The sequence below is a fragment of the Thamnophis elegans genome, chromosome 1 (genome assembly GCF_009769535.1).
Source record: "Thamnophis elegans isolate rThaEle1 chromosome 1, rThaEle1.pri, whole genome shotgun sequence".
Classification (NCBI taxonomy): Eukaryota; Metazoa; Chordata; class Lepidosauria; order Squamata; family Colubridae; genus Thamnophis; species Thamnophis elegans.
Window position 1 is genome coordinate 22849968 of NC_045541.1, and position 70188 is coordinate 22920155.

A 70188-nucleotide genomic window follows, 5' to 3' on the forward strand; every position below is an offset into this window, starting at 1 on the left:
TAACAGAGGTATGTAATTAGACACATGTATGTATGTATATACACATATGTATGTATGTTATATTTGTGCTGATAAATAAATAAAGGGAGACCAGTATAGATCTATTTCAAGCTATTTAGCTCTCATCAGCTAGCCATACCCTTACTGGGAATCGAGCCTGTGCTGTATTGCCTCTTAGGCAGATGTGTTAACCACTGAGCTACAGAGCTCGACTCCTTATTAGCCAAGCCAGGGTGAGAGGTATATATTTAAAGTCACAACCCAGACATCTCTTGTGACGAGCCGTAGGACAGAGAATGGAAGTAGTGATCTTCCTCCCATATTTGGGCATACCGGGGGTTGTGACTTTAAATATATACCTCTCACCCTGGCTTGGCTGATAAGGAATCGAGCTCTGTAGCTCAGTGGTTAACACATCTGCCTAAGAGGCAATACAACACAGGCTCGATTCCCAGAAAGGGTATGGCTAGCTGATGAGAGCTAAATAGCTTGAAATAGATCTATACTAGTCTCCCTTTATTTATTTATCAGCACAAATATAACAAATGTAACAAAAAGGCAACAGTAAAAAATATTGGGTTTCTGTCTGGATGGTCTCTTGTGACGAGCCGAAGGACAGAGAATGGAAGTAGTGATCTTCCTCCCATATTTGGGCATACCGGGGGTTGTGACTTTAAATATATATGTATGTATGTATATATACACACACATACAGGTGTGTGTGTGTGTGTGTGTGTGTGTGTGTGTGTGTGTGTTCCAGCAGAGCGCTGGAACGCCTTGAGGGATTTCAACCAAACTTGGCAGACAGATGATTTACTCTCTGGAAACAAATACTGTGGGGTAAGACACCCCTAACACCTCTCAGGGTACATGTTCTGTTAAGATACAGCCTGTTGTGCCTTAAAATGATTTCTATTGTACTGCCTTAAAATGGCTTCTACTGTACAGCTCAGTGAAGTTGCCATGGTAATGGCTTCACAGTATTCCACAAGGGGGCTCCCTCTGGTAAAGGTGAAAATTCAACATTACTGGGGGCACAGGGAAAATATTTTTAACTAATTTAATTACCGCCGAAATCAGGGCTCAGGAAGAAGTTGCTCTTGCAGGCTTCATAGTCCACAGTTTCCCTCTGGTAAGTGGGAAAATCCAACATTAGAAATTATGTTTGTTCCGGACATTTTCCCCCTACAAATAAATACCTGGCCAATGTTGGGTTATCGACTCGTTATCTATAAATATACTCATCGTTATTTTCAGGATATGGTTAGAAGACAAAGGTTGTCTGATACAATTGTCCTATACTCTGCAAAGAGTTCCACAAATTACTGTACACCTGTTTCCTAAATTGAACCGGAAAAAGGTTTTGCTGCTTCTCTTCTACCTTGCTGGAAGGCCAGAGAGAAATTGGTTTCAAAAATAGGTAGGTCTAATATTGTGATGGCGAAGCTATGGCATGTATGCCACGGGTGGCACGCGGAACCATATTTGCTGGCAAGACAGCCCTTGCCAGTGCTCAGCTCTGGAGTTTCAGAGCCCTTCCGAAGGGCTGGGGGAGGTCGTTTTCACCCTCCCCAGGCTTCAGGAAAGCCTCCAGAGCCTAGAGAGGGCGAAAAACAGGTCCAATGGCCCAACTGGAAGTTCAGAAATGAAGTTCTGGTTAGCCCGTTGGGCCTGTTTTTGCCCTCCCAAGGCTCTGGAGGGTTTCCTAAAGCCTGGGGAGGGTGAAAAATGGCCCAAGAGGCATACCGGAAGTTCATTCTCAAACCTCCGCATTGGGCTGTTTTTTGCCCACCCCAGGCTCCGGAGGCTTTCCTGAAACCTGGGGAGGGTAAAAATGGCGTCCCCCTCCTGAGCCTGGGGTGAGCAAAAATCTCCCCCGTGCAGGGATCGCTCTCTCGTGCGTGGTGGGTGGGTCACTCGCACATGTGTGGTTGGTGGGTCACTAGCGCATGGGCAGTGGGTGGGTGGGTCACTCATGCATGTGCAGGTGAGTGGGCACGCACACATGTGCGATAGCACACGCACACACACACAGGCTTCAGCATACCTTAAAAGAAAAGTTAGCCATCACTGGTCTAATAGGAAGCCCAGCACTAGCAGAGAAGACAAGGGCTGGGAAAGAAATGGCTGCAGGGGAGACTGGCTAAGCCTAAAAGAGACAGAGCATGATTATCGCTCTTTTCTCTATTTAGATAGGCATCAGAGTGGCGCATGGTTAGAAGGTGGTACTGCAGGCTAATTTTGCTGACTGCTGACTAACAGCAGTTTGGTAGTTCGAGTTTCACCGGCTCAAGGTAGACTCAGCCTTCCATCCCTCCAAGGTGGGTAAAATGAGGAGCCAGATTGTTGGGAGCAACAGGCTGACTCTGTAAACTGCTTAGAGGGGGCTGTAAAACAGTGTGAAGCGGTATATAAGTCTAAGTGCTATTACTATTGTTGCACAAACAGTATTGGAGACTGTGTGTGCAACTCCTGTGGATTGCAACTTGTTTGATGCTACACAATTACATTTTAAAATCTGTAAAAACTAATTTAGTTTTTAGTTTAGTTTAGGTTTTCACGGGCTACTTCTCTCGACATGGGTTACTTTTAAATTTGAAAAATGACCAACTGGGTTATGGAAAATCAGAATCCCAATTTTTAAGAGTTGCACACTACCATTAATTGTCAGCCAAAATTGTGTAGCTCTACAATAAATCCAGATTGGCTTCATTTATTTTGTAACACACAAACCAGGTCGTTTTCTCATTGGCTATACGGAAGAAAGCATAGCAGAAAAGCCAGATGAGGAAACCATTCAGACAGACTATATTACAGGGGTGTCAAACTGGTGGCTCACGGACCGGATGTGTCACGTGCAGGCCACGCCCACCCCAGCTCTGCGAAGGGAAAAAAGTCACAATATGTCACATGACGGCATATTGACACCGTAGACTATAAGGACCAGCACTGTTGAACATCTGGATAGTAACAGGGCAGGCAGAAGTCACAGATTTAGTCAAGGACAGAGCGGGATGTTCTATTTGGAGGCCCCCTTTTATGCTGATATTAGTTTGAAAATCCACAAAGAAGAGTGGGTGTCACTTGAAATCTGAAATAGGAAAATGACCAACTATTGTAGGGAGCTATTGTATAAGACTGTTTCAATTATATGATGCTGCATCAGCAATGCTCCAGTTATCAAGGCAAACGAACAAAAGATCTTAACCTAATCTAATCTGGTTTGTTCTGGGAGGGAGGGAAGGTTTTTCCAATTGCATAGAATTCAATTCAGAAACTTCCTAGGGAAGACATGATGAATGGTATTTGGAAACAAATTACGAGTTATACTAAACAAAATTACACTTGCATTGGATCATGCTGGAAATGGCATAGTCAATGACCTGTTTATTTCTCAAAACGTCAAGGCCCCAAAAAAGAGAACTCAGGTTCTTTGTAGTAATCCACACATTTCAGGATAAATGCTTCCCATGGAAATTACTAGACAGTTTAATATTCCAAACTCATACAGGGAGGAAATAAAGCAAATGGGCTACAGGAACAGATGATGTGGCTTTTCATTAATGTGGTCAGGAATGCATCATTAGTAAGGGGAAGCAAAATGTTTTCAGGTGGAAAATGGAATGATTTTTTTTAAAGGCTTCTGTTCAAAGCAATCAAAAAGTCTTCCAAAGAAGGTGAAGGCATGGGAGAGAGCAGTTCCAGCAGGGAAGCCAAACTCACACATAGTCTTTTGATCAAGAGACTAAGTTGAAATTAAGTTGATAAACTGATGTACCAAATGTTTGTGAAGGCAAATTCTAGAATAAGAAAATACAGGGCCTCTTTTTCTCTTGTTAAAGAAAAGCATTTTCCCACCATGAGGGACCTCAACATCTTTGAACTGTAAGTCATCCATCCCAGAAAATATGACTGATGTTCACCTGAGGAAGGCTGGCTCCAATAGATCTGGAGAACACTGTGTTAAGAGGCACCGTAACATTTTCTTGGGGAAAAGTCCAAATTGCTTCCTGTATTCCATGCTTTTGGATCTCCCCCTACTGGGAAATCTGTTGATCATCCAATAGGGGCTCAAGTAAAGACATCAAAAACCTTCATACTTAAATTTGTGCTACTGCATTCTTTTTTAGAGGTTCACCCACCCTTGACCCGTCAAAACCGCGGTCCACTAAAGCGCGCCCGATCAAAGCGCGTACGTGACGTCATCAGCAGCGCGACAAATAAAATTAAAAATAAATTAAATTAAAATTAAAATTAAATTAAAGCAAGCCGATTCACATAAAGGTAAGGGTTAGGTTTAGGTTTAGGGTTAGGTTAAGGGTTAGGGTTAGGTTTAGGGTTACGTTAAACGTTAGGGTTAGGGTTAGGGTTAGGTTAAGGGTTAGCGTTAGGTTTAGCGTTAGGTTAAGGGTTAGGTTTAGGGTTAGGTTTAGGGTTAGGTTAAGGGTTAGGCTTAGGGTTAGGTTTAGGGTTAGGTTTGGGGGGGTTAGGGTAAGGTTTTCGCGTTAATTTTAAATTTACCATTCACAGCGTGCCGTTTTCGTCGCGCTGTGATGACGTCACGTACGCGCTTTCGTCGAGCGCGCTTTAGTCTACCGCGGATTTGTGGTGGAACCCACCCACCAACCTATTTTTAAATTTTTCATGCTGTCTTAGATAGATACCCATTTAATGTATTTTATTCTCTTATGTACACTGAGAGCATATGCACCAAAGACAAATTCCTTGTGTGTCCAATCACGCTTGACCAATAAAGAATTCAAAATGACAATAAGGTTATTATTGTTCTATTCTATTCTATTGTATTCTATTCTATTCATTATATAAACTGAGGATGCCTATTAAATAAAAAGACTTGACAGAATAAGGTTCAGTTTCTGGTGATCCCATGAGTCCATGTAGGTGGCCTAGAGAATGTCATACAAAGCTTGTCATTACATCTTCCAGGATTTTTTTCCCCCAGGGTGCCAGCATAGCCTAAATTTTCTGGTGGTCTCCTACCCAACTAGTGTCCAATCCTGCTGAAGTTGCCTTTCTTTCAAGCTACCCTATGTTTGTGGAAACCCCAACTAACCCACTGAAATAAATACCAGTGGGTTCATTGGGGTTTCCTTAGAAATAGGATTTTTCCTTCCTACCTTCCTTAGGATCTTCCCGACAATTGTGATGAACTGGAACAAAATTTTGCTTGTATCCATCAGGTTGCTTTGACCAAATGTGCATCTTTGATCAAAAGCAAGAAATATGTAATGGGCTTTTGTAGCCAATAGCATTCTGTTAGACACAGCTAACATTTGCAATGCTCTTTATCACTCCAACAACTAAAAATTAGCCCAGGAAGAAACTTGCCAGACTACTCATACTTGACATAAACATTTGTTCCTTTTGGTCAGAAAAAAATTAAACCTGGAACTTCCTGAAGACACCAACCTGAAAGAGGTTTGTTTATTGGTTTCTGTTCATAGCAGGACTATGAATTATCTTATGCTGCCCAGCCATCTTCTTCCAGCCTGATGCTCCAGATGTTTCATAGCAAGTTCTAAATTCCCTTACTAGCAGTAGGTGATTGGTGTTCAGCCCCACTCATGTGGAAAATAGCCAAGTTTGAGAAAGTGTTCAAACAGAATTCTTCCATCATAAGAAATCAGAGATAATAGAACTCTGATCATTGTATTTTCACTTGGCTGTCAAAAAGATAGATACAGCTTTCTTCAATCAATAGATAAAAAGGGATCTCGTAGTACATTTCTGGGATATTTGTAAGAGTCAGTTTGGTGTGCGGGGAGTCCTCCACTCACAAGCATTAGTTCAATGACCATTCGAAGTCACAACAGTACTGAAAAAAGTTATGACTGTTTTTCACACTTAAGACCATCACAGCCCCGTGGTCATGTGATCAAAATTCAGATGCTTGGCAACTGGCTCATATTTATGAAGGCTGCAGTGCCAAGGTCATGACGAACAAAGTCAATGGGGAAGCCAGATTCACTTAACAACCGTATCACTAACTTAACAATTGCAGGGATTCAATGTTAAGTGAATTTCTGCAATTTTTAAGTTAGTGATATGGTTGTGGCAAGAAAAGTCATAAAATTGGGGGGGGGGGCCTCAACAAATGTCTCCCTTAGCAACAGAAACATTGGGCTCAATTGTGGTTATCAGTCAAGGGCTACCTGAAGTGGTTAAGGTACCAAGCTAGAAACCAGGTGATCATGAGTTCTAGTTCTACCTTTGGCACAAAGCAGTGGTGGGATTCAGCCAATTTGCGCCACTTCAGGAGAACCAGTTGTTAACCTTCCGAGCACTTTGGTGGACTGGTTGTCGGAAGAAATCATTAGGGCAGAGAACCAGTTGTTAAATTATTTGAATCCCACCACTGGCACAAAGCCAGCTGGATGACCTTGGGCCAGTCTCTCTCTCTAGCCCTAGGAAGCAGGCCATCTTGCTAAGAAAACGGCAATTCCTGCAGTTGCTAGAAGTCAATATTGACTTAAAGATACCAAAAAAAGGTGTTTTATAAAAAATCAGCAAAAGTACCAGAAGACTGCCAAAAGGCCAACAGTTTAACAATTTTCTGGTTAATGTTAAAATCCTAGAGAAACTCAGATGCAGATGTATAGTTTTTCATGGAGATAAGAAAATGTTTACCTTTGTTTTCTTACACCTTTGGCATCGCAACATCCTAGAAAAAAAAATTGTGCAAATCCAAACTCTGCCTTTCTCTGATCTCAATGAATCAGTATGGGCTGTATAATTCTAGGTACAGTATTATAAAGACAGGTGGAAACATGAAGGGGATAGAAATTAGACATTTGATAGGTGGGCTGTGAACTATCCATCTCACCTGTGACAGTTACTTACTAGCAAGCGGGAAGTGGTGAAAGGAGAGGTTGACTAAGTAGTGTGGAAGTTCAAGCTAGGGCAAGTACTTGTGTCATGACAGTGGAAGATGAACCTTGAAAGAGTCAGATGAATGGAACTGGGGCAGGAAGACAGACAGGAAGGAGGGAAAGTTAGGCTAGCAATTTGCTTTTATCGCCTTCTTTTGTACAGGTTCTGCACCACCGCCCCAGTGATGATGGTGGCAAAAGACAAGCTTTTTAAGAAGAATGACGGCTGTTTCCAATCAAAGGGACAACATCAAAGTCTAGGCGGATTATGAGCCCCAAAGTAACTAGCTGTGACCACTTGTTTGCCATTGTACAAAGGGACACTCATCTATATGGCCACATAAATAGGCTGTACTTGAGAATGAAGAAGGCTGGCTGAGGGTAGTATAAATGGTTACTGATTTAGCTAAGATGTGGAAATAGAGTATGATTAAGATTCTTTGGGGTGGTTTTATTGAGGCCGACATTCCTTTTTTTCTGAAAAAAATTGCTGTAACCACACAGATTTGTATGTGGTTAAAAAAAAAAGTAGATGATATAAATCTAGCTACACCTTTCTTATATTTTAGTATCAAGAGTCAGTTGAATGTAGTACTGAAGATGCTGGCCTAAAAAACAGGAAACTGATTAGGCATGAAAGTTACCTGGTGATTTGGGGCCTGTCACTCTTTCAAACTAATCTACCTGACTGGGAAAAACAGGAAGCTGAAATATGAAGCATGTTTGGTACCTTGAGATTTTATTTTATTTTATTTATTTATTTTATCTTATTTTTTATTTATTTTATACACACACACACACACACACACACACACACACACACACACACACACACGAGATAATAATTGTGTGAGTATATAATAAAATAATAATTCCTTCACATGTGTTATACAACAATTACCAACCCAATCAGTGTCATGCAGTGGGATTTGGGGTACACTGGTTGGTGAAAGTGGGAACTAAAGTCCAAAGCACCTTTCAGACACCAGGTTGAGAAGGCTATTAATATGGCTGGCTTGGCTATTAATTACACAAGAGTCCCAATTCAGTCCTATGGGATTTGCTTTCATAATGTTTTGATTGATAAACAATTGTGTGACTCCAAAATGAGTCCATTATCCTCCTTTGGCAAATTAGTTCAGGACCTAACCCAAAGAAATGGGGAAACCCATGCATTTGAATTTACTCCGAAGGAAGTGCTTATTGGAATTCATTCTCGTAGTTCTGAAGATTTCAACCTCAACCCTATATGTTTTCTCGCAGATAAAAGTTTGCAGTTCAATAGCGCTGAATCCAATTACTGATATTAAACCATGGATTGTTTTACTATGGTTTATTGAATAAACTATAATTGACTGAATTCATAAACATGTGAAGTCATTCACAAGCAGTAATATAGAAAACCACAATGCCTGGGTTCATGTCCCATGTTAAACCAGGAGCAAATCAAGAAGGTTCTCATTTATCGTCATGAGTGATTCTATCCTTAAGTGTACAGTCAGAGTCTCTACCTGTCAGCAAGTCTCACCGAGTTCCACAGGCCTTACTTCCAAGTAAGCGTACAGAGGGTAACCTTATATCTCTATATGAGAGCCAAGAAATACAAACTCCATTGAAGCCAGTTCCTCTGCTTCAATTTTTCTATTTTTCCCCTTGAAATACAGCAGCAGCTGTAAATTGTTGAGGTTTTTTTTTAGAAGGCTGAGAACACAGACTCTGATAAAACTACGATTCCCAGGATTCCCAGGTCCGTAGCCTGTTTTTTTCCGAAGGTGGTTTAGGCACGAAGCTGCAGGGGCTCAAGAGAAATGCCATCTTCGTCGAGTCCCCCCCCCCCGCCCCATCTCTTAAATGGTAGTCGCGGATGAGATTATTTGGGGGAGATGCAGGCGTCGCGCTTCTTTAAGAAGCCAGGCCCCCAAAGAGAGCTGTTTCTATGGCCGGCTGCGCAGCGCTCCCTTGAGGAGCTGCTGTTTCTGCCGTGGCGGTCAGAGGGATCCCGGGGCCGGTGGTCGAGCCAGGCCGCAGCGGCTCCTGCTCTCTCTCTCGGGGGGTCGAGGGAAAGGCTTCAGACCCAGGCGCTGCAGGCTTGTCCTATAGCGCCTTCTTCTGGACAAGAGAGGGGACTCCTAGAGCAAAAGGCAGGCAGTGGGGAGGGGGACGGAGGTCTTCTTGGTGCCGGGTCGCCCGTTCTTGCAGAAGGAGGGGCCGGAGAAGAAATTGGCAAGTCTTGGCGGCGGCGAAGAAATAATTAGGAGTCTGGGAAGAAAGCTGCATTCCCACCTAGGGCTTTCCTAACTCAAATCAGGGCAACTATTGCGGGGAAGACCTATTTCTTAGAAAGGTTTCCGAATTACACAGCACCGCGTGGTAGAGAAGAGAGAGATTAGGGGCATTTTAGACACGAGCAATGGTTAGTGTGGCAGCGTTCGTGCCATGCCCCCTCCCCCTCTTGCATCGGAGTGGTAGCTGAACGCTTCTGCCACCCACATTCCTGATTCTCGCCTGCCACCGCAGGCATTACACGGTCCCCTTCCAAAAGCTAGAAGGGCGCCCCCTTGAGCTTCGCCGCGAAAGTGTCTCCTCGGGACAGCGGCCTCCAACCTCAAGGACTTTTTTTTTTTTTTGCTGTTTTCGTTCAAAAGTGCAAGATTGGACAAGGCTTCACAACCGAAGAAGGGGGTGGCTCTTGACTCGGCACCCGCAGGATTCTTCTTCCCCTTCCCCTTTGGGATTGCTTCGCCCAGCAGAGGTCGAGAAGGAAACAGAGGGCTGAGCTGCTTTGTTGCCTGGGTGGGATGGCCAAGGCTGAAGAGGGAAAAGCCTTGGCGATTTGCTTAAGACGCGGCAAAGGCACGTCCGCAAGACCCCGTTGGAGGGAAAAAGCAAGGAAAAGGGCAAGAGAAATGGGCCAGTAGAGGTTGACCCCTTTTCCAATGCGCTTCTACTGGGTCTTATCTCTTTTTGTGGAATGAGTCAAGACATTAAATTCTGGGCTTCGGTGATGTCCTCCTTTTGTGCAGCGTTTCTCAATCCAAAGGTGCCTTTCATTTACAGAGCTCAAGGTAATATTCACCTCTCAGTTGTGCCTTTCCTTTTGTTCTCACAACAACCCTATATAGGGATTGCGGGACTAACTAAGGAAACATAGGAATTGGCTCTTCTCGACTGCTCAGAATTTGAATCTGGGTCTCCTGGTCTCAAACCACTGGTCAGGGCCAGGCACTGGGGTGTTCTTTACCTTTGTTCAAGTGAAGGAAATCTTGTCCAGGAGTCACCAACCTTTCAGACCTCAGGGACCACTACATTCATAATTTTAAATCCCGTGGACTACTAATATGAATTTTTTTAAACATAAAAAGTATTTGGTGCAATATAAAAATGCAAATATTTTTCTGTGGACCACCAAAATGACCACTGGCTTAGTCAATTTCTGAAGCAGATTGGGAATTTGGGATGGGCTTTTTTTTAAAAAGGAACTGCTATCAAAAATACCAAGGTGAAAGGTAGCAAATTTCCTACAATAAGCCTTTCTCATTCCATTGTATTTATAATAATAGTTTGGTACTTGTTCCCGGTTCATTCTCATAAATGTTCCTAGTGTAAACCTAGTCCCGTCTAGTTACAAGGTGGAGCTGTAATGATACAGTCACTTGTCGTCCCCCCCTTACAAATACTATATAAGAAAAGGGAACCAATGGTCTACCACATTTGTTGAACTGCAATTCCCAGCATCCCCCATAATTAGCAGCACTAACAGGGGTTGCTGAGAATTGTGGTTCAACAGCAGCTAAGGGGCCACAGATTCCCCACCCCTGCTGGGCAATCCCTGCAGAGGACTGCAGAGGGTCTTTCTCTTGAATGCCATCCTCACAATTTCCTGGACTCCACTGGAAAGCTTTGAAATGTGGTGGGCATAACATTGTTAGAGATTATTATTTTACCCCCTACTAACTCAGGATTCATTGGGGAAGAAGGATTTTTGTTAATTTGCTTCCTAGATGCCTTGACCATTCAAGAAAGTAACCTTGCCTTGAACAGTTGGCTTCCTATATTGTGCTAAGCCAGGTGTTCGGCTTTGTATGAGTTGTGTGCAAACAAAGCCATAATGATCAAGACATTAAACTAGGGTTATGGTTTATTGTGATTTGGGAACCAGAGGGCAATGTTCCGTCAAACAGCAGCTAAAGCAAACTTCATCTAAGAGCAAGGTGTGAAACGATCTAAAAATGTGGAACACAACAGACAACTGAGAAGCAACTAAGTGCTTTCAAAGAAAGGAAAGTCCCAGCATTAATTACTAAGAAGTAGCCCAGTGCCCGATTTCCTCTCTTCAAAACCCATCTTGGTTTTCCTTCAATTCTGTCCCCCCCCCTCCCAAAGTTAGGAACACAAACGAAGTCCTCCCATTCACATTTGTTTTATTGTGGGTAGTTTGCCCCCTCGTGCTGCTTCCTCTTTAGAAGATAATGGAAAGAAGGGGGGGAAATACCCCCTCTCCTATCCCAATTACTGTATAAGTACCAATTCGAATATAACTCCTCGTTAGGAAAGAAGTATTTTCCACAATGCAAAGTGTTTTAATGTTCTCTTATTATCTCTGGGGTGGGTGTATTTTTCTATCTTATACCCCATCGACCAAATGAAGTGTTTATGGCGACTCCTCCCCCCACTTCACTTCCTGTTTTTTAGCTCTAACACTCGCTGTAGCTGCATTCAGTGCCGCAATGCAGTAGAGCTGTAAATACCTTTAACAGCTGCCTGCCAACCAAGGAGTGAAATACTGTCTTTGTTCCGAATCTCTCTCTCTCTCTCTCTCTTCCCCCCCCCCACAATCCCAGCTCCAGGATCTCATAAAACAGCCCACCAGAAATACATTTCTCTCAGAAATCTCACAAACACAAATCAGTTCAACCAGAAGCCATGAAACGAATGAATATGTGTGTATGTGTGAACACACACACAGAGAGACTCATTTTGCAGGATTACCATTAATATGCACACAACTAGTGGTTTAAGTGTTATTTTCGCCCTCTTTGCTTCCCATACAAAACATCTGCAACTATAGGATCATCAAGAATGAGTGGTTTTATGCCATACGAATTACCCTTTACACAAATCCTTGATGTGGCTCTTCCCCCCCCCCCATTTTTTATATTTTAATTTTAGGTAGCTACTAAACTATTTTTCTTCTTTTTTTTTGTTTGATTAGCAAGGCTTCACTTTCTTAATATGTGGGTGTTATACATTTTCTTTGAAAAATGAATAGAGCTTGACAGCATTTCTTAATAGAACTTAAAATCAGAAGGAGTCTAGTAGCATTCTTTCCAACTAACAAATACCATATTTTTTGAGAAGAAGCAAGCCATCTCAAAGATATTTGCTAACTACTTTTTTTTTTTTAAGGGGTGGGGTTGGCCTGAAATCAATGGAATTTCTTCCACTGGAGGGACATGTCCAGAAGCAGGAATTTCATCCAGAGTCTTGTCAATTTAGCCTATTAATTAGTTTGTATTATGTATCCCAATATAGTTTCTTTCCATCTCCTAAATTTAGATAGGAAAGAAGAATTACTTTTATTTAAATACTAATCTTAATTGGGTTACATATTGAGACAATTTCCAGCCCACTGCGAAAGGAATGAGAACAATAAGATTTCAGGAATTCAATCCTAAATACTTCTAGCTAAGGTGTGTATTGTGTCATCAATGCAGCTACACTAAACTCAATTCTAATGGCTAGAGTTATGGGGGAGGAGAGATGTTGTATAGTAGAAGAAAAAGTGGGCGGACTTCTCTAATCACAGATGAATATTATTGTTTGTAATGCTTTGCCAATCTCAGATATCAATGGGAGCCATTACGATATGCAGTAATCCTACAATCACCTTGCACTTTGGGCTAGAGTTTTTAATGATGTTTTATTCTTCCATCTAAAATGGTTGCTAATATTTAGAAAGTGGTGTTCTACAAAAGTAATTAAAAATATACATTCAACTGAATATACATTCCCTTTAATAATTCAAGAGAAGAACAACATTAAACACTTTATATTTTTCAGCATCAACTGCAAAAAAGAGGATTATTCCTATCACTCTGGTTGGTTATTGAGCCATTAAACATTTTATAATACAGTATTTGTATATAAATTAAGAAATAATACAATTCTAGCAATTACATAGTGCACATTGACTTTTCAATGAGATAATAAATAACAGACTTTGGGGTACTGTATTAATTTTATTTAGGAATATATAGAAAAATAAAATATTTTTCCTTACCCAGGCAACAATGCAGAACCTATCATACATTGCAAAGAATGAATTATTTAAAAAGTAAAAGACAATAACATTATTGGGCAAATGTAATATATTGTTTGCAATCTTACCTATATTTATTTAACAAGGCTTTAACAAAAGCCTTACTGAAATAACTTACACATATCAGGGATATAGCTGGAAAAAAAATTCATTCTGCTGTTATTATGAACACAACAGATCTTCCAATACATGCATATACACACCCACCCACAGTTCATTCATTAAGCCATAGGCTGTATAACATATTCGTAATGTCTGAATCCTAAATGGGCGTACATTTAGATGACCACAATGGATATCATTCATACCTGTGCCATTTTTTCCATTGCACTGTACCATTGAAATCTGTTTAGATTTTCAGTGCAGATCAGATTTGCAGGATTGTATATTATAGGACAGTTTAATTGCTCTGTTGAAAATACATGCATTCAAGCGAGCAAGCAAAAGAAACAAAATAAAAGAAGCAAGATCCCAGTTTTTAAAAGTGGCCAGGAATTCTCAGCATAGGAACACTGTCTGGAGAGAATCTTATGAACGCCCCCCCCCCAAACCCACCCCTCGCCCTATACAAAAGCAACCAGAAATGTAACGCGAACCTGGGCTGTCGTTTTCTGCCTTGCGAGAGAAGGGAGGGTCGAGCTGTCGAGACATCTCGGCGCGGCTACTCCGATCGGAAAGAGACGTTTAACTCAGTCGGAGGGATCCCCGCACCTAAGCTGCCAGAGGACCTCTCTGGCTGGCGCATGAAGCGCAATCGCCCTGCAGCAAAGCAAACCTGGGTGCAAGCCGCACCTCAGGTTTGCGCCTTCTTAGGGACCCGGATGAGACAGGGAGGGGAAGGGAGGGGAGGGGAGGGAGGGGGGAGGGAAGGAGAGCCACCTGTTGCTCATTAGACGCTGGAATTCTACGATTAGTAGACCAAACATTAAAGGGGGGGAGTGTTCTAAAATAGGGAAGAGGGGGTGGTGGAAGGCAGGAAGCCGCAGAGGAGGGAATTCAATGAGGCTTTCTTTCTTTCTTTCTTTCTTTCTTTCTTTCTTTCTTTCTTTCTTTCTTTCTTTCTTTCTTTCTTTCTTTCTTTCTTTCTTTCTTTCTTTCTTTCTTTCTTTCCTTCCTTCCTTCCTTCCTTCTTTCCTTCTTTCTTTCTTTCTTTCTTTCTCTCGCTCTCTCTTTCTTCTTTCTTTCTGGAATCGCTCTGGTTTTTTGTGGGTTTGCCCGCTGATAGTTTACTATTATTATTATTATTTTATTTTCGAGCTTCTGCGAGGCTCAGCGCACTTCACAAAGCCGCTGAAGCCCCCTCGCGGAGAGGCTCAGGTGGGTCCGAAGGGCAGGGAAGCCTCCGGAGGGGGCAGGCAGGTGGCACAAAAGGCGCCGACGGGGCAGTTTTCCCACCTCTCCCTTTCTTCCTGCCAGCTACCGTCCTACTATTAGGGCGAAGGGTGGGTGCTTGTTCTGTCGGGCTCTCCCTCCCCCACCCCCACTCCTTCCACTTTCTTTTATGACTCTCCAAGCGCCGAAAGGGAAAGGGAAGCCCCCCGCGGCGAGTCAGACATGAAAACGAAAGGACTTCCTTACCCGATGGCTGCCAGGTCGGAGCGGCGAGGACTCCGGGCGCGTCCCTGTAATCCATTGCGAGGCGCCTCCGGTTCGGGAGCCGCGTCCAGACCTGAAGAGGCGGCAGGCGCCGGCGGGCAGGCAGGCAGGTAGGGCGTGAAGGAAACGGAGCTTTTGTGGCCAAGCTGCCCCGCTGGCTAGGCTCGCCGCCCGCCCGCCACCGCCGACGCTCCCCGCCCGCCCGTCTTGCCCGCACTCCGCGCCTCGTCCAAGGGGTGGCAAAGGCGAGGAGAGCGGGCTGGCTGAGGGGGAGCGTTGGGGACGGCGGCTTGCAAAGAAACCAAACAAAAAAAAAGCCCTTCCCCGGTTCGGTCGGATCGGCGAGCCTAACCAGCCGGAATGCGCCACACATCGGAGACAAAGGTTGGGAAAAGACGGGGGGTTGAGGCGCTGGGAAAGGAGGATGCAGGGGTGAAATTCGCCAGGGAAATCAGGCGGAGGGGGGGAGAGGGGAGGGGGGAAAGAGGGCCCGGAGAGCCAGCAGCCCTCGCACATGACCAGGCGCAGCCAATGACGCGCCCAAGTCGGTCGTAAAAGGTCTATTACCGAGCTGTAAATTTTCTTCAAACAAAAAGGAATTTACCGCAATTCCTTGCGGATTTTTTTTTTTTAGCTCAGGCCGCTGCAGCTGCCCCCCCACCTCCCCCCCCAGTAGAGTACGTTTTCCTCTTTCTTTCCCTCCCTCTGTCTCTCCCTCTCTCTTTCTCTCCTGCTCCCGCCATGGCGCTTTCCTGCTCTCGGCTCCACCAGAACCGCGTCCGAGGCCTAAGTGGCTGCTGACTGGGCCTGGATTGCGCAGTTTAGAAAGAGGGAGGGAAGCCAGAGGGGAGGTCTGTAGAGCCAAGCTTTTTCCAGAGGAGTCTCCTTCTAGGCTGGATTTTCCTCATTCAGGCCCAGTTGGAAGCGGCACACATCCCTGGCTTGTGTGCCAGGCGAGGCAGTCTGTCTGTCTCCTTAGCCCTAACTCTAACCCTTAACCCTCCCTTCCTGGCTAAGCGGCTCTGAAGTGGCAGGCCTCTGAAGGTAGAAAACCAGGCCCCTTTCTTGTTCTTGTCCCGTTTTCCAAATGTGGAAGATCCTTCACATCAAACATGGGTCGATCTACTATCTATCTATCTATCTATCTATCTATCTATCTATCTATCTATCTATCTATCTATCTATCTATCTATCTATCATCTATCTATCGTCTCTTTCTTTCTTTCTTTCTTTCTTTCTTTCTTTCCTCTCAACTTGGAGTACAGTGTTGGAATTGCTGTTTGGCAGGAGCAGGGCCCCTCCTTGAGAAAAGGCTACTTCTAGCGGAGATGCCTAAAGCAACTTTCTTGGGGGGAACAAATAAAAATCACAGGCCCTCAAGACTCCTTTTCTGGCTGCAGAAAATGCCTTTCTCCAGATAGGCCTTGTGGGGATCCGGTTACCTTGCAGCATGGAGAAGGGCAGAACTCCAAAGAAGAGAGAAAGAATGCACCAAGAACTGCCAAAAAGAAAAAAGAAAAGGGAAACCACTGGCTTTCCAAAGCTCAACTGAATCTGGATATATGACTCAGCCACAGTGACTTTTTCCTCAATTCTTTCTTAGGGAATTAGCCATTCAAAAATCCCTCCTCTTTTTTTAATCGCCATTGCCTAAATCTTGTTGCATTGGGCACTGTTTATGTACAGTGAAGTGAAATAAATCTTTTAGCAATTATTGACTGCAATTGTTGACAAGTTGGTACACGATTCTATTCAAAAAGAAAAAACACCCCCCTAAAACGAAATCCTAATTAGTTGTTGGAAATGACTGTTTTTATGTGGACATAAAGTAGGACTGAAATCGAAAAGACTTTCTTCTAAGGAAGATGTTAACGCTGGAGAGAGCAGCGAAAGAAATCATTATTTTCACTGCCCTAGATCCAGAAAAGCAAACAAGTGAAATTCGCTGGACTAAATGTTTTTGCCTCTTGCTGTAAACCCATTAATGCTTTCTCTCTGTGTGTGAAGTTGTATGAAATAAACATTTATGGGTCATTTTGTGGAATTGGTTTATGAATTGGGCTGTGGAAGGCAAGAGGCCATTCTGGCAAATTCGTGCCCACTTGGGTTTTGCTCCCAAATCAGTAACCCAAACAGATTCAGTTTCCATGTTTAAAATGCAGATGTGTCACCTTGAAGGGCTATATAGTCTCTGCTTCCAAAATGGCTGCTGCCTTCAAAGAAAGGACACAAAGGGTGGTGTTGCTTTTGATGCCAATTTTTAGACTTGCCAAGAAGAGGAAGCCCGCTATGGGAGCGATTTCTACTATAGAATGCTAAAGAAAAGCGACACTTTACAGTTAGCAAAAGAACAGCAAAGAATAAGACTTTCCTCATTCAATTTAGTTTAATTTTGAACTAGCTTTGTCGAAAAGTGAAGCACCCTCTTTGTTCAACTTGGAAAAAAATGGGTGTGTCCTTCAGTTAAGGTGCTGCCGGTTGTATGAAATCTCCAAAATCCAACACAGACACACCAGCCCCCCCTCCCCCATTGATTCTCTAAATAATCCTGCATGCATGCATATATTCACCTGGAAGTAAGTTTTCCCTAACCTTTCAGGACTTAACTTTCTGAGGAAGCTGTTCTTGTACAAAGCCTGCATTGCAACATTCAGCCTGGTCTTGCTGTTCTCCAGCAAGATATATTTCATCTCTATTTTATGATTATTATTTTTAGATTTAATATAGACATCCGCCATCAGCTCCGGTGGACTCTGGGTGGCTTACAAAATACAATACTAATTTAGAACAATTACAAATATTTACTGCAGACTGTTCATTGTTTGATATGTACACTTAGAACAAATGCACTTTTTCCTTTGCCAGGTTTTTGGGCTGCCTCACTAGACTTAATCTGTATAAGTTAAGAGAAGAATGACCAGCAAGGCGTTTTGCCGCATTTATGCAAATTCCTGCACCAAATCCTCTGCTTTGCAGTTTTTGCCGCAGACCCTTCACGTGGATGAGCTCCTGCTACTGTAATGCTGAAAATATGGGGGGGTGGGATTCAGGCAGGGAGGGACCCTTTGGATCCAAGAAAGAGCCTAACTAGGCTAATGGTTCAGCAGATAATCCATAGAGCAAAGACCTCTATGTGTGCAACATTCATTCAAGCCCAGACTAGGTTTCTTAAAAGAAAAAAGAATTACAGCATTGGGAGGGGGAAGCTTCTATACACAAGTTAGGAAAAAGCAGCTCTTAAGTGACAGAAATGGTGTGTGTGGGGGTGATACACAGGGTGATGACCCTCAGTTTCTAAGTTTTCAAAAAGCTCTGGAGTGTAGCATATCACAAAGGTTGCCAGAGACTGTTCTCTGCTTGCCTTTTAGCATTTTGGAGGACTTCTAATCTTTGGAGGAAGGAGGGAGAAGAGACAGGAAGAAGACAATGGCTTTAAAAATATATATATATTGGTTAGCTGTGCAACAAGAAGACGATTCCTATTTGTTGCTAGTTTGTTCTTGGTTTCAAAAAGATGTAATCCTGATTCACTGTATGGAATGCTCTTTCTATGTACCCCTTAGTTGTAAACCTATCCCTTTCAACTACCGATTCCTAGATACGGTGGATGAGACCCATATTCCCCACTATCAGCTGGGGTTGATAGGTGCAGGAATTCCAAAGACAGGGTTGTGAATTGCTTGGGGAAGCACTAATTTAAACAATTATCTTGGAGCTGTGAAACGAAAACGAAAGCTGTTCAGAGGACAGACTTCTGAACCACAATCAACCAGGGGCTTCTTGATGGAAAAAGCTCTTTGTTTAGTTTAGCTGCATCTCTAAGGTGGAGAAGCATCCTGTTTAAAATTGTCAAGAGAATACTAATGGTTTCTTCATTGGGCGATGTGGAAAAAATACAATTCCTCATTAAAGGCTATAAGTGCTAGCTTGGACTACATCATACAATTTCATTGAAATAAATGGAGCTTGATAGGATAAGAGTTGCCATAGATATGAAAAGGTGCTGTTTTATATTTTTTTTCTTGTATGGATGGATCTCCCCACGGGTGAGTGAGGCGAATTATGCTGGAGAAAATAATGTAAAATAAAACAGTTGTGTACAAGTTTAAAAACCAGGAAAAAAAGCAGGGTAGGAGGCCAATCCCTCTCAGTAATTCTATTGTAAATTATAAATTTGGGATGTGTGAGTGTGAGTTATTTGTAAAAATAATAAAGGCAGGATACAAATAAATAAAAACAAATACTCAATCAATGCACACAAGCAAACTCATTCCGTTTTCTAAATAGAGGAGGAAGAGGAAATGAATTCACCCAAGAGAGATTTAGGCAAATTCTGGAAGAATCTATGAACCTTCTACTCTACCTATTATCTACAAACATGACACACACACACACAGTTATCTGAAGGTGCTTAAAGAGGCTCCTCTCTTTCTATGTGATATGAGAGCTGCTACAGACCTGTGAGTTTAATTGTTACTAGCTGCAGTCTGCACCTTAGTTATGGCAACAGCATGGTAGTTAAAAGCCTGAGCTTAGGAATCTGTTTGCCATCTTCAACAAAAACCACCTCCAAATCCTGACCCAGTTATTCTAAAATTCTTTAGATGGTTTTAGGTAAACTAGACTCTCCCTTTCACACCTCAATAACAAGGATCCCACCATGTTGGTCCCTTTGAGGAGGCTGCTGTAAGGCTTTCAGAAGATCTGTAGGAATGTCCTTGCTGTTGCTAGGACCGCCTCCTCAACTTTCCTTTGTTTCTGATTCCGCAACCAGCCTTCTGAACATCTCCATATCTTCCTAGATATAGACCAGCATGCTTGGATTGCTATTTACAGGAAGAAAAAAAAGATACTGCACCAATCGATCCAAATGAAAGCACCACTCCCAAAATGAAGATAATCCCAGCAGATTGAGCCTAGTAGACAGAATGACTGAGAGCGGCATAGGTAGGTAGGTAGGTAGATAGGTAGGTAGGTAGGTAGGTAGGTAGAGAGAGAGAGAGAGAGAGAGAGATTTTGGAAATACCCAAATTAAAGATAATCCCAGCAAATCTCCTAGTTAGTCAGAACGACTAAGAAAGGCAAGTGTTTATAAATAGGGAATAAGATATCTGAAATTTAGTTATTAATTTTTAAAATTGAATAAGAATCATATTTCTAAGAAAGCTTCTATTTCACTCTAAACTGTAAAATAAAAACACATATGCATATGCAAGTTTGATAGATTGTATGTGGATAGCACACTGGATGTGTAACTAGACGTCCTTTTCCAGATACCCAAATCCAACCTTTTGTCTTTAAGAAGATCCGGTGGGAACTTGTGGTGGCGAATACGTGATCACAAACTAGCCAACTTCATTTTCACAAGCTAGCCAACTTCATTTCAGCCAAGCGTATTGTTAGTAAAAGCAGCCCAGGGTCTGGTTCAGCGGCTCATGCAAATGCAGAACATGGTGTTCATTTAGTAAGCCATGGCTAACGACAACCAACCTTCAATAAGCCTGCGCTTAATGTTGCAAGGGCTCCTTTACTGGCGAGAAAGAAAAAGAAAAAGAAAGAAAGAAGCGTGCATTCAAATTTATATGCCCACATTCCTTCTCAACAATATGCGAGAATGCACAATACTCATTCTCAACAATATGCACGAGAATGTACAATGTCCATTCTCAACAGTGGAGATGAGAATATACACAATAGCCATTCCCAACAGCGGATTCATGCAGAAGCAACGTTCGGTGTAAAATAACGGCCTGGGTAGCCCACGGTTTTTGGGAGAAGTCAGCCTTGTGTTTTGGGCCTTTCGCTCTCTCCCAAACCCGAGGAAATCGGCGCTCGCTTTGAAATCCCATGAAAATCAATCGGGAGCTGATCTTCGCACTCGCGTATCCGGCAGGAATCTAGGAGGCTTTGCGTTGACAGTGGGGGCTCTGCGGCCTGCCGGACAGAAGCCTGGCGGCCTTAATACTTTGCTACCTTCCAATGAGCACTAGTCTAGCTGGTCTTTCCAGCGTGCAAGCACAGCGAAACGCGTTTACCTGAAGCAGGGCCATATGAAACAAAACAAAACAAAACGGGTTTAGCCTTCCTCCCCGAAGCACGCGGGTTAAGGAAGGGGAAGGAAGGGGCTTCGCTATCTCGTCGCAGGCGCTGGGCTCGAGTCAGGCTCAGCTTTCCCAGAGAGGAGGGCAAGGAACGCTGGAAAGGGGTCCCGGAACAAAGCGCTTTCGAGGTCCCTTCGGAGAAACGGGGTCCAAATGCTCCCGTAGCTTCCCCGCTTGCCCTGAGCTACTTTCTACGCTAAACGAAAACATGAAGGAAGAAGCCGGGTCATAAATAACACGTCGGATTTTTTTTATTATTATTTTGATTATCGATAATGAAAAAAAAATCAGTGTTTAAAATTAAAATAGTTCATTACTTCCCTCATCGGCCCACAAGTTATTTCCTTTTTCAATTAACTTAGTTTAGGAAAGAAAGGGGGAACTGAAGAATTTGAAAGACGTGCACTTGATTCTTAAAATATAATAAGAGAGGCCGGACGTTGCGTCCTTGGAGGAAAACATAAATCCCAGTAAAAATCTGTAGGTAAAAAACTGCTATCCTTCTTAGTATCAAAGGCCAAAGGGAAATGGGGGGGGGGAGAGAGGAAGGAAGGAAGGAAAGAAGGAAGGAAGGACAATAAAAAATCTAGAAAGTGCAGCAGCAGTAGCCATATGGGAATCGAGCTAAGAAGGCGCCCAGTGCAGTAACAAAAGCCTAACTCTCATCTAGCCCAGAAATGTCAGAAGGTAGTTTCAAAGACAACAAAAAGGTGCCTTGAGATTAGTCCCAATCATGGTGGACATGGCAGAGACCTAGACAAGCACCTGGCCCCTCCATCCGTTGATGCCCCAAAGTCTTTGGCCAAGGTTCCCAGCAGCAGCAGCAGTAGCAGGAGGAGGAGGAAGAGGAAGACTTTAATTTGCCTAGACTTGTTCTTCCAGGTCTTCCCTTTTGACCTCTCCTTCCTTCCCCTCTTGCCGAGTGGCAGGGAACTTGTCCTTGTTGTTCTCTTTTTTCCATTTCATTCTCCGGTTCTGGAACCAGATCTTGACCTGCCGCTCGGTCAGTCCTAGCGCGTGGGAGACCTCGATTCTCCTCTTCCTGGTCAGGTAGGGGTTAAACAGGAACTCCTTTTCCAGCTCCAAAGTCTGGAAGCGGCTGTAGGTTTGCCTCCCTCTCCGCCTCCCGGGAGCTGCTGTTGGAAACAAAAACCAGCGTTTCTTTACAAAAGGAAAGAAAGGGGGAAAAAAATAAACCAGGAAACCAAACAACCAAAAGCGGCAGCTTGGCTCACAGCCCCAGCGCTTTTAGCTTTCCTGCCCCAGAGAGTAAAGTTATGTTGAACAAATTATTTTCCAATGCACAAAGCATGAGCTCCGGCTATTTGTTCAAATCTCTTTCTCATTTACAACTAACAAAGTGAATCAACTCGCCATAAATCCAAGTACTCGGCATGTGCCCTACGTGATCCAAACGCAGTAACACTCGGCATAAAATCTGAACTATGATCTGGTCTGTTCTTGTTTCTTTCAAAATATCGGTTTAATGCCACAGTTCAAGTCATTTGTGGTTTGGACGTTTTTAAGCAAGCCTAATATATTGTCAGAAACAATTGTACGGAGTGTGTTGTTAACAAGGAGCTATCATTATAACAACAGCATTAATGTAACTGTAAAAGGAGAACAAAAGAAAGAAAAGGGGAATCGGTGAAAAAAAATGGCAGCTTGGTTTAAGAGAGAAAGAAAAGAGGGGGGGGAAGTAACAGAAAGAAAGAAAAAACAGAAAGGAGACAGACAGACAGACAGACAGAAAGGAAGGAAAGAAAGGAAAGAAAGGAAGGAAAGAAAGAAAAGAAAGAAAAGAAAAAAGAGAAAGAAAGAAAAAAGAAAGAAAGAAGGAAAGAAAGAAAGAAAAGAAAGAAAGAAAAGAAAGAAAGAAAAGAAAGAAAGAAAAGAAAGAAAGAAAAGAAAGAAAATAAAGTAAAGAAAGAAAAGAAAGAAAAACGAAAACAGCAGGGAGAAAAGTGAGGGAAAAGAACGAAAAAGAGAGAAAAGGGAGGGAAAGGAAGGAAAGAAAAGAAGAGAGAGAGAGAGAAAGAAAGAAAAAAAGACAAGGAGAAAAGTGAGGGAAAAGAAAGAGAGAAAAGTGAGGGAAAGGGAAAGAAAGTGAGGGAAAGGAAGGGAAAGGGAGGAAGAAGTTAAGTTCACCGCCGCAGAGAAAGGGAAGGGGAAGGGAGAAAGGCAAGGAGTTTGGGTCCAACCTTGTGGTCTCATCCAGGGAAAAACTGGAGAAGGAGACGCGCTCTGATTTAAGGGCCTTGGTTCCTCGCCAATATTAGCACAGGACGATTTACAGTCGGGATACTGAAGCAGCTCGGCCTCTTGGTGTGTCGTAAAAATCGTCGGTCGCTGTAAGTTATCGTATCCGTAAAACTTGGTCGGCTCCGCTGAACAAGGCAGGCCGGAGCAAGGGGCTTGCAAGGGAGGCGGGGGAGGCGGGTAAGGCGAGGGGCTCCCCCCGGCCAGGTGCGGCGGCGGCGGCGGCGGCTGCGAGTGGGAAGGAGGAGGAGGAGGAGGAAGGGGAGCTTGGGGAGAAGGGTGGAAGTAGTCCGCGCCGCTGACGGCCGGGCCGGGCCCAGGACCCGTCGGCGCAGGGGGGTAGCCTGAGGCGGCGGCCGCGGCTGCAGCGGCGGCGGCCGCGGCGGCGGCAGCGCTGTTCCCGTAGAGCAGGGCGGCGGCAGCGGCGGCGGCGGGCGCAAAGTGACAGTCGTAGTAAGCGGGATTGATGGGCGGCTCGCCCCCTCCTGCCGCCGCCGCCGCCGCCGCCGCCGCCTTGTACTTGGAGTACAGCGGATTGACAAAGTAGGAGCTCATCGGAGGGCGGGGGGCGAGCGGAGGCGCCGACAGCCGCAACAGCAGCAGCAGCAGCGAGGCAAGGAGACCAGCAGCAGCAGCAGCAGCAGCAGAGCCCGCCGCCGCCGCCGCCGCCACCCGAGGCCTCCGCAGCCGCCGGCCGGATAACCCAGCTGCTCGGCCAGGCTGCCCCGGCGGAGTGGAGCTGGCGGCGTGGAGCAGAGCCGGGCCGTAATCGCTGGTCGACTGACCTGCCTCACTGCTTTTACTATTTCCTATTAGGCACACACCAACCAGCCGTCCCGCCGCCACACACTCACTCCCTCGCTCGCTCGCTCACTCACAGGGGCCAGAGTTCAGGGCAAGGCAGGAGAGCGGCTTGGCTTGGCGCGCTCAATCTCCGGAGGCCAAAACCGAGTCCCAAACTAAGTAGGCAGAGTGTGTGTGTGTGGTGGGGGGGGGGCGGGGGGGGGAGAGAGAGAACCGGATTCTCAGCCGCTTGCCTGGCCTCTTTCCTAAAGCGATGCCCCTGGCAAGCAGCCTCTACTCTCTGCCCCCCCCCTCCTGCCCCCCCATCCCTTCTCCACAGCGAGGCCCGAGCTGAGAGCGATCAAGGTCAGATAAAGCCCAAAGCTGGATGGGCTGGAAGGGAAGGCAGAGCAGAGGACTACGGATCTCCCACGGGGGTGGGGAGGAGAAGCCGTGGAGTGGAGAAGGCCCTAAGGACTTCAGGGGAAACAGGCAACCTTTGGGACTGGCTACAGAAGGGGAGGGGTGGGGGTGGGGAGATCGCTCAGGATGTGCTGTCGTTGTGATCTGGACTAAGGTTATAACCCTTCTGCGAAGACATTTCTTCCAAAAGCTGGACCTCTGAACATGTGCTAAGTGGTGGCCAGCCTAGATAGGGGTGAGGACTTCTGATTCCAGATCAAAGGGCCTTGACCAGCTTCCCCAAAAGACAAAGCATCGCCTGTTAGGAGAGGCCGATGCAATTCCCTGGCCCAGCTCTCTTGTCAGTATCCCACCGCTGGTGTGTCTTCGAGGCCACATTAGTCGCCTTTTAAATGTATTCCGCGGTTGGTTGGTCGGGCCTGGGCATCTCGACTGAATTGGGATGTTTATGATGTGCTGCTAGGTGGGTCAGAGAAGGAGGAAAGCACAGAAGACCAAAGCCAGCTGAGCGGGGGAGGAGAGGAGAGGGAGGATGGCGGATGCAGCAGGAAGGCCGCAGGCAAATGAGATGCCCATTTCCCCTTGACGCAGTGCTGCAGCTCCCAGGTTCATAGGCCCTTAATGGCAATCATGCCCATGAATACGCTTTCCACAATTTCCCCATTGGGCGGGGGCATCATTAGCCCAACCAAGCAAGCGAACATCAACCCCAGCAAAGGGGCCACAGCAGAGGTGGGGGAAGGTTTCCCCCAGGAGAGGTGGCACAAAGTTGGGGGAACAGCCGAATTTGGCTGTTCCACAAGACCTGTCACCCTGTCCCCCCCCTCTCAAGAGCTGCCTTTCCAACACAAGGGTAGTGGTGATGGGTATCTTCAGCCAAAGTGTGTCTCTGGAGCCAGGCAGGCAGGCAAGGAGTGATGGGACTGGGGAGAAAAAGATCAGAGAAATCTTTCTAATCTCTCCTGCTCAGCCGAGCCTTCTTAAATTGTAGGCCCTGGCAATTCCCCAGCCAAATGCTGAACCCCAGCGAGAATTCTCCTTTGGTGGGAAAGCTATGGTGCCCGGCCTGGGCAAGAAAACAGAACTTGCAGAAGGCATTTGTTTTAGGGCCATCCAGGCCAGAGATTCAAATCCTTTCTTTGGGAGTCTGGCAAGTGATAAGAGAAATTCTGCCCCAACACTCTGCACCGAGCAAGCCATAAAGTCAGAGGCCCCATGATCCTTAAAAGCACTCCTCCAGTTTGTGTAGTCTTCTTTGGGGTGGGGGTGAAGTGAGGGAGGATCTGAGCCCTGTTAATACATAAATACTGTTTCTTTTGATTAGTCATTGTCATGGCCTGTGCTTTCGAATAAACGTCTCGTTTTAAGCTATGCATCTGTGTTTTTATTCTGAACTCTCATACAGCAAGGATATTAAAGGCGATACTATTGGCAACACACGGCAACAGATTTTTTGGATTGTCTTCACAGTTTTTCCCATTCTCTTGCACACACAGAAGGCCTTATTTGTCTTCCAGTCACCCTGTGTATTTCCAGGAATGTAAAAAGTCAAGCTGGGCTCTGGTCACTTCAGGGACATGTTTGAGCAGTTTTCTTAGCAGGAGTGGTTTAACCATTTGGCTGCTTCTGGGGCTCCCGGCCTACCCCTGCTGGGTCTCTGTTTGAGATTTCCTGATGGTGTTCCTTCCAAGTTGTGTCCCTGCTTAATTTGGGCTCATCCAAGTGCTGCCATCTGCTGAGACCTTTCACTGAATGTTATAATTGCTGCATTTGAAAGCAGGACGGAGGAACAAAAGATTATAAAACTTGACACCAGATTTCGCTTCCCCCACCTCTCTGATGACTAATTGGGTATGGTGTTTTTTTGCTTACCAATATAAATTTGCTGTTTTAATATTAATATGTAAGCCACTGTAAGTTGCCTCTGGGATTGAGGCAGTGTACAAGTTTAATTAATGAAAGGTCCCTAAGTGCAACTTGAAGCCCCTTGGGTGGCAAATCTGCAAGCTCTCTTTTGTTTCCATAAAATCAACATTAACCTCTTGATTAAAAAAAAGTAAAATAAACACGCAATAAAGTACGCATTTCTATACGCCTCACTTAATTTCCTAACTTGTGCTTTAAATACAAAAGAATGGCTTGAAAATTCATATTTTTCATTGGCATTTACGCAATCTTTAATAATTAAGTTTAATTGATAAATTATCATAAGTACTTTGGAAGTGCTGAATTGCTTCTTTTACCCCATAATTAATTAAAGCATGCTAAACAACAGTCATGTTCACTTATGCTGATGGGAAAAAAGTAAAATATATGTATTTTCTTCTTTTCTATTTTTTTCCCAAACAGACTGTATACTTATTTTTAAACAATTATTCTCTTGGACAAAACTGAGAAATTATAAAAGAATAGAGCGATATCGCCCTCTAGTGGCAAAACAAAAAAAAAATCTAAACAGGCTTTCCGAATAAAATCCCATCTTTCTCTCTCTTTTTTTCAACAAAGATTAGGAAATTAACTCTATTGTCTTTTAATCCCCATTAATAAGTTAAAAAACCCTCCTACGCTAACTTTCCTTGTATCAATATTATTGACCTAATCCAAAATTTAAAGCAAAGTATGCATTATTGCAAAATTATCAGTGAACTTTATAATCAGAACTGTAAGAGAAAGTATTATTGTATATATGCCTTATTTTACATTTTTTAGAGATTGCAAAATAGATACAGTGAATTTCAATGTTGCCCTCTATTAGCATACACATAGGGTATTTCATTACTAGATCTTTTTCATAACCAAATGCCTTATTTAAGAAGAAAATATAAAAATAATTTAAAGCCACTATGAAATCTGTACTAATTTGATGCAGTGTGAATTTTTCATGTTTATTCTTATTTTCATATTATATACTTTCCCTTTTGAACTTGCTTTTTAACTAATTTTAAATTTTAAAACCCTAACCCTAACCTTTATTTCCCTGCCTAAGATTGATGTTACCATAATAATTCTTCCCTTCCACTTCATGCTCAAAATGGACTCTCAAGCACATGTAAGAACAGGCAACTTGGAAGGAATTTAAGATGCCCATATTTCCAGCCAGAATCTGCCAGACTAGCTAGCTAATGACATTTTGAAATCAACACACATGGACTTGGATTAACCCTGGGAAGTTTAGAATCAGTTCAGCTCAATTCCAAAGACTGAAATAGCCTTTTCTTGCTCTAAATTGCTATGTCTGTAAGTCTGAGAGGGGGTCTAATTTTGTCACGTCTGTTAACCCGCTTCTAGCCCCCTCCCAATCTGTTTAAAAACAATTTCTGTTTTTCTAAACTGATCTTCCAATGGCAATCCTGACCCAAGAAATGTCCCAACTTTTCAGATGTTGGCGTCTAAACATTGATATTTATGGTCCAACATTTTAAGACCTTACTTTGTTAGCGTTTGTGTTTCACCCTTTTCCAAAAAAAACCTCACAAACATCAAAATAATGATAGTCTCAAAGTACCGTCCCATATCGTAAACTCATTAGGTCCAGACGTCTGCTCTTTTCAATGGTTTTATTATACTTTGGCTCTTCCTGTTTTCAAAAAGAATGATAGGCAGAGGACTGGCAGTGAATAGAGCACCAATCCAGCACCTTTTTCTTGGGCCTTTATCCTTCGGCCTGCTGGGTGGGGAGTAGAGAAAAGGGAAGTGTGATACCATCTCCAGATCTAAGAAGACTCAAAGCCCGTGAGGCAGTTTCTCTGTGTTTAAATAGTTGTTCGGATACCTTAAAGGGCTCTTCTTTATTTCTAGATTCTTAAATTTGGCATGGAGCAGTACTTCCAGCTTTTCAAAAAAACATTTATGCCCCTGTGTTTTTCTCTCTCTCTTTCTCCCTCTCTCTCCCTCCCTCTCTCTTCTCCATCACTCCATCCATCCGTCTGTCCATCCATCAATTCAATCTATCCATCCATCCATCCATCCATCCACCCACCTAACCCTGGCTTTTAAATCTAATTTCCTAAAGTCAATAGGACTTCACAGTCTTGTTAGTGCATTGGAGCAAAGTTTTTTAAAAACAAACAAACAAACACAGGCATGTAAACATAGTCACAAGAAGTCACTTGGGTAAATGTTTGCTTGATGTAAGGCCAGGATTAAATAGGCATATTGGCCAGGTAAAAGTGGGATTTATCTTTTTTTTTTTCCTGGCACAAGTTAAATTTTTTTTTTTAAAGGAAAAAAGTCCCAGGAGGTACAGAATACCATAATTATAGCTGATTTCTGCTTCTTCTTAAAAAAAAAACTCAAATAGAAATTGGTTAATCGCACCATTCTCCCATCCCACAAAAAGAAATCAGTTGGGAAACCTCTGTACTATTTTTTGTTTTAATTTTCTGAACAAGCGGTATGTTTGTAGGATGCCAGCAAGAAAAATACTGTCGTTTCCTAGGTTGGTAATCTCTTGGGAGTGGAAGAAAATCCTTTGGCCACAGAAAAGACTTTTGAAGAATGGAGTTGGGTTTTTCTGTGCTGCCAGTCACTGCATTTAGACTAAAGATGATCTGGTAGAAATGGCAGGTGTGTGTGTGTGTGTTTGTAGGCAATTTTGGTGATATAGAGAGGCAAGCTGTAAGATTGGGCCTTATGGCACCTATGCCACTCTTAGATAATCTCTCTCCCCACTTCAAAAGATGAAGATTTAATTTTCATGAGCTCAAATTTTATTCCGGAACCTAGGACATATACAAGCAAACAAAAAACAGGGAACAACAATAAAATTAATAATAGAAGATAACGAATTGTAAAATTCTTTATCTGAAAATCAGAACGGAAAGATTATAGCATAAACTGGCTGTGGCTGTCCTAGTGGTTTTCAGCATGCTGGGTGCCTTCCCTAAAAATCTTGGATGCACTTAGAAAAACGGCAACATTTCCATCTGTCAACCTTAAAAGGCCACACTGTTTTGAGCCACATATATACTTCGCCAATATATTACAGGCATCTTACGGCAGATCTCGATATGTATAAAGGCCAACACTAGCTACTAAAGAACTGGCAGATGTGTTTCACATTGTTGTGAACAGATAATAGTAATTCATTCTTAAATAGGATCGCAAATCAAACAAAAATACAGACTGTGAGCCAAAGTGTTTTAGGCCTACGAATATTAATAAAGTTTCAAGGCCACTCTTAATACACCGCATGGAAGAAAGGAAGCTATGTTTAAATAATAATAATAATAATAATAATAATAATAATAATAATAATAATAATAATAATAATAATAATGTCACCCTTGATGCCATACCAAAACATCTTGGGTGGCATTTAGAAAACTTCTCAGTGACAAACATTTCCATCTGTCAATTCCAAAAGGCCACTGCTTGGATCCACACATATACCATGCTGATTACGATTACAATTAGTACATGTTAGGTTCTTGGGAAGAACCCAATGAGAAGGAATGCCAGTCTCATAACTGGCAGCTGTGATTTCACCTTTTAAAAAAAAACCCAAAAAAACATCTGGCTATTTCATCAACCATAATAATAATAATCCCCCTGAATTTTAGAAAGAAAGTATATCTACCCTGCTTGGAATTGCCTGTATTCCTAGAGACTACCTGAATAATTCTTAGGTTCTTGATTAAGACTTGAATTATTAAGTTTCCCGCAGTCCCAGACTGTGAATCTAACTGTAGGTTAGCCTCACATAAGAATCCCCATCTACACTCGTCCTCCTCTCTGACATGACTTTTGGAAAGCAAAGTATACAGAACCCAGAGAGATTTGGGAGGGGGGGGGGGCAAGTCAAGCTGTCTTTGAGGAAGTGCAGGCTTTGTGTGCTAATGCCTTAAAAAAAAGCTTGCTTTATCCTTCAGCTCCATCCTGAAGCTCCTTAACTTTGCTGTAACTCTGGGCAAAGACCCTGGAAAGGAGGGTGTCCTAAATCACTTGTGCAAAGCACATCAAACAATAACACCCCCCAACAATATGCACACACTGTATCTCAAAGCCAAGTGGAAGGGGAAAGGAAAAAAACCCGAGCTTTTCATAGAAAGCTTTCCCATTCACCCCTTTTCCTTCTAAAGTACCAAGCACCACATTCGCTGATATCTTTCATTTAAAAAATGGATATGATCTAAAGTTTAAATTAATGCACCTGAGAAAATAACATGGAGAACAATTAATTGCTGCAGCGCTGTGTATACATGTGTGATTGTGTGCGTCATAATAATAATACGCTACAATATTTTCACAAATACATCTCCCAAAGTCTTAAGTCTCCTTTATTCCCTTTTCCCTTTATTCATTTTTTTCATTTTCATCCTGCGGTTCTGGAACCAGATTTTAACCTGCCTCTCCGTGAGGGTTAAAATCCTGGCCACTTCATAGCGCCGTTCTCGGGTGAGGTACATATTAAAGAGGAATTCCTTTTCCAGTTCCAGAGTCTGGAATTTGGTGTAAGGGCAACGCTTTTTCCTGGCGGACCGAGCCTGAATCCAGTTTGCAGCCGGGTTATCTGGAAAAGGAGGGGAACAGGAGGAGAGGGGAAGGAAATAAGGGAGATGGGGATTTGGGGAGGGGTCGAAGGGCACGGGGAAGCGGGAGAAACGAGACGAAGGTCGTTAAATTAATTTCAGAAGGATCCCTGCGCTTTTGAGAGATTATCATAAAAACCTGAAAGGCCCAGTCTGTTGGCTGGATGAGGGAGGGCGTCTTGATAATAGAAGGCGGTTATGGGGTTCCCTTTTTATGGGTAACTGTGGGTGCTTTGCTGGGATAAGAGTCTAGACGTTTTTATAGGTTCGTAAAACTACCCCTTTCGCACACTGGAGCCATACAGGTTGGGGCAATAAATCAGCTCTTGTGTGTGTGTGGCTTCTTTTCTCTCTCTTTTCCTTCCTTCCTCCCTTTTCATTTTCTCGTTTTAAAAACTTACTTGGGCCAAATTGCTGCTCCTCTTTTTCCTCCTTCAGGTCGCTGAGCGGGCTGCGGCTAGGGCTGCCTCCGGAGGCTGGCTTGGCCGGGCTGAGACTGGCGTTGCTGGCCGGGGAAGCGAGAGCGGGGGCAGCCAACCCGGCAGTCGCCGCCGCTGCCAGAAAAGAGTCGCACGTGTAGTCGGGCCCGCGGGAACGGTCGGCGGCCGAGAAGCTCTCCGTCCGTGGGGCTGGTGAACCGGAGGCAAAGGACGGGACGGAGGCGGCGGAAGCGAAGGCTCGGGGCTCAAGCGACGCGGAGGCGGCGGGCTCCGGCTTGCCGATCCCGTAGAGGCGTCCGGGGGCTGCGACGGGGTCTCGGTCGGAGACGGCGGGCGCAGCCGAGAGGGCGGCGTGGCTGCCGCGAAAGGAAGCGTAGGGATCGAGCCAGGGAGGGACGTACCTGCCCCCCTCGGCCGACCCTCCGAGGTGCGGCGGGGCCACGTACGGAGGGTAGATGCTCGGCAGCGGGGTAGAGGGTTGAGCGGGAGGAGGACGGGCCGGCCAGGAGGAGAAGACGGACGGCTTGGGGGTGAAGCTGCACGGAGAGAACTCCGATCCCTCGGTCGCCACACCTGGAGGCAACCGTGGAGCGGCGAACGGGGGACCTCCTGGTAGGAAAGGGCTGGGGCCTCCGCCTGCTCTTCCTCCGTACCCTCCTTCCTCGGTGTCGGGGCCTATGAGCGAGTCCACGTAGTAGTTACGGAGGGTGCCGCGGCCCGACGACATTTTGGGGAGATTCCCTCCGTGGCACGGCATTGGAGGGGGGGGGAGGCAGGCGAGAGAGAGAGAGAGATCCAAAAAGAGAAAAAAGAAAAAAGGTTGACACTGTTAACTGGGGATTTTCTCCCGGTCCTGGGAAAAAATCCTGCGGGAATTTTGCAGCCTTCCCAGCTACAACCATTGGTCCCTCCGCCCACGTGATCATATTTACCAATACTCGGAGTAAATCAATCCGCTACATTGGCGTTGGGGAAAGGTGGCTGGGATGATGATTCCATAAAACACTCACTCACTCACACGCACTCTTACTCGCTCTCACTCACCGGCAATAGGGAGCCCAGCCCTCCCAACTGACATTGTGTGCCTGGGGCGGGGAGGGAGGGGGGCGGCAAGAGAGCAGAAGAGCCGAATCCTTCCACGGCAACCCTGCCTCAGCCCAGAGTCCGGCAGGGCGTGGCCCTCCCGCAGAGGGAGCAGCGCAAGTTGGCGGACTATTTCTTCGCCGACTTGGGCTGGGGTTTTTGAAAGGCGTTTCCGCGTGGATCCGACGAGCGGGGAGTGTTGGTGCGGCTGAGCTCGTCCCTCTCGTTGCCAGCAACCCCTGAAAGATCGCCAGGAGGAGGAGGAGGGAGGGAGGGAAGGAAGGAAGGAAGGAAGGAAGGAGGAATGAAAGGAAAGAAGGAAGGATGGATGGATCCCTGGCCCAGAGAAACGAACGCCGAGGCGAGGCGCCTCGTGCAACTGCGCAGTGCGGGGCTCGATTTGCCAGAGCGAAACTCGGGAATCTCTTTGACACAAACCGAGCGATAAACGCCGCTGCACGGGAGAGCCCGAGTGAAATGGGAACCCCTGAATAAGTGGAAGAAGAGGGGGAGGGAGGAAGGGTTGCCCCTGGTCTTGTTTGAAAACAGGTGGAAGTCGAGACCTCCCTCTTTTTCTCCCCGCGATGATTTTATGCTTTTCAATAAATCTTTTATGAGACGCATTTGATTACAGATTAATGTGCTCGTCGTCTAATAAAACGGGCTGATGGCATGGAGCCTCTCTCTTTCTCCCCCCTCTCTTTCTCTCTCTCTCTCCCTCCCTCTCTCTTTCTCCCTCCCTCTCTCTCCCTTTCCATCCGTTTCTCTCCCCCTCCCCGTCTCTCTCCTTCCCCCTTTTTGCGTTCAGGGCTAACATCAAGCTGAATGCCGGCGCTTCCCAGAGGTCTGAACCGCAAAGACTTCAAAGAAGCGGTAGTATAACTTCCAGGAGTTCGGAAAGAGAATAAACATGAATGGGTGGCCCTCGTGAATGGAGCGGTCTCGGCCTTGCTACGCCCAGCCCGCTGGAAGACAGCAGCCGGGAAGAAAAAGGGGTGGGGGCGCCCCTGCCAACTTCCAGGAAGAAATACTTTTTTAAAAAAGCCACTTCTATTCGCTTCCCCCCACCCACCCCCGACCTAATTAAAACAAAGGGGTTTTAGCCGCCTTTCACCGCCTTTATTATGGACTGGTGGAGGCCAAGTTTCCTGCTGTAGGTTTTAGCACTAAAGGAAGAATGGTCTCGCCGGTCTTCTAGTAATTCAACTCCCTCTCCCCCCTCCTTTTTATTTGGGTGCAAGCGCTCCCTTTTTTCTTTTCGGAAAGGCTAAACCTGGCTTTGCTTTGAACGAGGAGCAAGATCTGTGCGAACCATGAAACAAGCCGGAGGCTGCTATCTGGCTCCCGAAAGGCGGAGAAAGACGAGGTGGAGCATTCCCCCCCCCCCCCCACGTTATATATATATACCCCTCCTTTCGGAGATTCGCTTAGGCGGCGGCGGGTTGCGAGTTTACAGCTCTATTCCTTTTAATTCCGAACGACGCGAAAGCCTCCTGTTTATTACGGCAAAACGCAGACGTTTAGAGGGGGATGCCCGTGCCTGCGTGCCTCTGTCTCTATGCACAAGCACGCACAACCAGCCAGCCACGCGTAAGGCTGAGAAACATACCGATCCTAATTGGTATTAACAGTGTGGAATCCGTTGGCCTCGGCTGGCGCAGAATTTATGTTCAAAATAAAGTGGGGCTGCCGAAGAAGGCAACGCGTGGGTGTTTCTTGAAACCATGGTGTGGACGTTAACAAATCCAGATTACGTTGTGTGGAGCAAAGTGTCCGGGTACCAAACTGACTGACATCTCAAACCAGAAAAGTGTAAAGGGAAAACATGCTCGATCCGCCAGATCAAAGGGCATGAGTTTAGAAAACATGCGAGATACATTACATCAGCAGATAAACAAATAAAAACTAATGGGTAAAATTTTCTCAAATACATCCCTGGAAGTTAGTAATACACAGATAGTTTCAGGACGGAGCCCTTCGCCAGTTCAAGCTTTCTTCTAAAAAAAAACCCCTTTATTCGCGGACTAAAAGCAGCGAACCAAACGAATGTTCTTTTCCGACGTACTCGGGTATCACTTGGGAAGCAATGCAGTATTTTCGGAAGGTTTTTTGGTTTAGGACGCAAGGTGGGTCGATGGGTGCCTGCTCTTTGGAGCTGAACACGGATCCAAGCATCTGGACTTCCGTGGAGTCCTTGGTAGTCTCTGAGCTTGGTAGTCTTCTTACAGACAAACGTGACTTGGTAATGAAACGTCTGGAAAAAAACAACCAAGCTGAGAAACCACCCAGGACTCCACCGGTTCAACCCTGAGTTACAAATATTATCTTCCATGGTACCATTTGGACTTCATTTGAGGATCACCTTCATTTGCAAACTCCCACTAAAGGTCGTTTCTGCTTCAATGCTTCTTTGCCCCAAGCTCTCTCTCTCTCTCTCTCTCTCTCTCTCTCTCTCTCTCTCTCTCTCTCTCTCTCCTTTTCCTCATTCTTCTCCCTTCCTCCCTTTCTTCCTCCCTCTCTTCCAGCCTCTTTTCTTTTCCAGGAGATAAAGTAACTGCTGGCAATATTTATTTTGCAGGAATATGGGATGCAAAAAAAGTCCCAAGCTCCATTATCTTGACATTTAATACAAGAACAATCAAAACAGACACTATTGCAGGGAAATTGAAACAGATTTGCATTGATCCATGCCCACACAAATACCATGAGACGGGCCAACTTTTCAAAGTGGAGAGGAAAGGGCTGGGTAAGATAGGGGGACAAAATTATTTCTCTGACTTTCAGAAGGCGACTGAATAATCCTCTTTGTAGTTTCCTCTGCCTAGTTAAACACACACACACATAGACACACACACAAACACAAAGCAAATAAAGCACAATGCGTGGGAGGCTTCACTTAAGTTTCCCTTGCCTGCTAGATTGCCCATGTCTAATATTTACAAAATATCTTGTTTATCCTGCTCCAAAGATTGCCTGAATTTGGTTTGAGGTTTCGGCTTTGCTTGTTTTTAAAGCCACTGACCATGTAATTGTGGGAAGGAGGCTTGTGTCAGCCTTAAGTCAAAGATTTTGTCAATCCTGAAAGGTTCCCGGCCACATTGCAACCTGCGCTTAGCCATTGCATTTGATCTTACACTTAACCGTCAGTCCCCAGAAAAGAAAGAGAAGGAGGAAGAGGAAAATGGGAAGCAATCAGTGACCAACAGCTTCCCTTTCCTGCATGCTTGTCTTTTCCCAGGCCCGCAGGAAGGGATCCAGCCAATTCTTTGCTGCTCAGATTTTCTGGAAAGACGAATAGAACTCAATAACTTTACAGAATTTATTGCATTATACATGCAAATAAGACATGCACAAAAAGGAGACATATTGCTTGTAAAGACCACGATTCCACGTTATGCACCACGATGACAGCGAGAAAGAATACGTCCATAGCTGTGGATGGAAGAGACCTTGATGTGCAGCACAAACCCAACACATGGAAGGATGGAGATGGAGATTTTACATCATCAAATGTGCTTGCTTGTCCTTTCTTTCGCTCCCCAACTCCAGAAAGCACATTTATTAATTTATTTTATTCAATTATTGTTAAACTGTTGTATATATTCCAAATGTTATGGCCCATGTAGTAACCCCCACATAAATACCCCTTGTTTAGTTAAAAACATAAAAAAGTACATTGTCGGAATTAGTCAACAGCTCTAATAAGTTAAGACCAAGTTATAAGGATCAATCAGAGTTTACCCTGCATTACGATGAAGAAAAACAAATAAACTATACATGTGAACCCAAGAGAGACAGAGAGAGAAAGAAAGAAAGAAAGAGAGAGACAGAGACAGAGACAGAGACAGAGACAGAGACAGAAACAGAGAGAGAGAGAGAGAGAGAGAGAGACGGAGAGAGTCAGAGAGAAAGACATATCATAGGAATATACATGGACATTTGCACCACTAAAAATAATAACAAAAGGACACATTATATCAGAAATTTCAAAAAATGGAACACGAAGGCATGTACCCTTCACCGCTACCCACCCACCCACCCACCCACTCACCCACCTGGGCTAGTCTTTCTTAATCATGGGGCAACCAATGGCAACAGCATGATGGCCAGCCCAGGCTGTGCAGTTTAAGAGAAGGTCAGATTAGCAGTCAGTTCTCGGATTCGGTTCTCCCTACTCATCTTCTTGAGTTTCATTCTGCGGTTTTGGAACCAGATCTTGACCTGTCTGTCAGTGAGGTTTACGCTCTTACTGATCTCTAGGCGGCGCTCTCGGGTGAGATACATATTGAACAAGAATTCTTTCTCTAATTCCAGTGTTTGGTGTTTAGTGTAAGGGCACCTCTTCTTTCTGCCACTCTTTGCTGTTAACCAATTGCTGGTTGGAGTATCAGACTTGGCTTCCTCTAGTGAAATCGAAGGGAGAAGGAAGTGGGAGGGGGAGGAAGACAAGACAAAACAAAACAGAAAAGAAAGGACCTCAGTCTCTTATACTATAGCCTTGGCCATGAACCCATTTCCATTGTGTCTGATAGAAAGGATGCCTTTTTTCCCCTTGTGGCTATGAAACATTGCCAGCTAGGTGTCATCATTAATTCAGGAAGTAGTATGATTTTTAAAAAAAACAAAAACATTTTTTCCACATTGGCTTTTTTTTAATGCCAGCAATACACAATTTACCATGATAGGGACCGTTCAGTTATATTCTTTAGGGCATATAGAATATATACTAGAATATAGAATACTTTATTTGGGCGACTGTGATTAGGCACACAAGGAATTTGTCTCCTGCGCTGAAACTCTCAGGGTACATGCAAAGCAACAAAGTAACCATCATCATCATCATCATCATCATCATCATCATTTCTCACAGCAAGAGAGGTTAGCAAAGACAATAAGGATGATGATGATGATGATGATGATGATGATGATGATGATGATGATGATAATAATAATAATAATAATAATAATAATAATAATAATAATACCACCATACAACATGGGTAAATAGACAGACAGTATTGTGAGAATTAGCTGATGGCAGGAAAATATCTACACACTCTGGCACATTTTGGTTCAACTACAACCCTTTCATGGGGACTGTTTCAATCCTGCCGCCTTGTCAACAATGCTACCTTCATGCGTGTGACTTTTACAATCAGCCCATGTCCTGTAAAACACCGATTTAGACCAAATCAATAAATAAAGACTTAAACTTAACCAAAACATTGGACGGAAGCCCAAGTTTAAAGACCCTCTGATCTCCCTCATTTCAAAAGGGCCTCACCTATAACTCTCCTGCCGTTGAATATTAAAGCAGGGATGTTTTAAACTCTCAGTTTAACCCCAAAGTTTGAACAATGAATACCAAACTGTATATGGATGAAATCTCCTGTGGCTCGCCACCCATTCCTTTTAAAGAATAAGGAACGAAGCACATTTATTTCAAGGATTTCATAAAATTCTCTCCAAACTATAATCAGCGGTTGGAGATTTAAACTGGATTCAAATACTGGACATCCTAGTTTAGTCTTTTTTTTTTAAAGGTTGTTTCTAACTGCCTCCCTCTTTCAAACTTTTATCTGGTCCTGCGCCTCTGGAAGAGGAATACTCTTATTTTGAAGTGCCTGTACCCCAGTTGAATTAATGAAAACCCACAGAGGAAAGCTTGGGTCTTAGTGGGACTGGGGTGGAGGCTGGGGATGCTGGACAGACCGTCATTTCACAATTTTTGGAATGTCCTGTTTGGACGCCCAGCCCAACCAAGGGGCAAAAAGCAAGTTCCAGAGCCAGGAAGAAGAGAAATAGGAGAGTGATGGCAGGGAGCCCCTAGCTGCTCCCGCTTTCCCTGGGCGTCTAACCACCTGGAGTACCCAACCGAGGGGAAGAGGGGAGAGTGAGGACAGGACGGGACGGCGGAAGGGAGGGAGGGAAAGAGCGTCTTTCCTGCTGAGCAACGGTGGCAGCCTTTTCCTCGCATTTACGGACGTTCCCAACTTGGCAAACCAATACCGACCTTTGCTCTCTTTCCCTGGGCTTTCTGGGCTGGAGACGGCGGCTTCGGCCAGGCAGCTCCGCTCGTCCGGCAGCGTGGATTTAGACTCGGGACTTTCCACTTGGGGGGAGGCTTTGGCGGAGTTCTCCGGCGGGTGTTGGTGCTGGTGGCCGCCGCTGCCGCTACTGTGGCCGGGGGCGTTGGCGTTGGCGTTGGCGCTGGGGTTTTCATTCATTTTCTTCTCCATCGGCGCTTGCGAGGCGACCTGCGGTTTGGAAGCGCCGCGCGGGTTTAACTGGAGCATGAGCGTGGAGCTGGCTTCAGGGCTGCTGTGGTACTCTTGGGCTTTTCCCCCTGCGTAGGTCTGGCTCAGCCTGAAATACCCTGGGACGGGGACCTCGGGGTTGTCAATGGGGCACGAGTCAGAGACCAACCTCTGGTAGGAAGGAACGTCGGAAGAGGCGGCCAACTTGGACCTCTTGTCCGAATACATGCAGCAGTTGGTCTCTTCCTTAATATTGGCAGCAAAGGAACAAGTGGGCACCTGCTGGGTAACAGGTTGTTCTATTCGGCACGGCCTGTTGGGCTCGGTCCAATTGTCGACCGGAGGGATGTAGGGATGGACGTTCATGCCCATGGCTTGATGATTGACTTCTCTCTTGGCCAGGGACGGTAGGAGTCCACAGGTTTGCATCCCGTAGGTGCCAAGGTCTGTGCTCGGCGGCATGTACATGCTGGCGCCGTTGGAATAAAAGCTATCGCTCCTGCAGGCGCTGATCAGGGAGTCGACTAGGAAGGTGTTGGCGGCAGGAGAGCTGTTGGGAAAGGACATTTTGGGGAGGGATGGGAAGGCGAGAGAGGGTCTCCTTTGTAGGCTGACATCTCTACGAAAACATTCCCGGTGTAATTGTGGATGCCTCCGCACGACCACATGACGGGCGAGCCAATGAGATTCGAAAACGGCCCGGGAGCCGCGACCTCCCCGCCGGTCACGTGCTCCCCGAGACACGCCGAGCTGCAGCGCAAAGGTGGACAACAGCGACACCTAGGATCCCCGCGAGGCAATGCAGGCGCTCAGCCGGACCGCCGCAGCCCCCTGCCACCTTTCTCCTCCTCTTCCTCCCCTTTCTCTTCCTCTCTCTCCCCCCCATCTCTCTCTGTGTCTGTAACCACCCCCCCCCCAGAACCCCCGTTTTAGGGATGCGTGTATTTGCAAAAATCAACCCCGCTGCTGATTTAAAACAAGGAAATGCAATAGGCTGTTTATCATTCTTCTTCTCCCGTTCCTTTTTATTACAACCGAAGCGAGTGAGTTGAGCCTGGATTTAAAGCAGTTTCGGTTGTTTTTTGTTCCAAAAAAATGTAGAACATCTACTCTAGTTCTAAGACTGGATAAGCTACACAGAGGGCAAAAGGAAGGTTGGGGAGAAGATGGCATCGAAACATGCAGTGAAAGAATGCAAAATGTAGAGCATTGGCCATCATCCTAGTGTGTTTCTGTCTCCAACTGCACTATGGTCCACTTCCATAAACTGGCCTCTACTGGGCCCTCAGAAGCACTGACCTTAGACCGTACAGACTTTTGTCTTTCTCTTCAAAATTACTCTGGGTGGGGAGGGGGGAATCCCCAACCAGTAAGATCTCCCTGACAAAAGAAAGGCATGGAGGGTGAGTTGGGAACAGAGAGAATATCTGCGGGATGTTTGTTCTCCAGAAATGTCATTGTTTGGGAAGAATGCAGGGGTGGGAGACATCTCCCATTTATGGCTTTTCTAAAAGCATTGGCTTCTGACAAGACCCAAAAGGTAACAGAATTGATTAATACAGATTAAGAGGAATCAGAGCGATCAATACAATCCTCATCTACATGCAGTTGGTAATTTTCTTGCTTCTGAAGCTTTTTCAAGAGTTATCCCCTCTGTAGCCACACGCAAGAAAGATACTTTATTAACAAATCAATCTAGACTTTGTAAAGGATAAGATTAATAGCTCAGATTTAGCATAATAGTGTTCGCGTTATGAATTATTGAAAATTATACCATTGATTTTTTCATTCCCACCCCTCCTAACCGAGAAGGTCAACTTTTGTTTTAATACAAATTGTCAGATATAAAAGCCCTTATTACGATAAGGGCTTATTCTGGGTTTTTTTTTGTGTGTGTAACCCCCCCCCCCGTTTTATTAGGTTAAAGAAAAGAGGGGATCACAAACTTTTCTTTTAATATACATATGAACAATATCACATTGCCCAGTACAACAGAACAAAAAAAAGCTATTTATGTTAAAAGATACTTTACAGTAATGTTATATAATACTGAACTGTTTAAACACCAATGAACTCACCTAAAAGAAAAGCAAACAAAAAATACAGTTTTCTTGGCCTAACTTCATGCATTTCAAAAACTACAAGGATTTACAAACCTAAGAATAAAACATTACCTCTGCCTTTTTGAAAATTTAGAGGCTTTTGTCTTTAAATATGCTTTTTTTCCAATCTAGCTTAGGATAAAGTTTTTTCTTCTCTCTCCTATGAAATAAAGCATGACTGTGAAATGACTGGGTTTCAATTAAAATTTAGAATATGCCTTTCTCCCTTCTCCAGCCCTCTCCCTTCCTTTCCAAAATGTATCTGATGTGCACAGCCCAGCATCCCACATTCACCCTCCATTTTTAAAGGACAAATATTATCCTGCTTCATGGACATATTTGCGGCCATCAGCTCGTCTTTGTTAATTGAATTGGTCCCCCTCTCTTTCTCCTCCTTTCTTTTCAAGCAAAACTTCAGTCAAACCAAACCCCAAATCTTTTCAAGGTCGATTCCTATGCCTCCTTGACCGTCTATTGTTGACAAATTGCTCCTTCACCAGCCTACTATCTTCAAAATCATTTTCTATCCTTGGGATGGCCGGGAACGGTTTTCTTCCTCTCTTCCTCTCTCTCTCCCCCCAACTCCCTTTTAAAAATACTTCCTTGGCCTTTTTCTGCACACCTCCCCCAGCTTTAAAAAAAATTCTCCCTGTGACAATGAGACAGACCTTTCAGAAGCTAATCGCAGCTGTTCAAATACAACATCAATGCCAGGTTAAAAGCGGCGGCGCCTTTTACAGCTTTTGTCTGCACAGGATCCATTGCGACCGAAGACTTTTTAACCTTCCTATCCCCACCCAACCACCGTCCAGGTTTTGCCAAACTCTCTCCCATCCTTGGGGGCCACTCTGGGCCGTGTCCCGCCTGGATGCGGGGAGAAGAATCCAGACAAGAAGGAGTCTAAAGCGGCCGCCTAGGGTGACGGCGAGCAGAATCCCGCTCGCTCACCTTCAATTTTGAGATCATTATCAGAGCCATGGCTAAGCGTTTGGCCGGGCTGGGAAGCAGACAAAAGTGGAGGTCACGACGCTCTCTCTTTGGGGGGGCTGAGGGTTTTATGGGCTTCCCAGCCATTTTCCCTCGCCCCTCTCCCTCCCTTCTCCTCTGAAAACAAGAAGCCAGACGGGCCGCCGAGTTTAAAGCAACCCAATACCTCCTTTCCCCCTTTCCCTTCGCCTGCGCTTTTTAAAATTTTGCCGTGAAATCTAATCAGGGATTTTAATTCCCACCAAAGGCCATTCCGGACTCCGCAGTCGTTTGAAGAAGGGCCCTAGCAGTGGACCACCGAGGGCATTGTCCGTGGTTTTACTTTTTGTTTTATTTTACCTATTCTATTTTATTGGCGTTTGTAGCCCAGTTGTCACATTTAAAACAATAAGCCAGGACTCGCTCGCCTTTATATCCTGAGAAACTTTAAGGAGTTGGCTTTCGATTTTGCATTTTTTTTTAAAGTTGGGGTGTCCGATATTACCGCCCCAAAGTCTAACCTCTAATTATTTGGGTCCAGATAAAGATGAATTAGGAAGGTGCCCTCCTGCTCCTAAGGAAACCTCGCCATGGCCAAAGGCTCCTTTAAAAAGAAAACTGTTTTCAGCTGAGCAGGCAAAGTGATTTGAACAGAAGAAATGGGTATATAAATCCAAACGTAACATTTGTGTAACGCTTCCAGAGGGCGAATAAACATCTTTCTAAGAAGCTGGTTCTTTAGACTTTGCGAGCTTAATGTCACTCAAGTTTTAAATCATATTAAGCCGGAATTGGAGTAATTAACACGAATAAATAAATCAATATTGTGCCATAAATGAGATATACAATCTGCATTACCGCGAAGGGTTTCCTGTTGACTGTTCCATATTTTTTCCTCCAAAACAGTAAAAGCTTTAGAAGCTCCATTTATATGTCCATGATTATATGCAGTAAAATATGTGTTGACACTACTCTTTTCTGTCTGAATAAATAATCGAAGGTAAAAACTGGGGAGGGAGGGGACCTCGTTGCTTAACATTTTAATTTTAATCCTTCAAATTTATACCATGTGTTATATACCTGGGCAGGGTTTCCCCATTCAAACTCCCACCAGCCCTGAATAATTGCTGGGTCCCCCCCCCTCTCCTTTTATTCGCCCTGATTATTAAAGAGGAGAAGGCGAGACTCCTTTCAATCGAGAAATATTAAACTGTAAAAATGGAAAGCGTAACTTTTGATTATTAAATATCACGAAAAGGCTGGAATTTATCAGAAACAGACAGAACCGGGCTAAGGACGAACTTCTTTTCGTTTCATTTTTTTTCCTGCAGGAGGAATTTATAAACAGAACTATTTGCTTACGTTTCTCCCTGGTGTGGAGCTGGGTGCATTAGAAGGCTTCCTTTTAATTAAGGCCCATTAACATACTGCCAAACAGCACCGAAGTGCCCCACTCTTAATAATACGAAAATTAAATTATTTCATCTTCCCCATCTATTTCACCATATGCAGCAGCCCAAATATTTCTATGCAGTGAGGGGGGAAGAGATATTATTATAGTATTGTGCAAAACCAAATCCACAGACAAAAATCCGAATCATATTTGGACAGCTCCCCCCATGACGTTGGTTACACAAATGATATTCTTTTTATAGGCAGGGGGTGCATAGGATTCCCCCTTAGAGAAATGCATATTTTGCCTTTGTTTCACAGCGAATTGGGAAGCTCCGGGTTCCATATCAAACGCTATAACCTTTTTTTCCCCCGAAGTGTGGGGAGCGGGAAGGGGTCTGGCAAGACGAATTGGCTTATAGGTGTTTATATATAGTCTTTCTGTTCATCAGAAGCCCTGGAAAAAGCTGGACATAAAGCTATTCGAGTGGCCAGTGTAGTTTTTTTGGGGGAGGGAAATAGTTATCATAATTTAAAAGCTGATATACACAGACAACAACATAGGCAACAAAATTTTCACTGTCCGAGTTTAGAAACCATGAAGAGAAATCATGAAATAATATTCTAGCAAAGCTAGCCAGAATCAGGATCGCTGGTGTTTTAAAGTCCCCAAAAGGACAAAGCAAATATTACGAATATTTATCCAATTTAATAGGCAGAGGAGAGACAGACAGATACTTATATAACGCAAAAACCCTTCAATCAATGTTACATTTTAAAAGCATAATAGAAACAGTAGAAGAAAGGGGAGAAATCTGTTCTCATCTTCAGAGTGATGCAGCGCGAGCTTCAACTGAAGAAGGAAAGGCAACCAGGCGCCTTGACATTGTCCATTCTCAGAATATTATGCCGTTTTCTTTATGTTTGATTCAAACAGGTCACTAATCAGTTCCAAGACTTTCATTTTTTCACGAGTATTTTTCAGAAATGATTTCGTATTTTTAAAAAAAATTCATTGTTTTAGGTAACCAGAATAACCATGGGTTTCCTTTTAAATAAAAATAAAAATAAATCTGGTAAACAAAGAATCCTGCATTTATTTCTCAAATATGACTTTATCTGGTTTCTTATTTCCTTTCCTTTTTGGGGGGGGGGCTCTCTCTCATTTGTTAGGACTAGAGGGAGAAAGTGGGGGAAATGACATTCTTTGTTGTATAATTTTTAAAAAGTGCATCTTTGGAGAAATTTAGTAATGAACAAATCACTCAGAGACAGATTTCTCTTTCTCTTGAGAAAAAAATAAATTACATCTTAGATATCTTTTGGAAAACTATTGTGATGCTTCATCCTGCTATGAATGAAATTTAGATCTGTAGTAATTCATTTAAGAAAAGTTTAACTTTTTTCTGGTAAATAATTCTTTTTTTAAAAAAAACAAGTGAGGATACACTCACAAATGTTAGCCAACTATTTTCCCATTAATTAGGATTACATATTTTCCAAATTGTTCAATTTACCATCTCATTAAAAGACACTTTTGGACTCATACCGTATTACCCCCTATCACAAACTGTATATATACCCACATACGCACAGCTAGATATAATTGTGAATTTGTATTCTGTGTGTCATATTGTTAATGATGCAAAATCAATTTTAATTGAATATGGTTTGTTTGTATTATATTTGTGAATTACCTTGGAAATAATTTTTGATTCTGTTGTGTTTCCTCACTTCTAGTTGCTTATACATGTTATTGGTGACATTATTATTGTGGGGAAATACCAGAGTATCAGGACAAATGTATATTCTGGAATATGAGTGCGCCCTCACGTGGAATCTACGTGCATAGCATATGGAGTGTTCTGTTTTCAATCCCTGCATTTTCTTCTTTTTCTTCTTTTGACCATTTTGTTCCTATTCTTTGTTAAAGAAGAATATAAGGATAAATATAGATATGTACAATATATTTAGAATTATTCCTTTAAATGCTTACATTATTTATTTATAAGGGAATGCAAATTCAACTCCCCTTTGTAAAAATGATTAGACATTGAATAGGGCTGATATATATTTTTCATCCTGTAAAGATAATTTTTTGCCTTTATCTAAAGGCAACAATTCAGATTACTTGCATTTCCTGTGAAACATAGACTAGCATCGGCATGTCAGAGTATTAATTTTTGAAGTAATCAGTGTTCCATAGGAAACCAAGGATTTTTTTCTCATTTATTTTAGAGGGATTGAGTCAATTTCCTTGTTCTTTTCTTTTAAACAATGTTTCATAAGGCATGATTTATCTACATAAAGAGCAATAATATTTTTGCAATTTATAATGTTACATAGGAAAAAAACCTTATAACAATAGTTTTAAAAGAAAATTGTTATTTAAATGGCAATTGAAAAGGATTTTTATAATACACACACTGGTGAAATATCCTGCATGTTTCATTCTAGATAACTACAGAGGAGTGCTCTAAGGTTAGATTGATGGATCCATTGATCTGAATTGGTATGTGGTCCTTCTTTGTTATGCACCTATGAGGACATGCCAGTGTGACACAGAAAAGGGAGAAGGGGAAACAGGAAGTGAGGAATGGGGTAGGAAGCCCAGAAGAGTAGGTGGTAGTTGAATATAAGAGACAAAGCTTTGAGGCTTCTAATTATTCAGAAAGGTTAAAGGTGATGACCTTGACATCTTGGAAGTTCAAAGGCATATACTTAATTTTTCTGGTTTAAATTTAAAAAAATTAAATTATTCTCCCAGTCTTTTTACATTCTATTAGTTTAAAGCAAACTGTGCATTTCCTGGTATTTTATTCCTCCAATCTGGCCTTTTAACGAACACAAAGAGAATGCAAACGCTTCCTTTTCTTTTTTTTCCTTTTCCCTTTTTTGTTTCTCTCTTTTTTTAAAAAAAAAAAGTCAAATTGTTTTCTCACTTGCCTCTTTTATTACACTTGTGGAAATCTCTTTCTTTTTCCCACCCAGCACAAGGTGTACAATACAGCCCAATTAAGCTGTTACAGATCCTGGGTTTTTATGGTGTTGTCTAGACAGTTCAAGGTTTTGTAAACAGCTTAAACAGGCCACAACAACAAAGTGGAGAGAAGAACCTCTACCAAATTCCTTCGGGAAAGAGAGAGAGAGAGAGAGAGAGAGAGAGAGAGAGAGGGAGGGAGGGAGGGAGGGAGGAAGGGAGGGAGGGAGGGAGGGAGAGAGAGAATAAGGGTTAGCTATTTAGTAGCAAAACAGAGAGTTCCCCAAACCTTTTATTAGTTTGTCTTTGCATGCCAATAATATGGAAGAATGCCTTTAAAAATTGCTATCTTTAGTGCAGTTCCTCCGACCCCCCATGAATAAGTTCAAGTTTTGGAGCTGGGAGTTTCTAAGAGTGGATTGCACTTGAGTTGAGTGTCTCCAAACCTTACAACACGGTGAAATTTCATCTTACGACTTTACAACTGAAGTCTAATCAGGGTTTATTTTTATGAGCCCATTTTGGCTCCTGGGATAAAATACTTGCAATGTTTAGTGATAACAGTAGAATGGATTTTGCACACGTACGGCTAATTCAGCCCTCAGTGTGGAAAACATTCCTCTGTCTGGATTTCCCCCCTTAAAATATAGGATCCTGGGACTAGATGCACTGGGATTCAGTTACATGTGGGCTCAGAAAGGACACAGCGGTGCTTCTTCAGCAATGGGTAATTTAGCAGATGATGGAAGTGGAAAATACAGTTTCAGCTTTACTAGCAAATCATGGGAGGCACAAAAGAAGGCGGCAGTGTCTAGTGCCTTGATGTGAAAACGGAGTTCCCAATCCTCTCTAACCAGCATGAGGTTATGGATCCAATGCACATTATCTCCTTTACCCATGATATATGGTGCAAACGGACAAAATGTATTCCTGTCTCAAAGCCCAAAAGCGAGAGGGGGGGGGGAGAATAACCGAGGAGGCTTAAAGGATGCCTGGTTTTAAAACTGTCAGAATCACACAAAGTCTCCGATTGCAGCCACGAAAAGCCAGGGAGAAAATAAAATAAATGAACGTTGGGAGTGATTTGGAGTTTGTTAAAGAAGTAAGACAACACTACAGCATTGGGATGGAGTGTTAGGTTTACCCCAGTTGTTTATAGGAGCGGTTTTGCTCTATCAATCCCGTGAGATCACCAGGAGACAAAGAAATACCACAAACCAAAATAATAATAATTAAAAAAAACCTTCTTAGGGTGGATATCATGTTAACCTCTAGGTTTTGTGTGCTCATAAGTCTGGTTGGATAATAAAGGGGAGATCTGTCCTTCCTCCCCCACTCTCCCCGCTTCTCCTCTCAAAATAAGGGGTTTCCTGTGAAATATTGCATACGGTCTCGGTTGAGTTTCTTTTCTTTCATCCTTCGGTTTTGGAACCAAATTTTGACTTGTCGATCTGTGAGATTCAACATTCTGGACAACTGGAGTCTTTTCTCTTTGTTGATGTACACGTTGAAGAAAAATTCCCGTTCCAGGACTCTAATCTGGTACTTGGTATAAGGACATCTCTTTTTCCGGGATCTTTGGGGGAGTGCTGAAAATGGTCAGAAAAAGAAGGAGAGGGGAGGAATGGCAGTGACAGGAGAGGCCTCATTCCAAAATCTTCATGGACAGCTAGACCGACTATTATTCCCTGGGAAACTGACTCCTTTCTCCACCCCCCCCCCCAATCCAGAAGTGCTGCCCATAATTGGGGCGAAGTGCCTTGGAAAGGAAAGAAGGAAAGGCAAAGGAGAAAGAAAAGTCTTCCTAGTTCCCACTCTTATTATGTTGCTTTCTAAGGCTGAAGTCCCACTGAACTCAATGGGAATTGGTCCCAGGTGAGGACCTTTGGGCTCCTGCTTTTTCTGAATGGAAAGCGATTTGGAGGGGGTGAAAGGAACACCGTTTCTTAACTCTTTCCTCTCTTCAGCAGCCCCCTTTTACCCTATCGGGAAACCCCCCCTCCCCTTTGACTGACTCCCTTTGTTGGGTTGAGGGCTTTTAATTGGCTTCGCACACATCTTCCTTCCAATCTCTTTCCAAGTTCTCCTCCAAAAAAGGGAGAAAAGATTCGAAGCCCAAACAGGTTTTATGACCGGAGAAGATGTAAAGAGTGCTAGTTAAAGTGCTTATAAAATGGAACCTGGAAAAGTTGAGACTTGAGGGACTGATGGATTGTAGTCCGCCTCTTCTCTCTCTCCCTCTCTGTCTCTGTTTCTCTGTGTGTCTCTCTGTCTCTCTTTCTCTCTCTCACTCTCTTGTCTGTCTCTCTCCCTCTTTCCCCTCTGTCTCTCTCTCTCTATTTCTCTGTCTCTCTCTGTCTTTCCATCCAACTTTCTCGACCTGGGATCCCCGCTATTGAGCAAGGAGGAAGCCGAGGGCCGAGCCACCCTCCACCTTACCTGAGCTCTGGCTTTTGGGAGTGCGGGCCTCCCCCGAGGAGGAATCCGCGTTGCCTTCGTTCCCCGCTTTCCTCTTGGGCCTGGGAAGGTGGGAGCTTGGATCGCCAGCGTCCCTCGACTGTGGCGGCGACTTGAGGTCCTTGTTGCTCTCCTTTTCTGCCTGGGTCGGGGAAGGGGCGCAGCCGCGGGCCGCCTCGTAAAACTGGTCGAAGCCCTGCGGGAGAACGCCATTCCTGCCTACGGCGCCATAGAAAGGTGCGGGATGGGTACGGCCAACGTCGTCACTTTTGAGGAAGGCGTCGCTCCTGTTGGCGGTCGGTGGTGGCAGGAAATCCCGGCTGTGGAAGACCTCCTCGTAGTAACCCGGACTGTAAGCGCTCCGGTAAGCCCACTTGCTGCTTCCACCTCCTCCAGCGTAATCGCGGAAGGCGGCGGGCACTTCGCCCACCGGTTGCACCTGGCCGGGCAAGGCGGAGGCGTAAGACAAAGCCATTTGACAGGAAGGAGGCGGCTGGGACCGAAACGGGGTCTTGCCGGAAAAATCGGAGTGGGAGATGTAATAGGCCGAGGGGAGGTAGACCCCGGGGGTCCCGCAGTTGTCCAAGTTACTCATGGCTGCTTCTCCACCTCCTCCTCCACCGCCGCCGCTGGCTTCGGGGGGAGTGGAAGTAGGCGGAAGCAGCCTCCACGGAGCTGAGCTCTTCTTGGCATCTTCCGAAGCCCCATCTAGGTGCCCGCCAGGCTTTGGGCACGAGCCGCCCCGGAGAAAGGGGAAGCAATCCCGCCGCGGGCTGACGCGCAATTCATCTTGATTGATTCGAGGGCTAATTATGTCACGTGACGGAGGCGATGGAGAAGCGCCCTTATAGCTACACCAGCCTCTCCTTCCTCCACCCCCACCCCCCACCCCCCGGCCGGCTGCCTGGCTTCCTGCCCGCTCGCCTTGGCTGGAACGTCGCTCCAAGCGCTCTCTACGCCAAGTCCCCGGCCTCTCGGCGGAGTCCAACCGCGTGCCGGCTCGCACTAATGGGATCTTTTCTAGCCCTCGAGCGCTTTCCGTCCCCCACCCTCAGCCCTTCCTCCCCTCTCCTTCCGAAGCAGAAGCAGAAAGCGACCTACAGATGATGGGGCCTGGGGGTCACCTGGGCTTGCCAGCAATGCCCACAGATGCCCAGCAACGCTAAACCTGCTACTCCCCCTCCCTCCTTTTCTCCTGTCTTTATGAACGCAAGCAGCCCCCGACCAGGCAGCCAGAGAGCCCCTAAGGCCAAAAAGGTGTCCCAGAGGAATTCTGCCCTCCCCTCCCTCCCTCCCTACTCCGCCAACCAACCCCCCTAATATCGGATTGTGGCATCTGCATTAAAAGTGACAGGCTAGCTTGTTGCTAAGCTCTTTCTTTCTCCCCTCCCCTCCCCTGGTTTGCTAAGCGCTTTCTTTCCCCCCACCCCTCCTCTCGCTTTACTCTGGCTCTTCCTCTGACAGCCTCGCTGGCAAGGCTTCTGGGAGAAGACAGAGTGGGGCACTTCGCCTGCTACTTCACCACTTCCCCCGCTTTTATTTTTGAAAAGGATTTCCCCAAATCTCCCTCGGGCAGAAGGATCTTCTTCTCTAAGCCTTCTGTCCGATTATTCCCTCACTCACACCTCGAGAAACATGCGCGTTTCATACCCTCTGGGGTAGCACAAGCCAGAGAGGAAGAGTGGGGGGGGGAGGAGAGACACCCGGAATCTCTGCATGAGAGTGGCCAGATACTGAGCTCTCCTCTGAGGGCTTCTGACCTTGCAGGCGAGGGGTTCTGCATCAGACATTTTAGGGTGGGTTGCAAAGGAAGATTCCTTTTGGAGAGTCAAAGGGCTGTTCTAGATCCCGCTTTCGCCGGTCAAGGGCATTCGAAGGAGAAGGTGAACAACTGTCCCCCCTCGGCTTTTCAATAGGGAATACAGGATCACCTTTTGTTCCCGTTTCACCTCAGTTATTTGAAACAGCCCCTGATTCTTCACCCTCTGGGCGCTCCTCCTCCCCTTGGGTGGCACATTGGAAGGAAGGAAGGAAGGAAGGAAGGAAGGAAGGAAAAGAAAGAAGGGAAAGAAATGAAGGAAGAATAAAGGAAGGAAAGAAAGAAGGGGGAAAGGGAAAGAGAAAGGAAGAAAGAAGAAAGAAAGAAAGAAAGAAAGAAAGAAAGAAAGAAAGAAAGACAGAGCAAGCCACGGAGAAAATCCCAGCAAGAAGAGACACATTCCACAAGTCAGAATTCAAATATTTCTAGAAGTCACATCTGTTTCATTTCCTTTCTTTTCCCCATCCAACCTAATTAAGCTGCCACAATCAAGTTTAACTCCAGGAAATTGCTTTGCCTTTCAAATGAAAATATATCTTTCTAAATAAGCATCTTTTTAAAGACATCAAGCTGAAAAAATAATTCCAAGTGTATTTCTACATTTTCTCTCCACATTACATCTATTTAAACACATTTGATCATACTCGAGAAAGCAACTAGCTGTTTCTTTCCCCACCTGGCTTGATTAAGCTGCCTAGTCAAGTTTAACCCCAGAAGGTTGTTTTGCCTTTCAAAACACATATTTTTTTAAATGCATCAAACTAAAAAGTAATTCCAAATGCATTTCTACATCTTGTCTCCAAATTACAACTAACTAAATAAGTTACATCAGACTTTAGAACGCAAACTAGCTGTGATGATTCTAACAATAACAATCCAAAATATGTGGGACATTATCCATATTACAACCAAAAATCACTGCAAAAGATGGATGAGGTTTCTTTTGTTTAATATTAGCAGTATGGCGAACTAAGGAAAGAAGAAAGGGAAGGGAATTTATAAGCTGTAATAACGAAAGACCCAAACCAAATTATTCTGTAGACAACTGTATAAAATTCTATGCCAGAAATTATTTGCGAGCACGGTTAATCATAGCCTGTTTTAAATGTTTTATTTAAAAAGTATTTAAGCAGATAAGCATCGTGTACCTGTATGTGTGATTATATAACATATTCCTATATACAATTATACGTATGCCACTCATATGAGTCTCCTCCGGCAAATAAATTTAATTATCATCACTGTTATTATGTTTCCATACACCTCCCAACAGATGCCAACAGAGCTGAGCCAACAAGTGTTTTCGGTATTGTGTACATAACACATCTCAGTAACCTATCAAATTAGTTGGAACACATAAATATCGCAGTTATGTAATTAAAAAAAACAGACTGTGCAGAAAAGAGCAGATTAACGTTGGCAATCAAACAGAAGGAAGAATCAGAGTATTATAAGATATGGGGATGTTTTTATCACTGGATAGAAAATGAATATAGACAAAAAAAACCAACAACCCGAAAATTGAATAATTTGGAAAAGAACGCCGAATTATAGGGGAGGAGTTGAATTAAAAGGCAATTGAAATGTAAAGGTAAAGGGAAGGTAAAAATAGATTTAAAATGATGTAACTGTTAAATATGAGGACACAAAGATTGTACGCAGATGGCACACTGTAAAGTCACTGATGTAAGGGTGGTGATGGAAAAATAAAATAAAAAACTTTTCAAATAAATAAATACATAAATAAATATCGCAGGCAGACTGGCGATGCCTGGTTTCCGCAGGGGGGGGGAGGAACCCCCCACCCACTTCTCCTCTAGAAGAGAAGGCGAGGAGAGACAACACGGCTGGCCAAATACCTCCCAGCAGAGCCAAATCAACGCCACTTTCCTTCTTTGGAAAAGGAGGGAGGAGGGAGCTATCCTGCGTCTCAAGGCGGTCCGGTCTCCCTTCAAGGCTTAGCCGTAGAGCACAGCCGCCTGCTCCCTTGGAAACCTCCACCTCGGGCGCCCCTTGGATCCAACCAACACCTGAGATTCGACCATCGCCGAGCATCTCCCCGCAACGACAACCCAAAGGGGCTCAGTCTCACCTCTCGCTTTTTCCAAGGAGCAGCATTTGGGGTTCTGCTTCTGCTGTCAATGGACGCATCCACCACCACCACCCTTTCCCAAACCGGCGCGGCGCAGTTAAAATGGCCCCTGTAGTCCAAAATCCGCCAACAGCGAAGGCTGGGTGTTTCTTGGGGGGGGTTTAACAATCCTCTCCGATCATCTCCGGACTAAACCCATGAAAAAACCTTGGCGACGGTCCTACCAGGACCTCGTTCTCATTCTACCTTCCCCCTCCCTCACCCATAAAACCCGGGCACCGACAGCTCAGCCCAGAAACCGACCCGAAGCTCAAAGCCAAACCCGCCGAGAGACTTACGCTTCTGCAGCTGCAAGCGAACCAGGTCCCACCATTTCAAGTTCAAGGACGTGCGGCTACCATTTGCTCGCCAGAAGGAAAAAAGGGGGGGGGGAAAGAACAGGGCGGGCGCGGCAGTGATCAGAGCAAAGAGGGAGCAAAAAAGCTCCCCCCCCCTCTCTTTCTCTTTTTTCCCATCTCAAAAGCCGAGGAACCGACCGCAAGCAGCGGGGATCTTCCCGGTGGCTCAGACCTCCCGAACTGCAAGAAGCGGCTGACTCGCTTCGGGATTCGGCCGCCTCTTAATAAATACCATCCCTGCGCCCCCTCCTTCTTCCCCCCCTCCCCGCTCCTCATCCGCTGCAAAGGAGCGCTCGGGGTAGCGTCGCTGCGGAGACGTTACCGTTTGCCGTCTTGGAAGCCTGCCGAGGTGAGGTGAGGCGAGCGGCAGCTCCGAAGAGACTCCGGGGCAAAGAGCGGGAACGAGTCGCCCAGCTGTTGAGGAAGGGAGCGCTGGCTCCCGTCCCCGCGCTTCGCCTGGAGGAGGAGGAGAGGGAGGAGAAGCAGAAGCAGCAACATTGTCGGTGCCACCCAAGATAAGGCACTAACTTGACCTTAACTTTGTTATGGCGAACGTGAACAGACACTGTCTGGCATCTCTCGTAAAAGCTTGACTGGAGAAACGGTCCTGCGTCGTTTCATTTATGGCCGCTTCAGGTCTGCCTCTCTCCTGCCTGTCAAAGTTTGGTTATTTATGCGCTTTTCGGAAGCACAAAAGCGCGCCCGCCGCCGCCGCCGCCGCGGAAAGACAATCCCACCAACCTGCCCTCCCTTTCGCCTTATCAAAGTCTCGGGGACGGCACCAGCGGCCCCGGCTCAGCCTATCAGAGAGAAGGGCAGCGCCTTCCACGCCAGCCAGATGCGGATTCAGGGGAGAAGAGCGCGCGCCCGTGTCTGCTGCCTGACAAACCAGCTTGGGCGTGGTTTTTTTTTTTGCCTTGGGGTGCGCGCTCCGTGCGCCCTCCCTACCCCCCCCCGCACGCGCGGGCATGCTTATGTGCACACTAGCAACAAAAAACCCAGAAATCCAACAGGCCACGCCACACCCGCGGGGGCTCACTCAGACCCGACGGTTGCAAACTGGGCTCGAGTCCAAATTTATTTTTCTAAAAAAAAAACAAAAAACAAACCCCAAAACCGGAGAAGATAATTATCCCCTTGCCCAATTAAGAAACCACCCGCAATATTTTTGAAACGAAACAGAACACACAGACACTCTGGTCTGTGTAAGGGAAGGCTGCCATAAGATCTTTTCCGTTTGTGTCTGTGTGTGTGTTTGTGTGTGTGTGTGTTTGTGTGTGTGTGTGTGTGTGTGTGGCTGGTGGGGGGGGAGGCCTCTGTGTTTTATAACGGAGCTTTCATTGGAGTGAAGAATTGCAAGGGCTGCATTTGTGGTAACCGAGGAGAAATTGATTTAAAGTTGGTGAAGAAGAACGAATCCCAGTAGACGTGAATATCTTGAGTTCTTACAGAGGGATGTTTGTACTGCATTCGTCAGGATTATATGAAATCTATGGTTGTAATAAAAGAAAAGAAAAAAAATATGTATTGAAAATACCGAGAAACGGACTGTCAATTTATCTAACAACTAGCTATCTCGCTATCTCTAAATTAGCCCTAAATAATCTAGGATTATTATCTTTCACATGCTTGCCATCACCCACAGAAATATGAATGTCAAATGTCCCTGGGTGTGATACAGAAAAAAAACATTTTATATTCTTGATGAATTAAGGTTGCGTTATGTATTTCACTGTCTTAATCGAAATAAATATATCGACAAAGCACCTAGTATATATACCAGACAAAGCGCTGTTTCTGCTTCTTTCTTATTTTTATTTAGTTTAAGGATAAATATTGGTAAGGATTAATATTGCAAAAAGACAATCCCCACAAACAGCGCAGGAATAATTACACTAAATAAATAATACGTTGAAGCAACTGTATTTTTCTACAGCGATAACTTGTAGAAACGAACGAAAGGACTCATTGGCTTTATGGTGTACAGGCTAATATGAAAAAGTGCTTGGTTTTTAACGGCTTTAATGCATTACTAAAACACTGAGAGCTATTGTGCCCTCGGTAGCATAGCAGAAAATGTATTCTATAAAATTCAGATGAAATGGGTATGAATCTTGTTCTTGGAATTCAACTATTTGCAGATTTTGGAATGGTTTTTTTTTTTTAGGTCTGTGTGTTTTAAAAATCATTAAATATTTAGACTATAATAATAATATGAAATTAAATACCGCAGTATTTGTGTTTTCCCTTTAGACGTTTGCAGTATTTTTAAGCAAGGTTTGTAAAAGACTATAACCACTATTCATTTACTGACGAAACTCACAGATTTTTTTAAAAAAAAGAATTATATTTCAGAAAGAGTGACTATAACCACTAATTCTACATTAAATAAAATAATAGATGCCTTCACACATGACATATCACTATTATCATTATAATTTACTGATTTAAATTCAAATACATCTCAGCACGGATGTGGCATAGTGTTAAATTGATTCTTCAAATTAAATTAAGATTTAATATATAGATTAATATAAATCATCTACTATTTCTCCTTTTAGGTATATTTTTTTCTTACAGAAGGCGTTGGTAGAATTTTTTTTTTTTTAATCATGAAATTTCAGAATAGAAATATTGTCTGAAGGGAAAGGAGTGCAATCTTACTGCACAAAACCTTTTGTTCTCTTTTGTGGGAGAAAGGATAGAATGCATTCCCGATGCTTGACATTTAAAATAACCCCGCTCATATGTTGTCGTTTAGAAAACGACGCAAGCCGATTTTTAGGATGAGCCATCAAAGCACACAGGATTCTTCTGACCTCTGCGCCTGGGAGCCCCTTGAATTAACTGGAAGCTTCCAAACTGCAGAGACGGAATGAGGGGTGGGGGGGGGGGAGGGGAGGGGAAGCCGGACTGGGGAGACCGAAGGTTTTCTTGTGTGTGTGTTTGGCCTGTCCGTTGTCTGTAGCTTCGGGGACAAGGCCAAAGTCAAGCTAAGCCACGAAGGGACGGCCTGTGGGAAGGAAAGGCGGAGTGCACAGCTCAAGGGCAGCGGATGGGGAAGCGAAAGAAAACTTGGGAAAAACCAACAGCAGGCTTCGCTCCTCGCATGACGAAGCGATTTGGCTTTGGCCAGCGGGACCGGTGTGTGTGTCTATGTGAGCGTGTTGTGTGTGTGAGAGAGAGAATGAAGGACGCACTTTATAAAAGAAGCAAAACGTGAAATAAGGAAGAGTATCGGAGCCCCTTTCTTCTAAATGAAGAAAAAATGAATTTGTCCTTGACAATGGGTGGAATACTGTTTTATGTCTAAGTATATTCAACCCTGTTATATGGCTGCAGTATTACCATTACCCGTCTCTTTTCCCCGCCCTTGCCAGGAATGTTTCTAGAGAATGACAACCTCTTCCCCCATCCCCAACACTCTTTCTCACACACACATTCATCCCACCCAACAGGGATGACTTAACGCCCCGGCGTTTTTTCTATTTAAAAGGGGCCAGGTTGGGGTTTAGGAGACCCGGGCAGAGTCCGGCGGACTGACAGGAACAGCGGAGGTTGCGAATCACCGACAGTAGTAGAAGGAAAACTCCGGAACAGACCCAGGGATGGCAAAGAGTTTTTCATCTCCCCGGCCCCGCTCCGACGAAGCTCCGATACCCAAAACGTTCTTAGAAATCCGGATTTCGATTCCGATTGCGGGGAAGGGCTTGCGCGGAGGAGCCAGCAAACGGAGGGCTCTGAGAGAGGGGCAGCGCTGGAATTCCAAAGATTGAACTGCTTCTCGACCGAAGGAAGCCGGTTCGGTGTGGCAGAGGTTTAGCGACCGGGATTTTCCCCAGGAAGCACGGGAAGAAAGGCAAGTAGGCTTCTAGCGCCTGCCGCCCTCCTTCCTCTGCCAAAAGGGGGAAAAGGTATTTTCTCTCCTTCTGAAGCCGTAGAGAAACTGAAAAGGGAAGGCGGTATGCGAGGGTGGTACCGGCTCGCCGGCTCCTGGAAAAAGAAATGGCAGATTAAGCGGAAACGGGGAAGGGATGGTCACGTGACATCCCTGAAGGCCTCAGGTCGCCCCCGTAAAGCCAGAATAAAGCGCAATTCCAGCAGGCAAACAGCGGAGGTGCTGAACCAAATACCCGGATTGCAAATAATCTGCGCAAATTTGAGCGTGGTGGTGGTGGTGCGATTGTTGCTTCTGCAAAATGCTTTGATTTTTTTTTTTTTTGGATGGGCACCGGGAGCAATGGCGGATTAAGGCTGACTGGTGTCCTAAACACTGACAAATCTGGGTGCCCCCCCCCTCCTTTGTATATATGATGCACAAATCTTCATTGGTTTTTTTCTTTCTTTCTCAACTTTGTGGTGCCCCCTTTGGGCCTAGTGCCATAAGCACGTGCTTAGCCTGCTTAATGGTTAATACACCACTGATTGGAAGATTGAGAAAAGGAAAACCAGAGCTTCGTCGCCTTCTGTAAAAGAAACCGGGAGTCCCGGATTTCCCCCCCCCCCCCGACTGCCAGTCGGTTCCAGCAAACCCGTCTCTCACGCACTCTTTTTATCCTTCTGTCCGTTTCGTTTCTTCTCCTGGGAATTCAAGGCGGGGTGGAGGCGGGTGGCAAATCGGTGGAAGAAAAATCGTAGAGAAGGCCCGCATTTCTTTCTTTTTCTTCTCTTCCTCATCTTTTCTTTCTGAGAAAGGCGAAGGCGGCCAACACGCGGAACTCAAAACAGGGCGTGATCTTGGATCCCTTCTAAATCCCCCCCACCCCTGGAAAAGAGAAGAGAGAGGGTAGGAAAGCGAAGGGAAGAAGAGGTAAAGAGTAGGGGAGATGACAGGGAAGTAGAGGAGGGAAAGGAGAGGAGGAAAGAAGGAGAGAAGAAGGGAGGGAGGGAAGGAAGGAAGAAGTAGGGGTGTTGTAAAATACGATGGGTGTATGGGATGACAGAAAAGCAATCTTGATTATAGTGTTAATTGTAGGGGAGAAAATTGCTATAAACGTTAAAAGATAACACACTTTAATAATTATAGTTATGAAATTGTATATTTGTGAATGTATGTATGAGAAACAAAAATAAACTTTTTTTTAAAAGGAAATAAATGGAACGGTTCTGGGGACTGGTTGCTCGAAGCTCCAGAAGGAAGCTCCACCGCGCAGCCCCTCCGGGTGAGAAGGGCTGCCAAACTCCTAATCACGTTGGCGTGTCGCCGGCGTCGCTTCTACACCCTCCCTCCCGTTCTGGAACCAAAGCTTCACTCTCTGGTCGCCCAAACCGAGTCTGCGAGAGGATTCTCTCCTTTGCTGTCGACTGCTAAACTCCTCCAGGAGGAGCGGGGTCTTCCAATTTGGCCCTCCGCCTCTTGGTGTAAGGCGCCGTTTCCTTTGCGCTTTCCTCGCCCAACACCCAAGACAGGCCTGCAACAGACAGGGCCAGGGGTCGGGGTTTCCAGAAGGAACCGTCTCCCTGCCTGCCGCCGGTGAGCCCTCGGGAGAGCTGCCCAGGAGGCGCAAAAGCCGGATCTGAGAAACAGGAAGGGAGCAGGGACCGGAGGCCTCCGGATGAAAGCCGTTTATAGCCAGGCCAATGCAGTTTTCTCGGGGCTTAAGGCCACCGGAGTAGTAGTATGCGCTCCCTGATACGGATCATGGGGTGAGGATTCCCAACCCTTTCCTCAAAGATGCACATTTCTCGAAATCGGGCGCTCCTAAAGGTTGGCTCGGGACATCGGCGGGGTTGAAACCCGACCCGCCTGGAGTCCGGCATCGGGGGCGGCGCTGCCGGGCTGGAAGTCAAAGCAAACAAATATGTTAATGGGTTCGGGTGCCTTTGAACGTACCGTCGTGCAGGCAAGGTCGCCGGTCAGGCTGGGCAGTCTTGAGTGGTAGCGCCAGGTTCAAGTTGACGGCTTGCTGAAGATCTACCGTGGAAGCCCGGAACGCGCAGGACCGACCTCCCAAAAAGAACCGCCGCTGGCCACCCCTGCAGCTCCCGGGGAGGGGAATCTACCGCCCATCGCCATCTCCTCGCCGTGATTTTCAGACAAAGCTTCGCAGTTCCTTTGTCGATCGTTTTTCTCCGGGTTTAGCGCTCTTCGGTGAACGGCGAAGGCCTCGCTGGGATATCCGTTTTTTTCGCTGCTTGCGAGAAACGGAGGTGCGAGAGAAGTTCGGCCGCTGGGCCGAAGTAAAGCGGACAAAGCATGAATAGCGTGGATGGGCCGGACCTTCACCAGAGGCCGCGAGCGCCCTTCCAAACCCTGGAATTCTGCGCACGAGGCAGGGCGGGGGGAAGTAGAAGGAGTTGGTATCCGAGGGCAAGATCGAGAGGGGAGGCCGCACAGCCGAGGTCTCCTGGTCGGATGCTGCGATGGCCCCGCAAGGGAAGAACTTGAAGGCGGCCCCCGATTCCTTAACATCCAAGAAGGGAGTCTAACGTTCCCAACCTTCTCGCCAACTCCCACTCCTGCCGCCGCCGCCTGGAACGCCACCTGCAACGGCTCTTTTGCAGAGGTTCTACAAGAAACATGGTGAGGGGCCACAGTGCCTTGAAGAGGAAGAGGAGGGGGAGGATACTGGCCCAGAGAGAGGGAAAGGGAGGGAAAGAGAAGGGACATTTCCAGCACAAGGATAAACGAATTGGGGGGGGGGATGCCTTGGTGGGGAAGGTGGTGCTGTAGACCCTCCTCTTTGCCCCTCCCCGCTACCCTGGTCTGGTTTCAAGAGTCGCCTTGAGATTTGAGAAGTTTATTTATATGCCGCCCTTTTCCCTGGGGGGACTCAGGGCGGCTTACAACTCGAAAAGGGGGGGGGGAAACAAACATTTAACACGTAGGACAATACGTCATTAAAAAACACAACATTCATACCATTCGGGTGGGTTACAGTCTTTAGCCTTGCACAAAGCGAAACATTTTCCTGTCGTCTTTGCCCTCAACTAAACCCTAGTTCTATTTCGGACTACACCGTGGCTTCTCCTGGAATTCTTCCAAAGTTAGTAAGAGCTCTGGATCCCTTCCTCCAGACCCTGTTCTGCCCTGATTGGGCCAATACGTGTGCCACTGCACACGGGCCCTCCAGGAGGTAGAGAACGGTGGCTGTCTTGGTTCATTTAGAATTTGAACTTGGCAGCAACGTATCTACGCAAGGCTGCTATCCGGCTTGCTGCAAAATGCAAACGGGTTGTGCTTTTGTGAGTGTGCAAAGGAACTGCAACCGGAAGGCGAGTTTCTAGTTGTTTGCGGAAGATTTTACAGATAGCCCGGCGAAACCGAAACGCATGCAAATCGAAAAGCTGCTTGTAAACCAACCAAAGATCACTCCATCTTTACATATCATTGCTGACTATAATTGCGGATTATTAATACAAACTGTTCCGCGATAAGGGAGATCGCTCGCCATTGATAACGTATATACACACACGCAAAAACAAACAAAATCTCGCTTTATACTTACGCTGAAATACCCAGACCAGTTTCTCCGGGTGGAAATTTCACTGTTCCTTTTATTATGAAACCGACATCAGCAGAATGAAGTCTTAAAGGTTCTTGACGATGTAGCATTACATTTTTTTCTTTTCTTTCCAGGATGTCCTTTAACACGGCGCGCTATGCTGTTGAATATTATTTCTCTCGATGGGTGTATGCATTCTTTCCAATGAGTTTTAAGTACTTTGTGTATACATTCCTTTAAAAATCGTTGGGCGTCGTTTAGAATCTTTCTAAACGGCGGTGGAAAATAGCCATCTTACTAAGAATCCCCGCCGGCTCCAGACTTCCCTAATCGTTTCTCTGGGACACTAAACTTTAGTGTCCAGACTGTGTTTCTGCCAATCACTACACTAAGAGACCTGGGATTTTTACCCTGAGCCGAGAGGTTGCAGAAGAAAACGCGGCGTCCTTTCGTTTGGAAAACAAATTAAGCCAAATTATTAATAGAGAGAAATGGAAAATCGCCTTTACCCCATTCCCGAATCTTCCCAAAATTAAGGGTAGAAATATACTGCGGATTTGTTCAGCAGGGAGACTAGAAGGGACACTGGGGGGAAAAATTAAGAGAATCTCCATTTTTTTCTCCTGTTTTTCGCTCCCTTTCGGTTCTCTTCTCTACTTCTAAGCAAATCGTCTAACCCGCCTTGGAAGGTTTGAAGCAGGCAATCTCGGTTGAAGAAGGAACAGATCCCAACTGATTTTTTTTAAATCCTCAAACAAGGATTTTAAAGATCATACGCAGGAAAGGCGGGCCTAAGCAGATAAAGAACGCGGCCGAAGTATTGTTGGGGAAAATGCCTCCAATGCTTTCTGAAATGTCCACAGACGCCTTGGGCGATTTCTCTCTCCAAAGGCGACCAGATGTTAAACCGATAGAAAGGAAGTATCCTCGGCTGAAACCGGCTGGAAAATGTTCAGCAAATAGGACTGGATCGGGCCAGGCCTTGGCGGTTGGTGATCAAAATTGCAGACAGGAGGCGCGGAAGGACTCAGCGTTCCTCGCACCGAGACTTGGTTGAGCCGTTTGTCAAAAGCCTCAACCTGCGGCCTCTCCGACGGGTTGGTGGTCAACCCCGACGAGTCCATCAGGCTGATGGAAGCGATTATACCAACTCCTATTAAATACCGTACAGCAAACGGGAATACGGGGTGTGGTGTTCGTATTGTCACATATGCTGGACATGTACAAAAGCGAAAAAATACTGGACAAGAATTCGAATGTGGTTGGAGAAGATGACCAGCAACATATTGACTTTAAAACCTGGATTGTTCTTGTTGGGTATCTTACCAGGGAAACATAGCAAAAAAAAATGTATAACTGTGGCTAGAATTGTATTTGCACAAAATTGGAAAGCTGAAGAAATCCCTAAAGATGAACATGTGATTAAGAAAATATTAGACTATGCAGAAATGAGTAGATTAACAATTAAAGGAAAGGAAAAATCGGATTATTACAATATCTGGGGGTTATTTTATCATTGGTTAGAAAATGAATATGGATTAAAAAGTATAAAAATAATTCGGGAAGAGAAATGTTATAAAAGGAGATATGCTAAATTGTAATATTAAAATAAGAACAGATGTATATAAAACGTTTGGTGGGTAAGGTATAACTATTATGACACAAAAAAATTGTACTCAGACGACACGTTGATTGAGGAACGACGAAATGTTTGTTTTAAAAGAAAAAAAAATTACAAAAAAAATTACCTTAGAGCAAATTGTCCATGTTTTGGCTGGTCGGCGCCAGAAGGGGGGGGAGGGGGTTCCCTCCGCCGTTTCTCAAAGCCCAGAGGTTCGCTGGAGTGCCTTTCTTGAGAAATGAGGCAGCTTTCCAGATGGGCCTTTGAGAAAACCCTAGCGCTAAATCTACGACTTCCTTTTGAGCCTCAGAAGTTCGCTGTGGCTTTCGTTCCCCCCCCCCCCCGTCCCCCAGACCTCCGTGAACACCGAGGCTCCGACCCTGCGCTCCAGCTGGCCCGAGTTCAGAGTCCTTAGTGGCTCACTGGCCCTCGGTGCCTGTTGAGTTGAGGTCCTCCGAGTGAACCTGGCTTTAAAACCCCGTTTTTCTCCTTTTGTTGTTGTTGTTAGTTGCTACCCCTTGGCAAACTTTCCTCCAGGCCTTCCCGTCCTCTACCATCCTCTGGAGTCCATTTAAGCTCACGCCTACTGCTTTGGTGACTCCATCCAGCCACCTCACTTTCTGTCCTCCCTTTCTTCTTTTGCCCTCCATCTTTCTCAGCATTAGGCTCTTCTCCACCGAGTCCTTCCTTCTCGTTAGGTGGCCAAATTATTTGAGTTTCATCTCCAGGACCTGGCCTTCTAAAGAGCAGTCAGGGTTGATCTCCTCTAGGACTGACCGGTTTGATAGCTTTGCAGTCCAAGGGACTCGCAGGAGTCTTCTCCAACACCATAGTTTCAAACTTTTTTTTCCTGGGAAATACACAAACACTCTGAACTCAGACCAACCCTCGCCTTTTAAATGGGGTTGGCCATACTTTTCTATCTTTATTTATAACCCGTGTTTTCTATCTGGCATTTCAAGGGCCTCACATTATCTTTATTATTATTACCACCAGCGCTAGATGTAGAGGGCAATCATTCAAAAGGCATTTTTTTGAAAGAACAACGCATTGCTGCTGAGTGTTTGGGACATGAGGTGGAACCCAGCTTATTCCACGAGGCAATAAATAATCCATTCACGATATTGATTACATTTCGGAACCTGGTGGTCGCATTCTCTTGAGACCCTGCGTTTCAGTTTTCTCGGTAGACTCCCTTTAATATCTCCAGTTTTGACTTTCCTTCTCTTAATACGGACATTTCACCACCAGAAAAATTGCGAATTTTTAGTGACTTAGCTACCGTGCTAGCTAATTAGAGGTCTAAACAGGAAGATTTACGCTATCAGGAGTGTGGGGGGGGGGATACGGTCAAAGAAGTCAGGATGGTGGCCACGATGGTGGGACGAACATAGAAAAACAGGCGGAGCTTGTATGATACCATCGTGACTGCCACCTTGATTTTTTGGGGAGGACATTCCACGGACATCCCGCACGGCAGCTTCCTTCTTAGATTTCTTAGCGGGAGGGAGAAGGGCTGTGCGGAAAGCGGTATGAACTTCCCTGCTGAACAAAGGAGGGGGGTGGGTGGGGTGGAAGGACAAGCCTTATTGATGACAGCCTTCATAGACATTTCTTGCTGGGAAAGCTTTAGAAACATCCCCCCCGCAAGGTTAAATTAGCCACAGCCCGCATACCCGCCTGCCCCAGTCTAACAATTATAACTTACAGCCAAGACATCTCCTGTTCTCCTTCCGGGGATGGGAGCCCTGCAGCCCACGCAGGTCCCTGAAATGGGAATCCCGGAGGCATCTTGGCACCTGGGTGCTTCCCTCCATCTGCAGACTTTTGGCATTAAAGGCCAATCAAGGTTAACAAATCAGAATTATTTCTTTTGATCCAAATGTATTTCTCTGGGTTGCTACGCTATAGGGTGGGTGGGTGGGTGGGAGAGGGGAAATTGCCAAAAGAAAAACATGTGTACAAGTCTTACTTACATCCACCAGAAATAGCAGTGGGACAGTGGGGAGGGATGCCCTTTGACACCAGTAGGACTTCAAAATGCCGCAGCGAAGCGAATCCTTGTTTAGGTAAAGGTAAAAGGTTCTCTTCGCACGTATGTGCTAGTCATTCCCGACTCTAGGGGGCGGTGCTTATCTCCGTTTCAAAGCCGAAGAGCCAGCGCTGCCCCTCCCGCCAAAGGTGGTTCCAATTTTTCTACTTGCATTTTTTACAATTTTGCATTTTGCTTTCGAACTGCTAGGTTGGCAGAAGCTGGGACAAGTAACAGGAGCTCACCCCGTCATTTGGCACTCGAGATCCTGGCTTATCGCGAGTCAAAATATGGCTGACTCTTGAAGAGGACCAGGTGATTTCTCTCCCTCCTCTACTCCTAATTCCAATATAATGGGGGTGTATCATTTAGCACGACGAAAACCCCTAGGATTGCCACAAAAGAACATAGGCCCAAACCCAGCCAGGGGACTTACCTTTTGCCAATGAGAAGCTCCTAGCACCTTTTGCCAATGAGAAGCTCCCCGTAACAGGCCAACACATTCAGATCATTTCCCCCAGCATCAAGGAATCGAAAACACGCTGTCCAATTTTACTGACAGTGGGTTCTTCTGGCCGCCCCAACATAAAAGAGAGTCCCTGCAGGAGAGAGAGAGAGAGAGATAACCAGGTAAACAAATAGAGCCTGCTAAGTGCTTTAAAAGAAAAGCTGTCGAGGAAACAGCATGGGATCCTCCTGTATCTGCCAAGTTCTGCAGGCAGCAATTTCATTTTAGCAGCGGCCACAGCAGCTCCCTACTTCAAATCGTTTATCAAATAAAACCAGGGCCATTCTTTTTCCGATCCGACGGCCGTGTGAACGTGGCCAGTACGTTTTCCCCGTGAAGGTGGTTCCTCCCGCTTTCTGGTGGCGTTCAGACTGAGGTGCAAAAGAGAAAGCTTCTTTGTGGGTATTTTCGGAGGGTAGGGGGCTCCCGCAGCCAGAGGGCTGTCCTTAGTCTGGGGGATAGAAGGGAGGGAGGAGATTTTTCTTTTAAAAAGAGTGTGACTTGCTTTGTAAGCAGATCGGGTGAAAATGATGGTGGTTTGGTGGCTGCGCCTGTGTGTAAATCAGTGTTTCTCAACCTTGGCAACTTGAAGATGTCCGGACTTCAACTCCCAGAATTCCCCAGCCAGCGAATGCTGGCTGGGGAATTCTGGGAGTTGAAGTCCGGACATCTTCAAGTTGCCAAGGTTGAGAAACACTGGTGTAAATGAAGAAAAAAAGGGAGCTTGGGGTTATTTTTTTCTTCTTTCCTCCCAGTTCTCTTGTCTACTGTGCATATGCGGGTAGGCACGTGCCTTTTAGGTGCGATAAATAGGTACTGAGCGCTAAGGAATTGAGGCCTTTGAACGATGGTGCTGGAGAAGACTTCTGGAGTCCTTTGGACTGCAAGGCCATCAAACCGGTCAGTCCTAGAGGAGATCAACCCTGACTGCTCTTTCGAAGGCCAGATCCTGAAGATGAAACTCAAATACTTTGGCCACCTAATGAGAAGGAAGGACTCACTGGAGAAGAGCCTAATGCTGGGAACGATTGAGGGCAAAAGAAGAAGGGGACGACAGGGAATGAGTTCGTGATGGGTCGGACATGACTTTGCAACTAACAATAAAATGTATAGGTGCTCGTTTATGTTTTCATTTGCAGGTGCCCCTCCCTCTCACACACACACACAGAGTTAAACGATCACCTCCAGCCTCCACTGACAGCCCCCCCCCCCTTCCCCTGTTACTGCTGCTCCTCTTTTAAGGAAAACTCGGTTGGCTGGTTCCTACATAGCCACCTCACTCCTGGTCCTATTTGCTCCAGACAAATTCTCGGTGAATGCAGCATGTGTCATGCTTCAAAAGCCATACACAAATGAATAAAATGATTTTATATATAGGGCTGGGCTACCTCGCTTGGCTTGACTAGAGGTTTGATGCTGAGCGGCTGTTTTCTTTCCAGTGATTCCCACCCACCCACCCACCGCGACAGACCTCCCAAGGAAGGCCAATTTCTGCTTTCCAGACAAAGAAGACATTCCTGGCACGAAGCTCCCTTTCACGGGGTTGGCCGATTCTTTCCGACCCAATTAGAACAGAAACGTTCATTCCAGAGCCCGTTTCTGGGGCGAGGGAGATTTCTCCTCGTTTCCAAGGGAGCTATATCGCGGTTTGTCCAGCAGATGGCACTATGATTCCATTCATTGCTCCCACAGAACCTGGTCCTCTAACTAACCGCGACGTTGCCTTTGTCTTACTGACTCTCGGGGATTGTCCACAATCAGTCATTACGGGAAACGCTCCGCTTCGCAAGCTAATGGCTATTTTTAGTTGGGGAGGGTGGGGGGAGAAGAGGGACATGAAATGCTGCACGAAACGCGGGACTTCTCGAGATCAATTCGACCTAGAATTTCAAATCCTAGCAACTTGCGGTTGAAAGGATCAAACAATGGGAGGAAAGATGGAGGGACTTGGCGTGTGTGTGTGTTTGTGTGTCTGTGTCTGTGTCTATGTGTGTTCCCGTAGCTCTTCCATTTGCTCTTCCGGCTGGCGCCCCCGTTGGATTTTATGCCAGGAATTGTCGGGGGGGGGGGGGAAATAAGGAGCCAAGGCAACTGGTGGAGCGACCTTCCCTTCCTCCCGCAGCCTCAGCCGAGTCCAGACTGGAGAGGGGCTGAGCTACCCGCGCAGCCGCCCTGCTCCTCTGGCTCTTCCCGCTTCGTTCCTTTTCTCCGGAAAGAGAAGAAGGACGGCTGCGGGAGAGGCTGGCCTGCCCTTCGACGCCCTATCAGTTTAAAGTCCCTTCGCCCAAATATCTATCTATCTATCTATCTATCTATCTATCTATCTATCTATCTATTTATTTATTTATTTATTTATTTATTTATCTATCTATCTATCTATCTATCTATCTATCTATCTATCTATCTATCTATCTATCTATCTATCTATCTATCTATTTCCTTCCTTCCTTCCTTCCTTCCTTTCTTCCTTCCTTCCTTCCTTCCTTCTTTCCTTCTTTCCTTCCTTCCTCTTTCTTCCTCTCTTTCTTCCTCTCTTCCCTTCCCCCCTCCCCCGCCCCGTTCTCCCTTCTTTTTTCTTCTTTTTAGGTTTGCTCTTCGCTTGCTCTTTCTTGGGAGCCTTTGCAAGAATATCTGTCCTGGGCTCCTGGGAAATAACTTGCCATTCACAGTTTCAGTGAGTCTTTGTGCCCCTCCCTCTTCTGCAGGAGGAAAAAAAAAGAGAGCCCGGGGTCTATTCCGCAAAGTGAAAGTAAGACCCAGCGAGGCTTCCTTCTACATAGCTGTGGTCAGAGCTAACCAAAACCTGGAAGAAAAAGAGAAAGAGAGAGAGGGAGGGAGGGAAGCTACAATAGGATGTGACTGCCATTGTGTGTGTAGTGTGTACGTGTGTGTGTGTGTGTGTGTGTGTGTGAGAGAGAGAGAGAGAGAGAGAGAGAGACTCTGTGTGTGTTCTGTGTTTAAAAGAAAAAAATAGAAAGCTGTTGTGAGAAGTCAGAGCTTTGGACTGTATTAAAAATATCATACTATAATATATTTCAAAAGGCTGCAAAGCCAGGGTAGCAGGAGAAACAAAACCATAATTGTGCAGCTACTTACTTTCCCCAATATTTATCCATATTCTTACTGCTGGTATGGAGTTGATCCAACCAAAATAAGACTTGAAAGAAAGCTCCTAATGAATCTCAGCTGAGTCTCTGAAATACATTGTTTTATTTCCTGTGACCCTAATATTTATTATATGTGTTAATATGAACAGAAGAGAGGATAATAAAATGCTATATTATAATCATTCATAATTCATTCTTTGTTATGTTTTTAATCACTCTATTAAATCCTCTCTCTCTGGCTTTATTTGTACAGCTACCGTTGGGATCCTTGTTTTCATTCTTCAGGCTTCCCTATGGTCCCCCGGAGGCTTTTTGGGAACCTAACCTTTTAACGTGTGTTTTTAAATTGAAGGAGAAATATTTCAATCTAGGGAAGAGCAGAGTTGAAGGGAGGGCGAAAAGCAAATCCGTGATCTATCAGGGCAGATCGTTCCTCCACTTTCTAAAGATGAAGATTGGGAAGGAGAAAATATTGGCCTCCGACAATCAGGGCCATCTTAACAGCATTATGGGCCCCCCGGGCAAAGCAGTGTACTGGGGCCCCTACAAGAACTACTCACAGGAATAAAAACGTAAATGGTCGACAAAACTAAACATATATTTATCAGGGTTATCGGTGTTAATTTATATTAATGCATGTTACTGTTAATAAAAATGCATTACAATGTAATAAATACATTGCTTTATTTATATGATACATTGAAGGGTTAACACACACAGATTAGTATGGGGCCCCTATGCTCATGGAGCTCACGGGCAAGTGCCCATCAGGCCCATGAGTTAAGACAGCCCTGCTGACAATATGCTGGAATCTCTGGTGGTGAAGCCACCATGCTAGGAACAAGGTGTTGAAACTCAAGGTTGAGTCAACATTGAGTCAACTCAATGTTTATTTAAAGGAAAGGTGAAAACAGAATCTCTTTAGCAGGCACTTCTTCCACCTGGCTTTAAATGTAAAGTGCTGGAGGAGCTGCCACCTCCCAGATTTACCCATGTAGGAGTTTTGAGCACCTGAGCAGAGATCATTTTTTATTTATTTTTATCCTGCCGTTATTATATTTATAGATAACTCAAGGTGATGAATGTACCTCTTCCTCTTTTACCCACAACAATATCCCTGCAAAGAGGGATGGACTGAGAAAGAGAGACAATATTTTGTTTTATTTATTATTACATTTATATGCTGCTCATCTTATCCAGAGTGACTAATACCATCTTCTCAGAAGGGAGCTCCATTGGAATACAATTTTTCCTTACTCTGAGCAAACTGTGTGAAGGATTGAAAGCCCCACCAGCTTCTCTGAGCTGGGGCGGGGGGGGGGGAGAGTTGTCAGTTACCATCCTAACTTTGTATGTTGCTTTCCCACCAAGCTTTGAAATCTAAGGGAAAACTTGTTAAGAAGTTGCTACTTGGTCAGAGGGGTGAAAAGAAAAGGAAGGAAAACAGCAGTCAAATCAGTTTCTATGTGTGAAATAATACATCCATATTTGTATGAAAAGAGTGATTAGGATAAAGCCATTTTTTTTGACGCATGGATTTTAGTAGTAGAGTCCATACTTGCACCACTTGTGCCAGAGGTGGGATTCACTTATCTTCCCTCACGGGTTCACAAAAGTGAGAGTGCTCACCTGCGCATGCACACCGCCTTCTGCGTATGTGCAGTGCTTGAATGGGCGGAGTCTTCCACAGTCCACGCTACCGGTTCACCCGAACTGGAGAGAACCGGCTGAATACCACCTCTGCTTGTGCCCCTGCTTTGGTAGGTTAGGGCCAGCTGGAACCCAAAGGGTCAGGTTTTGACTGCCCTGCATGTTTCCCTCTCCAGCAGGATCAGTGGGTTCATCTTCTAGCCACCCCCCACTCCGAGTCTTGCTCTCTCATTGGCATAGCAGTCACAAGATTTTCCGCTAGGCATCTACCAACAGATCAAAGCCCTCAATTGAACTTGGCTAGTGAGATAGGTGGTGTATAAATTTAAGAAAGGAAGGAAGGAAGGAAGGAAGGAAGAAAGAAAGAAAGAAAGAAAGAAAGAAAGAAAGAAAGAACAACTTAGAATGAGCTTTTCCATTCCTTGCAGGAAAATGGATTGCCACTGCCAGGCCAGAGAGTATGTTATGCCCCTCCAATTAAGAAATTAAGAAGCGGTAAGCTGACCAACCTCTGATTAACTATTAACCATGCCTTGTGTGCACGGACGCTGTCGTATTTTTTGTGTCTTTGAAGAAGGGCAGTTCCTTTTTCAGATGCCTTGAATCTGGGGCATAGGACTTGCATTTCCATCTGCAACAGAAGCTGCCACCATCTCTACCTAACTCAATAAAGGGCACGTTCGGAGAAGACAGGCAAGTGAAATAAAAGACCAACTCTTAAGACCAGTTAAGTCAAGTCTCTTGTAGCTGTTTAGCATTTATTGCTTCTTTCACTAACACCCGTTTCACTTAGTTAACAAAAGCTATCAGTGGCGTTCAACCTTTTGGACATTCCCCCCTCCCCTCCCCAGTGCCCAGAAGGGTGAATGAAGGCAACTGTGATGGTGATGATGAAGATAACAGGGCATACACTATTTATATTAAAAACACACAATGAT

General features: G+C 45.1%; 4 protein-coding genes across 5 annotated transcripts; all 4 read right to left on the reverse strand.

The window, feature by feature from the left end:
* Positions 1-21207: 21207 nt before the first annotated feature.
* On the reverse strand, positions 21208-23720 carry HOXD8 (homeobox D8). Of its 2 annotated transcripts, none has more exons than XM_032225935.1 (2): positions 23108-23720; positions 21208-22039 (listed from the first exon to the last, which is right to left on the reverse strand). In XM_032225935.1, the coding sequence occupies exons 1-2, from the start codon at positions 23718-23720 to the stop codon at positions 21771-21773; spliced, it is 882 nt and encodes a 293-aa protein (XP_032081826.1). In that variant the 3' UTR covers positions 21208-21770. The 2 variants fall into 2 exon arrangements, with proteins under 2 accessions (XP_032081826.1, XP_032081818.1); XM_032225927.1 differs by having other exon boundaries at positions 21208-22042.
* Positions 23721-30649: 6929 nt separating this feature from the next.
* Positions 30650-32068, reverse strand: HOXD9 (homeobox D9). Its single transcript, XM_032237567.1, has 2 exons — positions 31303-32068; positions 30650-30882 (listed from the first exon to the last, which is right to left on the reverse strand). The coding sequence occupies exons 1-2, from the start codon at positions 32066-32068 to the stop codon at positions 30650-30652; spliced, it is 999 nt and encodes a 332-aa protein (XP_032093458.1).
* Positions 32069-36549: 4481 nt separating this feature from the next.
* On the reverse strand, positions 36550-39248 carry HOXD10 (homeobox D10). Its single transcript, XM_032231072.1, has 3 exons — positions 38628-39248; positions 38438-38561; positions 36550-36827 (listed from the first exon to the last, which is right to left on the reverse strand). The coding sequence occupies exons 1-3, from the start codon at positions 39246-39248 to the stop codon at positions 36550-36552; spliced, it is 1023 nt and encodes a 340-aa protein (XP_032086963.1).
* Positions 39249-47474: 8226 nt separating this feature from the next.
* Positions 47475-49173, reverse strand: HOXD11 (homeobox D11). The gene is made up of 2 exons (XM_032231729.1): positions 48561-49173; positions 47475-47710 (listed from the first exon to the last, which is right to left on the reverse strand). Exons 1-2 carry the CDS (start codon positions 49171-49173, stop codon positions 47475-47477), a joined length of 849 nt encoding a protein of 282 aa, XP_032087620.1.
* Positions 49174-70188: the final 21015 nt, after the last annotated feature.

Excerpts from the sequence above, each read along its gene's own strand:
- HOXD8 (XM_032225927.1), bottom strand. The coding sequence starts at position 23,720 with ATGAGCTCCTACTTTGTCAATCCGCTGTACTCCAAGTACAAGGCGGCG. Across the intron at positions 22,043-23,107 it reads TCCCTGGATGAGACCACAAG|CAGCTCCCGGGAGGCGGAGA; the intron begins GTTGGACCCAAA and ends TGTTTCCAACAG.
- HOXD11 (XM_032231729.1), bottom strand. The coding sequence starts at position 49,173 with ATGAGTAACTTGGACAACTGCGGGACCCCCGGGGTCTACCTCCCCTCG. Across the intron at positions 47,711-48,560 it reads TCCCAAAAGCCAGAGCTCAG|CACTCCCCCAAAGATCCCGG; the intron begins GTAAGGTGGAGG and ends GACCATTTTCAG.
- HOXD9 (XM_032237567.1), bottom strand. The coding sequence starts at position 32,068 with ATGTCGTCGGGCCGCGGCACCCTCCGTAACTACTACGTGGACTCGCTC. Across the intron at positions 30,883-31,302 it reads GGAGCAGCAATTTGGCCCAA|ATAACCCGGCTGCAAACTGG; the intron begins GTAAGTTTTTAA and ends CTCCTTTTCCAG.
- HOXD10 (XM_032231072.1), bottom strand. The coding sequence starts at position 39,248 with ATGTCCTTTCCCAACAGCTCTCCTGCCGCCAACACCTTCCTAGTCGAC. Across the intron at positions 38,562-38,627 it reads ATGAAAACCCCAGCGCCAAC|AACTCCGCCAAAGCCTCCCC; the intron begins GCCAACGCCAAC and ends CACCCGCCGGAG. Across the intron at positions 36,828-38,437 it reads CCCAGGGAAAGAGAGCAAAG|AGGAAGCCAAGTCTGATACT; the intron begins GTCGGTATTGGT and ends CGATTTCACTAG.